General features: G+C 33.2%; 2 protein-coding genes across 3 annotated transcripts; one reads left to right on the top strand and one right to left on the bottom strand.

Moving 5' to 3' along the window:
* Window positions 1-6,299: 6,299 nt before the first annotated feature.
* On the bottom strand, window positions 6,300-20,488 carry ND-19 (NADH dehydrogenase [ubiquinone] 1 alpha subcomplex subunit 8). Of its 2 annotated transcripts, XM_035368320.2 has the most exons (4): window positions 20,339-20,488; window positions 20,102-20,235; window positions 15,917-16,092; window positions 6,300-6,634 (listed from the first exon to the last, which is right to left on the bottom strand). In XM_035368320.2, the coding sequence occupies exons 2-4, from the start codon at window positions 20,228-20,230 to the stop codon at window positions 6,409-6,411; spliced, it is 531 nt and encodes a 176-aa protein (XP_035224211.1). In that variant the 5' UTR covers window positions 20,231-20,235; window positions 20,339-20,488; the 3' UTR covers window positions 6,300-6,408. The 2 variants fall into 2 exon arrangements, with proteins under 2 accessions (XP_035224211.1, XP_035224212.1); XM_035368321.2 differs by lacking the exon at window positions 20,339-20,488 and having other exon boundaries at window positions 20,102-20,332.
* Window positions 20,489-21,696: 1,208 nt separating this feature from the next.
* LOC118180237 (uncharacterized) lies at window positions 21,697-26,011 on the top strand. The gene is made up of 3 exons (XM_085810200.1): window positions 21,697-21,847; window positions 22,588-22,735; window positions 25,558-26,011. Exons 1-3 carry the CDS (start codon window positions 21,697-21,699, stop codon window positions 26,009-26,011), a joined length of 753 nt encoding a protein of 250 aa, XP_085666326.1.
* Window positions 26,012-60,948: the final 34,937 nt, after the last annotated feature.

Raw genomic sequence — 60,948 nt, 5'->3', positions numbered from 1 at the left:
AATAGAGTGTACCAGTGGAGAACAATTACTTTCGGCTTATCAGGAGCCTCGGGGACATTCGAGAAAGAAATGAATTGTGCTTTGCAGAGTCATAGTGATTATGCTCAGGCATATATAGATGATGTGGTGATTTTCTCGAAAACATTTGAGGAACACTTGAAACACATTTCTCTGATTCTGGAAACTTTAGAAAAATTAGGATTTTCTGTACGTTTGGACAAATGTACTTTTGCAGCTAAAAAAATCAAATATTTGGGGCATATAATTGGAGGAGGCAAGCATGGTCCTGATGAAGAAAGGGTCAAAGCAATTAGAAAACTAGTCAAGCCAGTCACAAAAAAAGATGTGAGATCGGTTTTAGGATTAATGGGATTTTATCGATCTTATATTCCCAGTTATGCAGAAATATCGGCACCATTGACAGAGCTGACGAAGAAGAGGCAAGCCAATATTGTTCTATGGGGGGAGTTGGAACAGAATGCTTTTAACAAATTAAAGAATACTTTGTGCCAAGTGACATCTCTGGCCACACCAAATATAGGAAAGCCATTTCAGAATCCATTGTGATGCATCCAATTTGGCGGTAGGTTGCTGTTTAACCCAGATAGACGAGAGTGGTAACTATTGTCCTATTGCATTTGCAAGTCAAAAGCTTTCTGAAACTCAGAGAAATTGGGCAAGCATTGAGAAGGAAGCTTGGGCAGTCTTATTTGGCCTGAATAAATTAGATAAATGGATCTATGGGGCTCAAGTAGAAATTATAACGGATCACAACCCTCTCAGATATTTGAATGAAACTACTCCTCGAAGTCCCAAATTGACGAGGTGGGCTCTGGCATTGCAGAAATGGAACTTGCGGATTAGTCATAGGCCAGGGATCCAGCACCAAAGTGCAGATGCACTCTCACGTCTGAATCAAATATGATATGATTAATATAATTTGTTTTGTTTCTTTGTTTATTTGTATGATTGTAATAATTTATTGCTTGTTCTGTTTTGTTTTATTTAATACTGTATGAAGTTGGTATTGTGTAAAAGTAATGTACAGAAAATATGCTTGGATATTGATTAATGAAATACGTCCCAAAGAAAGGACAAATTTCATTCTTGGCAGGGGCGTGTCATGCACATACTCGATAAGGGGATGCTACCGACCAAGCCTGCCAGAAGAAAAGTTAAACCAACGACTTATAGCTGAAAGGAGAGAGGAGAAAATCTGGCAACGAGAAGAAGAAGCGTGCTTGATGCGAGGACGGCATGCTCTTGTGAAAAAAACAGTTTATCTGAAAGGAGAGGGAAAAATATCTGGCAACGAGAAGAAGAAACGTGCTTGATGTGAGAAGGACGGCATGCTCGTGAGAAAAAATTTGAAATTAGTTTGGCTGTATTCCGAGAGTAGAGTTTGTCTTTTTTTTTTTTTTTTTTGTTAAGAACTGAGAGATGCAATGTATTACTTGTGAGTTTGATGTAAATGTGAATAAAAGCAATACTTTGTGAAAAGTTAATGTGTATTTACAAAATGAAAAATATAGCTCATGTTATTCTTAAACCTGCATAAGTGTCCCAGTTTATTTCCTGCAAATAGAGTTGACTAATAACATTCTTAAGTGGATGGAAAACGAACCGACAAAGAAGAATTGATCAAAGGATCGATTTATGACAATGAGCAAAAGTGAGGTTTGGGGTCTATATACTTGTACTCTCACCTGTCAAAGCTGTATGGTGCTCAAGGCTCTTGTCAATGACTGGCACAATGAATTTCATAAGAGTGTTCTGACGTTGCTGTCAGACAAGTCACAACACACAAGACGAAGGGAAAAAAACTCCATTGAGGGCTAATTCATTACAATAATACCCAGAGCCGAGCCTAGATAATTTTTCCCCTGAGGACAAGTAAACATGTGGTCCTTATAGGCGAATCAAACTAATTATGTCTGCACATGTCTATATTCAGTAAAGATAACTATACAAAATCTTACAATACTTTGTGTAATATTTTGTTCAGAAAATATCACACTATGTGTTCAGAAAATGAATAGATGTATATTGTTAGCATTTACAAATAAAAACATTAAAAATTATTTTCATAAATAGAAAATAACATTTAAACAATGTAAATAGTTCTATAATTAATATAAAAAGTATTACATTAATAATCAAGCTCTTTTATCTTTTTTAAATTTCTTACTTTTAATGAAATAAAATCAATAATTATTTTTAAAACCTACTTCATTATTTAATTTATCTTCTACAGAGTGATATTTGAACGTTTTTTAGGGTAAGGGAGAAATAGTTTAAAATTCTTTGAAGCTTTTTTCACTCTAACATAGTAACTGGCATTATTAAAAATATTCTTAACACAATTTTCCAGTTTCAGATATGATTGAACTAAGATTGCATTCCTGAATTAAAGGACCTGCTTTTGCTTTGGCTATCAGAATAATCAAAAAAGCATGGGTTTTAAAACTACATATTTCTAATGAACTATCTAAATCAGTTTCATCATTTTGGTATTTAAATGTTAAGCTGCTCATTTTCAAAATACTCAAATATAATGACAATAATTTTTCATTGGTGAGAAACTGGAAATCGGAAGTTATCCTGGTGTTTATTTTTTTTTAAATCTCCATTTTAGTTCTGAAATTTAAATCTCTCTCATTTCTACAATGAAAAAATATTTTTTCTGACAAAATTAGTTCTTTTATCAAAAGAGATATTCCTTGTATTATGCTTGTTTAATTTTACAAACCAAGCAAGCATGTAAGTAAAGAGATTCCTTCTTGGAGGACTTTCTAGGGAAATGGGTCATACTATTTATGTTACACATGGAGGAAACCACAAAATGTTTCATACAGCCAATCCATTTGTTGGGATTCCATATTAGTTCAACCCCTCTATTAAGCTTGGAATTTTTGTGCCACCAAGTGTTTAAGAATATAGCACCTTTTTTATTTCTTAAAATGTGCTACTTCAAAATGGTGCTTATCCATATGAACAAAAACGGAAAGTTAATAATCATAATTTACTTCTTAAAATTTCACAGCTAATTTGGAGTCCCTCTTAACTGCTCATCTGAGGCAAGTGATTTACCCTTGTCCAGGCTCTGATAATACTATAAAAATTTTATCAATTTTTTGCTATGAATAATGACATGTAGACTACAAACATCAGGTTTCACTCACATGGATACCTGAACATTTCACGCACATGGATACCTGAACATAACCCATCAAAGATAAATTCTGGAAATGTTTTTTAAAACTTCCTGAAGAACATCCATCACACAGGAAATTAATCAGGTAAAAATAATTAATAGTGATGCTATAAATGTTAATATAAATACCGTTTATATGTCTTTCAAGGAACCATTCACAAGCAATGCATAAATGAAATTTTTATTTCTGATGTGAAACACACATATTAGCTTCACAGTTTGATACTACTAACATATTACTGGCATTACACAGTTTTATTATTGTACTTTGAATTTGCTTAAAATATTTACTATGTAGAAAGAAATTTAATGTTTAAATAAATATTTAATTAATATTATCATTTTAGACACTTATATAATGAATATTTTTACAATATATTAATTGTTTTTATAATGAATATTTTACAATGATATCAATACAAAATTAATATTTTTAAAATCATAAGATGGTAAATTTTTGTATGTAATTATGCAAAAGTGAAAAAAAGTCATAGCTTCATTTAAATTACTATTTTGAATAAGCAACATTTTTCCCAAGAACATTTAAAAGCAAATTTCTGTTTTGAATAAACATTTCCCCCAAGAACATTTAAAAGCAAATTTAAACTTAAAAAAAAAAAAAAAAAAAAAAAAAGTCCTTAATTGTTCTATTCTGAAACCTCAACAAAATGTTCTGAATCGAATTCAATTCTTTGAATGTTTTCTTGCTTTCATACATAATAAATTTCTGAGGCTGTGAGTGCAATAGATAGCATTTTGAAAAGAAGGTGGGATTATTTCTCCATTTTATTCTTCATCATTACTTAAATGTTTACCTGATAAAACGCTTTCAATTAGTTTGTCATTACAATGGCATCACAGTTTACATATTCTTTGATTGTAATGTTTAATCCCAGTAGTCTCCAGTCTTCTTCATCCATAATCACAGTTTCATCACCAACATTTTGACCTGACTCAGGGTTGAAAACTTCCTTTAATGTTACAATTTTTAATTGTTTGTGGTTTGTATCCAGGCAAACAAAATCATATTCATTACTTCAACATTTTATTTTTTCTGCATATCTCCTATAGTTATATTTTGAAGGCCTATTTGAGTTAACCTTTGCTTGCAGAACATTTTCAAAGACACCCTGATCCAAAAGTAGTACTACAGTAGTGCAATTTGCCGGGAAGAAAAAAAACTTTCACAGTTTGCAAGAAACCTGATGTTTGAGGTTGGGTGGTACACTGATCCATAAAAAGTAAAATTTTGCAGATTTTTATCTTTTTGTAGTTTTGTCCATTTTCTTGAGCCATTCTGTAAAAATGTTCATAATCATCCATGCTTTTTCATTTATCTTCTAATGTCTAAGTTTTAACATGTTTGAAGCACTTCAGTTTTTGTGGCTTTCTTATAACTAAAGGAGTCTTTTTTTTTTTTTTCAAATTCTCATCAGAATTTGTACAAAATAAAACAGTGAGATATTCCCGAACTTGCTTTTGCAGGCTAAAGTTTAAAGGAATGAGCAGTTTCATCAATATGAAAAATGTCTTTTAATTCATATGAATCAATTTTGGTGGATACATTCTTGAATCACTCTTCAACCGACTCATCATGAACGCTTTTTGATTCCCCATTTATTATGTGACATGAGAATCCAAGCCACAGTTTAAATTTACATAGTCATTCAGCTGAAAAGGATGCTTCCTTCACATTTAATCAAAATGCTATTTCTTTTACCTAAAATTATCTATTTACCTGATTGCTAGATTAACATGGGGACATTCACTGGAGACAGTGAAAGAAAGATTTTATCAAAATGACTTCGACCTCAGAAAAGTTTCCATCTTGAACACGTAATTTCTTTGAAGCCGAATGTCCACAAATTTCTGCTCTTTCTTCAACACCTTTCAATTATAACCAACCATTTTTAGTGTTGTCACAGAAATAGCCAGTTTCTTTGTTTCCTTAACTTTTGTCAAACGAGTATTCTCTTCAAACTCTTATAGGATCTGAATTTTATCTTTTAATGATATTTTTTCTTTTTAATGATCTTTTTCATCTTATTTAAGATTTTTTATTTTATATTGCATTTCGCATTCATTATATTTTGTATCAGTTTATTCAGCTCTACCTAGTTTATTTAACACATCATTTTGTTCAGGGAAAAAAAAAAAAAAAGTATCTATTTTTGATTTTAAGTGTCCCCTCTATTCATTAACTGGTTTTAAATTTCTGTATTAGATTGTGAGATGCCTTTGTTTCCTTCTCCTATAGCCACTTCTGTGAAAAATACTTGAATGGTGGGACTACAAAATGTAAAACCAATGCAGTTAAGTTAACCAAAAGTGACGTATAAAAGAAATATTTTATATAAAAAAAAAAAAAATAGGACTGAATTGGGACCAAGATTAAATGACATATAAATGTTAAAGATGTATGCATGGTGCTCCACTGTATTTCACAGTATTTTGGAATTGCAGCAATACAAACCTTTTGCCAGTTCATTGGAACCCAAACACTACACTTCTCTTATAAATAAAAGAATTTAAAATAAATGCAACATATCAAAGAATTTACATTTAAAAAAAAAGGGTGAGGTTGACTTTGTCTAAAAGAAGGAAAGGGAAAAAAAGTAAATTCTGAATGCAAAAATTTTGGATATAAACCTGAACTCTTCGTAAACTTTTTGACAAATGCCATTCTTTATCATTGCAAAATAATCATTTTTTTAAATTTTTATTTATTTATTTATTTGTAAACACATTATAAAAACAAAAGTATGTTAAATTTTTAATAAATTACCTTGGAGAAAAAATGATTCAACAATGCTCTAATTCTCTTACAAGACTCTAAAACAGATAATCAGAAATGTCGTAAATGCCACCAATTCCAATCTGAGGCACACGTTTTCTTGTAGATAACATTTTACTATTAGGCCCATATATTGTACTAAAACTGAAGATGTTACTGCAGAAAAATTTGTATGTAATACAAACAAAACTTGATTGGTTACTGGCTGTGACCATTCACATCAGAGGTGGATTTGAATGTGCGGAGTATGCTACTTCAAGAAAATGTGATCAAAATTATTCAATGAACAAATAAAGAGATATAGCAATTTAATTTAAATTTTTATATAGCTTACTACAAAAATGTTCAACTTTTCATTACATATTATTGAAAACAAATGACTGACATCTAATACAATTAATTAGTTGAACATAAAAAAAGCAGAACCATATTTTGCATCTTCCCTAGGATAATCATCAGGAAGTGAAGGCCTATCATCTATATATTCTTTACGAGGAAGTGGAGGTCCAGGTCTAGGACGCTCTGTTTTATGAGGTCGTATTTCAGTAAAATATCCAAATGGTGGTCTTTCAATATTCAATTTTTCAGCCATGCAATTATCTAATACTGCTTGTGTTTTCCTGCAACTAAAATAAATCTTAATTAAAATCAGTATTTTTAGGATACACATGAAAGATTTCCAGTCAAGTAATCTTATTACTGAATCCTAAAAGTTGTACAGTCTTTAAAATGCCATGAAAAACACACACAAAGAGACATACATATAGTGCAAATATGTATGTCTCTTCATGATAAAGACTGTCATGATTAACTGCCTTCAGCTTGAGTGGCACTGAGTTAAGAATAGTCATTTTTTAAAGCATTAACTGGTATTTATTATACCACAGTTTTACAGCTATTAAAACATATTTAACAGTATTAAATAATAACTGAAGTTATATTTCAGTACAGTTTATATAACCACAAATTAATTTAGTTTTATTTTTTATCTCATCATATAAGTTAGAATAGAACATACATTAATCAGGAAAACAAATTTAACTTAAAATGAATCAAAAATAAATCCAACAAACTGATCAAAAATAAATAAAATACTTTCAAAATAGTTAACATTTAAAAAGCAGTTACAGAAACACACAGGCATTCACATATGACTGCTTGATTTTCCACATTAGGTGACCTTGTGGAGGTGACCTTATTGAGGATTGTGGATGCTCCGGGGACTGCATAAGAACATTGTTTAAAATAAAAAGTAGAGATAAGGGGGGACCAGCCACCGAATATTCCACATAAGCACTACATGTCAGTCTGAAATTTTAGAAGATAACAGTGTGTATGCAGGTTGGAAAGCCTACACAGCCAACTTACACTTACAACTAAAGCATTGTTTTAAATGCTTGAAGTTTGCTAAACATCTAAGACATGCAGAACTAAAATCACATATGCAAACTGTTCTGCAGCACATGAAAATAACATTAAAAGTGTAGTTTGCATTAACCATAACAATTCAAATGAAAAATTTAAAACCAATTATGATATAAACCACAATGCACTCTCAAAATTTTATGAAACACATAAAAGAGAAGTTAAATTTATAATTAATCACTTGAACATGGAAATATAATTTAATATTCCATGCCGGGCTAATATTTGACCTGTTTTTTTTTTTTTTTTTTTTTTTTTGTTTGTTTGTTTCCGCCTATAACTTTATATATATCTATATATATATAGTACAAATTTAAGCATAAACTTGAATCACTGCTCTGCGGCAGTATGCCAGCTCTCGGGGATTAAAAAAAAAATCACTTTATCCCTGATGTGGCCCTCATTCAAGAACCTTATTGTGTCAACGGAAAAATTGCCTGGGTTCAAGGGACCTGGCAAGTCACACATAAAGAAGTATGCAGGACTGCAATCATTTCTTTAAATGAAGATTTTAACTTTATAGCTGATTGGATTGAAGATATGATGGTGGCTGTTTCACTTAAATTGGGTGACAATATACAGTCAAAAGTCGTTAATCCGGACTCGTCGGGACTTCGGTGATTCCGGATTATCGATTTTTAGATCATCGGTTTAAATCTGGTAAGATGGCATGCAGAAATTACAAAATTAAAAATATGAAACTGTAATTTATGAAATAAAGAACAATTATGATCTAAAGGGTATCAAAATTTACAAAAAGAAAAAGCTTAATATTTATTTGTTTACTTTATTAAACATTTCTTTCAATGTAAGTTGTTTAAGTTGCTTCGTTTCATGTGATAATACTTTCTCTTTAATTCTATTAAACAGACATAATTTCTTGTTTAGTTACAAAGTTCCGCTGTTCAAGTCCTATAATTGTGTCGAGAATACCGACTAATTTGTCAATCGAAATTTTTTCGTTTTCGATAACCTCTGTCACTTTCTTCATTATCGGAAGCGAATTATATCTTCATTATCGGAAGCGAATTATAATGACGAGGAACTTGTTTTTAATCATATCAAAGACGGAGTACATCGAGATGAAATACTACATTTGGTAAGGAATTATAAGCCAAATAAAATAAAAACATCTGCCCTGAAGATAAGGATAGTGCTGACAGATTAACTTCCAATTAATTGTGCGCCGCGGCATTCCCCCCGCCGAGCAGCGTGAAATTGATAAACAGATTTCGGATTTTGAAACATACTTTCACTTTAGATGCTTTACATATTAACAAATATATATCGGAAATTCTATTTGATATAATCGAAAGTTCAAGCTTACTTTTATAAAATTGCTCTAACAGTCTGCAAAAAATAATAATCCGGATCCAATTCGAAGATTTGGGAACAACGCAATCTGCAACATTAACTGAATTAGATAATTTTAGCTTAGCTTACACCATCCGTTATACATTAAACGCACATGTGTAAACGTTTTATGAGCATGCGCACAAGCATATTCGCAGCCGTAAAGGTCTTACACACGCACGTAAACGCCTATACGCATGCGTCAACGCGACGCAAGCGCAGAAAGTTTGTAGCTTTGAGGTCCGTATTATAGATCATTCCGGATTATGGGTGTCCGAATTAACGACTTTTGACTGTATAGGGATTAGTTTCGATTTATTTCTCCCCCTCCGAAGAATTAAATGGGCATCTTTTTTAATTAGACTTTAATTTTTTAATGATTATAAGTATATTTTCAGAGGAAATGAAGATACCGAAGAGGTATCAGAGCTATAGATACTCTACAGATAAAAACAGACTGGATTGCTTTTGTAAAAACATAAGAAAGGATACTCAAAGTTTGGAAAAAAGGCTGAGATCACTTACAGGAAGAGAGGAAATGCATAATGTGGCTCTGGAGTTGGAAGAAATAATGATTAACTCTTTAAAAACCAAATCCTTTGCTAACATGTATGTTAAAATACCGAAATGGCTTTCAAGAGTCACAGCAATTTTCTCCCCTCCCCATCCACTAACGTGCAAAGAAGAGTGAATATTTCAAATGACATCCTTTCTATTTCTAACAAAAATATAAGAAACCACAAATAAATGCTTTTAGGGCAAGCTGCCTGTTATAAACTGATACAATGCATTTTGGGTGTGAGGACAACACCTGCTTACCTTAGGGAAAGAAAGAAAACTATATCAGAATTTCCGCCGTTTGGGGCAGTTATAGTCGTTTGAATGAAAAGCCGTCTGCAACAATATGGTCTTCAAAGAGATAAACAAGCAGATAAAAATCTGATAATTTAGAAGAAAAAACGCAAGGAAATTTTTTAGACCCCTTAACTGGGGGAAAGAAAAAAAAAGAAAGAGGATGAGAGCTTAGAAAAAGCTCCGGGGTAGATAATATTTTATGCATAAAAGATGATGATGATGATATAAGAGATGATTGATATAAGAGATGTGAAATTAGAATATAACTGTTCTCCTCCTAGGATAGAATTCCCAAAACAAGAGATCAGATGGTGATTAATCAACTAAAACTAGGAGTCCAAAAGGTACTGATGGAATTACAGCTGCCATTATGAAAAATATGTTGGATTTTTATTCCGATTTTATAGTTCTTTTATACAATAAATGTTTTAAATATCATATTTCTCCTAAACGTTGGAAGATTAGTGAAGTAGTCCTAATTCTGAAAGATGGAAAATATAAACCAATTTGTTTGTTAAAGTTCCTGGCAAATGTTTTCGATAAATTATACAGTCAAAAGTCGTTAATTTGGACACCCATAATCCAGAATGATCTATAATCTGGACCTCAAAGCTGAAATCTTTCTGCGCATAGGCGTTTTACGCGTGCGCGCAAGACATTTACGACAGCGCATATGCGTTTGCGCAAGCGCAGAATACGTTTTCGCGTGCGCGTTTAATGTATAACGGACGGTATAAGCTCTAATTATCTATTTCAGTTAATGTTGATGATTGCGTTGTTCCTTAATCTTCGAATTGGATCCGGCTTATTATTTTTTGCAGACTGTAAGAGTAATTTTATAAAAGTAAGCTTGAACTTTCGATTATGTCAAATAGAATTTCCGATGCTGGAGCTCCTAAAGGATCTAGAAAACGAAAGTATGTTTCGATGTCCATAAAACAAAAAATGGATAAAGCCATATCCTTTGTTTATCTAACCGTTCCGAAATCTGTTTATCAATTTCATGCTGCTCTGCGCGCGGGGGAGGGGGGGCATCGCGGCACACAATGAACTGGAAGTTGATCTGTCAGCACTATCCTTATCTTCAGGGCAGATGTTTTTATTTTATTCGGCTTATAATTCCTTACTAAATGTAGTATTTCATCTCGATGTACTCCGTCTTTGATATGATTTGAATCAAATTCCTTGCCATTATAAATATCACGAATACAAATCAAATAGTTTTCTGGTTGCAATTTTCTAATTTTGGCTGTGTGTAAGGTATGACGCACGCGCACGTTGAAAGAAATGTTTAATAAAGTAAACAAATAAATATTAAGCTTCTTTTTTTGTAAATTTTGATACCCTTTAGATCATAATTGCTCATTATTTTATAAATTACGGTTTCATACTTTTAATTTTATAATTTCTGCATGCCATCTTACCAGATTTAAACTGATGATCTATAATCCGGAATTGCCGAAGTCCCGACAAGTCCGGATTAAAGACTTTTGACTGTATATAAAAAGACTTTACCATTATGTACTGACATTAGAAATTACATTAAGGAGTTAATATGGAATTTTTATCAGGCCACTCTGCTAATGATGCATTATATAATTTTGTTGATTATAATCAAGAAAAGAAAAAATTGTTTTATGTGGCAGCTGTCTCCTTTGATATTAAAGAAGCTTTTGATCCTCCGGGTCATGCAGCCTTCCACTGCTTTGGAATATTACTATCAATGAATTACTGAGTAAAGAAATCCTCGACCATGTAGACATATTTTGTTATGCCCACGTGTTAACGATTGTTGTATCAGAATGTTCCCTGGAGAGGCTGTAGAAAAAATTTAAAGATGCTGTAAATATAACTGATAGCTGTAGAAAAGAACAGAGCTTAGAGTTCATCTATTTTTCTCCAAGAGAGAGAAAAGCATAAGAAAACACTGTCTTTTTAATAATGAAAACAAATTTGAACTAATTAAGGATTCAAAATGTTTGGGGATATGTTTTGATAATACACTGACTTTTGTTAAACATTTTAAATATATACCTAGGAAAAGTGATCCGATTCTGCAGTTTTATAAGAGGAGCTTCCATGGTGAAAGTCTGGCTCAAAATAACACCACATTATGAAAGATATTTAATAACATGATTTTACAAATTATATTCTACTATACTGGTGCTTAGAAAACTAGAACATCAGAGGTGCAGCAGATTAGAACAAAATTAGATTCCATCCAGAGAAGCTGGCCATCACAGGGCAATTATTTAGAACTACTCCTAAGGAGGTGGCATGCGTGTTAGCTGGCATTCCACCCCTCTTACTACAATATGATTTTACTAAAAAAAAATTCTATTAACGACTGGCAGATACACATGACTGAGAACTATGCCATTACTAGTTGAACTTTTAAAACCCTAGATGTGAACTTATTTCATCCTAAGAACAGAATACCATCAGTATACTATAGGACTGAGCCAAAAAAGAATGAGCTTGATATTTACACTGATGAGTCTGGGATTGGGGAGAAATTAGAAGGTGCTTTTGTCGCTTATTATTGTGGTATTGAAATACACAGTAAAAAATTTAAATTGGAAAGTTGTAACTATTTTTCAAGAACTTTTTGCAATTTTTAAAGCACTGCAGTGGGTGCAAAAAAGATAACCTATAATGAGAAAATTACTATCTATTCTGATTGTCTCTTGGTTTTACAAGCCCTCTCTAACCCGGACCAGCCAAATTTTTTTATTCATGTGACCAAACAACTATACACAAGCCTTCTTAAGAAATATGAAATTAGACTTAACTGAATTACAGCACATGTTTGGCACTTAGGAAATGAGAGAGCAGATGTCCTTGCTAAAGAAAGAAGTGACTATACAGACTAACACTTCAAAAACGGAAATATCGGATGCCAGAAGAAAGACCATATGAATTATGCTAAATAATTTCTACAAGAACTGAAATATGCTATGGTAGGACTCTATAAACAGAAAAGATTTTATGCATAGTTTTAAAATTAAAAGAAATACAAAACCTATCTCAAGAATAGAAGTCAGTCAAATTATAAGCAGCCATGGAAGATCTCCCTATTATTTTAATAGGTTTGGGCTTCAAGAAAATGTTAAATGTAAGTTATGCAATGTGACTGGAGATGCTCATGATTTTTGTTCAAGAGTGTGCCATCACTAGAGATATACAAGGACTATAAAACATTCATTACAATAGTGTAGCAGTGAAATGAATTGCAGAGAAAATTATGGCAAGAACAGGTCAAAATAGAAATAAAATAGGCATAATATGCTAGTTTGCATGTGGGTGCTAGTGTTTTGAGTGTTTTTCTATTATTTTAGTTTAGTTCTTAACACTTTGCTTTATTCTTTTTCCCCTCCTCTTTCCTTTATCAGTGCGTGAAATATAAAAAAAACCCAGAGGTCTATATACTAGTACCTTCTGGTTATATTCTGGTTATATCTTATGATTTCTTTTTTGTTATGTTTTCTAATTTTTGTGTTGTTTTGTTGGAGTTGTTGTTTCTGGCTTGCTGTGGTGCAGCCTGCAAAAAGACCTTAGGGCAACGTAAAGTCTGCCAGGAGAGCTGGGATGCGCCCCTCACATCACCCTCATAAATTAGCACATTTCTCACAACTTAAAAATTATAACTAAAAGACATGAAATTAACTCAAAATTAATCAACCTGTTTTATTTTCTGTTAAATACTTCTTAATGGCATTTTTAAATAAATGTGTGATTATACAAATACGTAGGTTTTACATGCAATATCAATATTCCCAGTATATTCAACATAGTGAATATCTATTGTCAGTTTCCTAAAATTACTTTTTACCTTTGTTATTTTCAATTTTTAAATCACATGAATTAACCCTCAGACACAAGGAGGGTGCAGCAAAGTGATATATGTTAATAGTAGAGTTACTGTATTGTACCTGTTTCACTTCAGATTTTAAAATAACAATAAATCAAATTAAAATAGTAATTAAAAGTTTTCCTAATTTACCCTATTTCTCTTTCTCCCATGAACATCACACAATATTCATAGCAAAATACTCATTACAATGTAGATATCTGACAAAGTTTTACTACATATTTCATCAGAAATTAAACAGATGACAATTTTGAATTTTCCATAAAACATACAAAGATTATAAGGAACATATTAAAAATATTACATTTCTTGCAATTATAAAATCTAAAATTTTTTTGCCTAATAGTATTGCATGAAAGCTGTAAAAAGAATTTTTATACATTTCTTATAGTGATAATCAATTAATAATAATAAAACTTTTGGTACTATTCGGTTTTGAGGGTCGTAAAAAAATCGCCAAATTATTGTTGATGCCAGTGCAGTCAAAAATAATTACGGCAACCCTAATGCAAGAAAGGAAGTATAATAGTAAATAACTATCTAAGATTGATGTTTAAATCTAGATGAAAGGTTAATTTCATATACTTTTTATTATTATAATTTATGTAAAAACGGCTAAACATGACTGAATCGATAATCCGGAATACGGCATAAGATTAAATAACCATTCAGATCATTATTATACAGTCAAAAGTCTTTAATCCGGACGTCCGTAATCCGGAATGATCTATAATCCGGACCTCAAAGCTACAAACTTTCTGTGCATGCGTAAACGCATAATACCTTTACGCATGCGCATAATACGTTTACGCATGTGTGCTTAATGTATAATATTTAGAGAAATTTTATAAAACTAAGCTTGAATTTTCGATTATGTCAAAAAGAATTTCCGATTCTGGAGCTGCCAAAGGATCTACAAAGCCAAAGCAAGTTTCGATGTCCATCAAACAAAAAGTGGAATTGCTGCAAAAAATGGCTAAAGGCATATCCTTTGTTTCTCTAACTATTCCGAAATCTGTTTATCAATTATACGCTGCTCAGCACGGGGGGGGGGGACGTCGCGGCACGCAATGAACTGGAAGTTGATCTGTCAGCACTATCCTTACCTTCAGCGCAGATGTTTTTATTTTATTCGGCTTATAATTCCTTCCTAAATGTAGTATTTCATCTCGATGTACTCCATCTTTGATATGATTTAAATCAAATTCCTAGTCATTATAAATATCACGAATACACATCAAATAGTTTTCTGGTTGCAATTTTCTAATTTCGACTATGCGTAATGCATGCTTTACGCATGCACACGTTGAAAGAAATGTTTAATAAAGTAAACAAATAAATATTAAGCTTTTGTTGTTGTTGTAAATTTTGATACCCTTTAGATCATAATTGCTCTTTATTTCATAAATTACGGTTTCATATTTTTTATTTTATAATTTCTGCATGCCATCCTATCAGATTTAAATTGATGATCTATAATCCAGAAAAACTGATAATCCGGAATCGCCGAAGTCCCAACGAGTCCGGATTAAAGACTTTTGACTGTAATTTATATAAAAATTGCTAAACATAACTGAATGGATGCCTGTATTACTATTTCGCTACCGAGTTCACTAAAGCATAATTTTATCTCATTGGCTGTTCAAACATAATTTTCTATAATGAATGATGCCTTTTCTTTGAAAAAATTCTCGGTAAAGTGCAGAATCATCCACTTATTTGTTTGCTGCTTTTTACAAGGGTAAAAACAATTGGATTTTTCTCAATTTTCCTTTACTTTTTAAGTGAAAATAGGTCGATGTGTACATAGATAAATTTAAGGGTGTGCGCAGTGCCATTTTTGTGCAATTCTGGGATTTTTTTTTAAGTGAAAATAGGTCAATGTGTACATGAATACTGAGGATGTGCAATTCTTAAAACGCGTCAAGCAGTGGGTGATTCTGCACTTCACCCAAAATTCAACTGCAGACTTTTCATCATGGGCAATTCCCAAAGTGTTAAAGGATAATATAGGATAAACAAAATCCATAGCATCTGTTTTTCAGAACTGAATGACAAAGCAAAGTTTGGAGGAAAAAAACATGACTTACAGGTTTTAGAAATTAGAATTTTTCAGCTAATCACTCTTTTGTTATCCTAACAAATATCTATCCATAGGATAACAAAAAAGGATTTAAAAATTAAAGTAGTATTTCAATGGCATCTTAAGAAATATAGAACTATATAAACTTACGCAATCTGAAATCAGCACATATGCTAAATTTGGCGTGCCGTTAAACGGGCACGTTTGCTAGATTTGGCACTTTTGCGCATACATTTTCACTGCAATTTTTTTACGGTCCTCAAAACAGAATAGTACCAAACTTTTTTATATTATACATCTAACATTTCTCTTTATACTCACTATTGCACATTCATCTGCGGACTGTTCCATTCCAAGCAAGCCGCATATTGTTCAAGCTCTGCTCTACAGCTCTGTTTTACTTTCTGAAAATACTCAATTCCACAAGCTGTAAGATCTTTACCTTCTTTCAAACATCTTCTTGGATCATTCTCTTCTGTACGACATAGCATAAATTCCTAACAATGAAACAAAAACTATAAATCTACCTCCACATCAATTTTTATTGTGTTTATAAAACTAAATAGCTTCTATAGATTTCAAATTATTGAACGTTAATAAACATTTTGAAATATGTGTGATACTGGTTAGAACATATGACAACTTTTAAGTTTCAGATACAACAACTTGCCTTTTACCAAGAAAGGAAAGAACAGTAAAAGATCATGCAATTTTCACTACTGAAAAACCAAAAGCACCAAGAACTCACTTGAAATTTAAAATCCAGAAGATAAATTGAATAAAGTGGAAATTCTAATATAACACAAAAACTTAAGTAAAAAATTCTCATTTGTCTCTCTTTGAATGATAGTTGATGACATGAACATTAGGGAAGACAAGGCTTATAAAACTGCAGACCTTGAAAAAAAATATGTTCTTGTTTTGCCCTCTTTTAAACTGTTCAATATCATTCCAAATAATTTTTTACACTTCTTTATTACAGCAGCTCCCTGAGAACGAGCCACTAATCAACCTAGATAACTCACCAGCTCATGAAGTGTGAAGATAAAAATAAACAATAATAACAATAATATTCACATGCTGTTTCCTAACAATAATATTCAGAAGCTGTTTCCTACAAACATTTTTAATAATCATTATGACAAGGCCATATTTCCAACAATTCATAAAAAACATTTTTTCATATGTACTTTCCCCACATAAATTCTGAGACATCATGCTCCATTGTTTTTTTATTATGCCACTTGGCTAAACTTTACATTCTTTCACATTTTGGTAGTGAACACCCATTGTTGAATCTAAAAACTGTACTTATGGTTCACAGTAAAGTGACTGCAACCAACTTAAGTTACTCCCTGTTATAGCCCTTCCATCAGTCTTAACAGACTGCTCTCGTACATGTTAAATAATTAAATTTCTAATCTATGTTGTACATGTTAGATAATTTTCTCCACAAGTATATTAGCATCTGTTTTTGAGAACTGAATGACAAAGCAAAGTTTGGAGGAAAAAAACATGACTTACAGGTTTTAGAAATTAGAATTTTTCAGCTAATTCACAATTAGAAATTTCAAAATATAAAGAAAAAAGGCTAATCTTTGGAATATGGTAACAGGTAATCTGGCGACATTTTGGTAAGGCGATAAAGGTACTAGCTAGGACTTTAGCAGTGTACATGGATAAAGTCAAGAGCGCAATGCCATTTTTGTGCAATTTTGGGATTTTTTTAAGTGAAAATAGGTCGACGTGTACATGGATGATACCGTGTATGTGCAATTCTTAAAAACGCAGCAAGCAGTGGGCGATTCTGCACTTTCTCACAATTTCGCACATAATCTTTGTCATGATTAAGCACTTTTGTTCCATAAAGTTCTAGCATAAGCGTAATTCGGCTAGCAGATTGCTGGAAAAAAATGTTGAGTAAAAAAAAAAAAAAAAAAAAAAAAAGCCTTTACTTCGTGAAAACAAAATGGTGTCCAAAGAAAAACTAGCAGGTTGCTGTAGCAGGGTTGGTCGCCAAATTTTCGCCAAGTTATCATAATCCGAAGATTAATCAGAAAAAATTCTTAAGAACTGAATTTGAGATTTTCTATAAAAAATTCTCAAATACAATCACTAAACTGACACTGTGAACTAAGTCATCTAGAAAAAATGGTACTTTCCTGTCTTTCGGTCCCAACTGGCTAATTTCTTTCTCCACACCTTTGGCTAAATATAAAATGAAGTAAAACAACTGGAAACAGGGAAAAAAAATCTATTTCAAAATCCATTATGGAGTGAAGAATACAGTCTACTTTTTTTTAATAAGGATTTATTTCTACAATTTTATTGCATTTATTGATTAAGCATTAGGAAGAGATAAGAAATTGACACTTACCTCACTTACATAATTATTCCATTCAAACAATGTGTTGTGATTAATTTGAATCAAGCTTTGATTTGCAAAGCTCAATAGATGCTAACTCTTGACATATTAGTAAACAAGTAAATAAATAATAGGGCTAGAATGACACAAATCTATTATCTAAGAAATCATGTTTCTGTTTAAACACCTTCTTCATGGCATATGCAAAGGCTACTTTGGACTCGAGTCACATTTTAATTTTACCAGGTAGCTATTTGAAATTTTTTTTTTTTTTTTCCCTTTGCAAAGAACCTTTCCTAGCAACCAAACCAGATTAGCATGGAATACTCTCAACTAAAGAATACATAGGTTTATTTGGATCATACTTTCTCCCACTCTTTTTCTTGTATTAAAATATGAATAAACCAAAGCCTCAAGAACTAAAATCATATCCTTCACAGTTTAAAACTTTTCCCACAAGGAAAAGAACTTAACATTACAATCTGCTATTTGGTAAATTAATAACTATGACAAAAATCTTTCATTTATTGCATTTTTTTCAACAAACATTCTGAAATTTAATTAACAACTAAGTAGACAACTAACTCAGTTTTTTGAATACAAAGTATAATATAACTTAATTTACTGCATTTTAAATACTGAATATGTTGCCTTGTACTTAAATTAGGGAATGTGAAACAATTTCCAACAAAACCCACTCACTTTTATGTACTAATATGCAACATACTGCCAAAATTTCCTTGTGTCCTATTTCTTTAAGGTACTTAATATGGTTGTTTAGGCTCTTAGTTTTGCAAAGGATCCACAAAGGATTTTTCTTCCGCAAAGGATCCGTTGGCGCCAGTGCGTATTTATTCGCCAAGCTCGCCAAAGGCTTTTCTCATAAGGAAGCAATGATTTTAGCGGTGTACAGTTAAGTTATAAGATATTTAGCATACAGAAGTAAAATAAATAGGTTAATAAGGACATTTAGCGGTGTATAATTAACCTGGGAGGACGCGCGCTGTTAAATTATGTAACACGAGAACTAGCGTAGCAATTAAATGTCATACAAATGAAACATATTCATTACTAAATAATACATTTAAAACATTAATTTTACACGAGCAATTTTTCAATGCAAGTTGTTTTTTTGAATTTACTTGCTGATAGCTTAAATATTTTATTTTGAAACAACTGCCTTTTTCATAATAAATATGACTATGCCAAGAATCTTTAATAATATTCAAATCTTTTAAAGTAGCATTGTAAATAAAACTAGAAGAAACATTATACATCTTGTTATCTTTCAAGATTCATTCAAACTTTAATTACTCAAAGCAGGGTTTACTAACTTTGATGACCCTGTCATCTCAGAGAACCAATAATTTTTATTTCATTCTAAATCATCTATTGTATATAAACACCTAGCATCCTGTGTAAAGTAATTGTTAAAATGTATTAAAAATATCAAATTTTTAATCACGAAAACTGATTTAATTCTCATTATTTTAGGTAAAAATAACAGTAATAAAAATAAAAACTTAATTATTAAAAACATATATTATTGCGGCCCACGGAGATTTTAGGAGCCCTATGGTTCTGAGTGTTTCTTAAAATTACGTAAGAACACAGCCATACTATTCTAAACAGCCGTGTTATCAATTATCATTCACCCCCGCCAAGGAGCCCCGAACAGACGAGAAATATTCTTTGTCCAAGGCAAGCGTAGAACCAGGTTGCTCAATCAAAGCCGCCTGAAATAGATGTTAATATAATAATAGATGTTAGATGTAAATAGATGTTAATAAGTTATCTTCACGGGGATTTGTCTCAATTCGCCGGGTTGCCAGCTTTGAACTTTTATCGCCATTTTTAGCAATGTTTACATTTAACGGATCCTTTGCGGAAGAGCTTCCATTACTTAACATGCACATCTCGGTTTAATTTTTTAGTATGTATATACATCTTATCCATATCAAACATGAAAAATTTCATCTAAAAAACAGAATAGGTTTCGAGAGGTTTTTCTTTATTTACACTTACATACAGAAAAAAAGCGTATTTTTAATTAAATTTTGTAGACATACACATACATCGTTTCCATAAGTAATGTCTTATCAATAAATACTGAAAAGCAAATATATATGTACATTACTTACTTTACACTGATGATCACAGTATTTTCCAAAATGAATAGCTCCCGCTTTTAAAAAAGGAGTAGATATATTAATTTCTTGTACTTTTAATTCTTCCTCAGACGGGAGGTAAAAATCCTCAGTGAAAGGCATGGTTGCTAAAAGTAATGGGAATAAACATAAAATAAAATCTTTAAAATACGCAAATTCACGAAAGTATAGTAGCTCTATAGCATTTTTTTAACCATAAACATTTCTCACCTTGAGATGTTTAATCCCGTCAGAGATCACATTCACTCGAACCACAGTAGCGAACTTATTATAAAAAAGTTGGTCTTAGAAGAGTTACCGCCAGATGACGCTCACAAAAGCAAGAACTCTTTATTTTTCCGCTCTTTTTCTTCAAAAGCATTAGTTTAATATTAGCATAAAAATAGAGATAAACGATATATTATAAGTTCTGATTGCTGTTATTTAGGCATTTGCTCAATAAAGCACTGCTTTATTGGAGCACTCTCAAGTATATGAGCTATACTTCAGAGTGCTACTTGTGAAAAGCGCACAGATTCAGGTTGTGCATAGAGAAAACAACGATAAGCTCACTCAAATACTTAAAATTACTTGATATTCTTCGGAATTGTAGCAAAATCGGATAATTTGCGTCTGTAGCGAAATATCCATCCTTTAGTAGCAAGATCGCTAAATCAAAATAGCGGTGAGATGAGCAGCGTAGTTCGCTTACTATTGCTGAAAGCGATTAGCGAACTGTTGACTCAAATTCTGACATCCTTTTCTCACGTAATATAAAAGTGAATATTTTGAAATGGCGTACAAGAAGAAGATAATGCTAATTGTTGTGTGTTTCAAAGTACTTCAAAAAGTTCGAAATATTTTGAAATAAATTTCCACAAATTTTGCATCTAATGAAGGAAGTCTTCCTTTGGATTCAACATTCTTGCTTGTCGGAAAGAGCACTGGAGTGCTACTGATTGGAAAACTAGTTGCATCATTATATTCGAATTTTCGATTCGAATTTTCAATATATATAAAATAAAAAACGAAAAATAATATGTATCTACATCATTAGAAAATACTCTCCTGTTACTAAAGACACTCCTGTTACTACTCCTGTTACTAAAAACATATATACTTTAAAGGCAGATAGTAGGTGACCAACGGCGATTGTCAGCCGCCAGTTTGTGACTTCACGATCTCGTAGTTGGGCTTCTGTTTAAGAAGGTGTTGGCACTGGAGTGCTACTGATTGGAAAACTAGTTTCATCATTATTAAGAATGTATGTCTTTTACGTTTACTTTACTTTTGGTAAATATAATTTGTTACGTGAGTAGATTTCATATTTTATGTGTGTTATTTTAATATTCGAATTTTCGATTTCTGTTCGCTTAAGGCCCGTTTACACTAGCGGAACTTTGGTCCCAAGAAGCGTAAGCTAACGTCCTAAGAAACGTAACCTAAGTCGAGCGGTTAATCTTCAAAGGGAATTGACGTAAACCCAAGAGATGGAAAATTTTAACTCCGAACCTATGAGATGAAAGCTTTGGCCAATCACAGACGTACAAACTATCACGAGGGTTTTGTTGATGCTTTAAGCGAAAAACATGGCGGAAGATTTGACTACGTCTGACTGCAAATTAATTGCAGAAGTACAACAACATCCGATTTTATGGGATAATAGAAAAAAAGAATATCGAATGAAAAGAGGACAAGACGTTGCTTGGCTACTGGTTGCCGAAAGACTGAACCGAGATGGTATGTATCCATTTATTTATTTTTTTGCTCCTTTCGGATTGCAATGTGCTCTCTTTTATTCTAGTTCTCTTTCGACTAACGCAATTGTTCAAGTACAAAACAGGTTTATTAACGATTACACGATAAAAATTTGTTGACATATATTAAATTATAGCATTTTGGAACATTTCTGAAAATCTGAGTTTTATAAAATTTAAATAAGCTCAGTAGATGGATTTTTTTAAAATTAAAGTTTATTAACTGCTTTAAACTGTATCTAAATGTACACTGTTCTATGAAAATTATATGCAGCAACCTTCAATTATATATATTTAAAATTTTTCCCAAATTATAGCAATTCAAATGATTACATAATTTCAGCTATTGTCTTTACATTAGTTTGCTCTTCTTTTTTGCAACATGTTACTGAAGGCTTATGAGAAGAAGAAAGTAAAAGTAGTAAGTGTGAAGATCAACAGTAGTAAAAATTTGATTAAAGTTTTCCTCCTCAATTTTCAGAAATACATTTTCTTCATTTCTCATGCAAATGTTTATTCCGAAATACATAAAAAATCCCTAAATATATAAATATCCATATATAAAAATATATAAGATCCATATTTCATTTTCGTATGGATACATTTTGAATCTCATATAATTAATATAATTGTTTGCATAAAGTATTAATAATTAAACAGTAATTAATTACAGTGGTTGAATTAAAATTTCGGCTATATTTTTTTTAAATTTCACAATTCAAGAGGTTACTTACCGGTGGCAGAATCTGCGTAAGCAATATAGCCGAAGAAAAACAAAATGCAAAAGTGGAGCTAGTGCAGAGTCTGCAGAGCAGCAATGGCATCTGATGCCCCAAATGTCATTTTTGGATCCATGTATCCGCCATCGAAGGTAAATATTCAGAACCAAATTATTTAGTTATGTTAAATATAAAATGATAAATTTTCATATTAACAAAATACAATCTTACTTGTTAGTAGTCTGTAATATTATAAAGCATAAATGGATTATTTGGAGTTATCCTAGGTTGACTAGCAATCAAAAATTGTAACTTTATTGATATAAATTTATTAAATATGTTAGATAGTCACATATGTGGATATAAACCAATTTACTTAAGAAATTCCTCCCCTTAGGCAGATAGACCTTATATGCTTTGCCATAACTCAAATTCTATACAAATATTTATGCTCTGGAAAACAAAAACTTCTCCTACACAATTTTTTTTTACCATTTATTGCCTCATCACTCGTTATGAATGGTTTAACACCTTGTAAATGTGTTATAATAAAACTGTATTACACATTATAGTTTTTTTCTAACGTGTTTGGGCCAACTGAAGTTCTTACCCATAAAAAATGTTGTAGAAACTTTGCTGTTCTGTACTTTTTTAATCTTCCCAATTAAAAATAGGCCAATATTTTTGCAATGTAAACTTATTAACAAAGTACAGCATATGCATAATATAAACAAAGCACTTGCTCTTTCCTTTGAAAGCTGAGTTTCTAAATATTTTAATGAGGACTCGTCTGTATATATATATTTTTTCTTTTTGTGGCCAATTTCTTTTTATAGTTTATCCCTCTATAGTTGATGCCCATATTTCTGTACTCACACAGCTCAAAACTGATGTGTTACTGACCATTTTGATGTTCAGAAGTTAGTGTTTGAGATTATGCATACCTGCTTTAATTTTATGAAGTTACTTTGCACTTAACACATAAAGCCTGGGATTAATTATCATAATGTATACCATCAGATCAAGGAGTTGTGCTTAAATTATTACATTAATTCATAATGAAAATAAATACAAAAATATATATGAAACTGAATTAAAAAATGAAGTTGTAATACTTTATTACTGAATTAACTGTTAAAATCTTTCATGGCATGAAATTTTTCAAAACAGTCTCCAAAGTATAGTGATCTTTTTTTTATTTATAGAATGTGAAATGTGTAAGCCAAGATTAGATAAAATTTGTCTTAAACTGTAAGATACAAAAAAATTGATAAAATTCTCTTGTGATTGTGTTTCTATAAAAAGAAATAAGAGTTATTAGTGGCTCAATATTTTCATTTATTATGTAAGGGCTTTGTATGCATATTCAAAATTTTTTCAATGAAGGCAAGAGATTCTTCTTTTTCATCTAAAATATTGATTTCTTTATAATTACTATATATACTATATACTTTATAATTACTATACTCTTTATAAGTCATTTAAAGTAATCTCTGTTTAGGGCATACTACATTATTGTTACTGTCAAAAACACTACTGTCATCACAACTGTTAAATTGCAGCCTCCAATAGTAATATTTACATCCATGTTATTTAACTCATAATCTCGCTGATCTTCACTACTATAAATTTGATTTTCTATGGCATTAATATAAATAAATGTTACATTATAAATAACATTTATTTGGATTAATGAGAAGGATGAAACTGTTTGTGCTGAGATGACAGATTGTCATAATTTTAATCTGAGATGCGATTCCACGTCCAATAATCTGTTCCATTTTTTCGTCTTAATGTCTACAAATACAGTCAAATACCGAAAATCCGCCAACTCCTGAAATCTGCGTTGCCTCTCAGAATATAAGCATTCAGTTTATATTCTGAGTTTCTTGGTTTCGGAAACCGCAACATTGAGTACGAAATATCGAAGAAAAAATACTTACCGAATAATGACGTCATAATAACTGAATAATAATGAGTCATAATGGAAATACAAAATTATTGACATAAAAAGTTTAAGAAAAAAGTTAAGTTTTTTTCCTTCTAATCTGCATCGAGGTAAAAAAGCAGACGATTCACTCTTTGTTCAAGTTCACGATCGATTCACTCTTTGTTCAAGTTCAATAGACGATTCACTCTTTGTTCAAGTTCATGATTCACGTTGTTGTATTTTCTGAGCTTTGTTATTTCACGAGATTGTTTAGTGCTGCCTTTTTTTTATCCAGATATTTTGTGGATAAATTAAGAATATTTTAAATTTCAGCCCTTGTTAATACAATGACAGATTTAATGCATATAATAAATTATTGCAGTAATGTATGTAATTTAATTAAATGTATCTAATACACCTTATTTATTTTGACCATACATCGGAAAATAAATTATTCATGTCATTTTGCCTTCTCCATATTTGTACGATAAAATTATTAGTGAGTAAATATGACAATTCGGTTGTATATTGCAGTACAAAAGATTCAAAGAGTGATGATGATTTCACCCCTCCCCATATTTGATAAAATATTATTTTAATTAAAAGCAAAATGTGATCCAGCACTGCTCCAAGAACGTAATGACTAGGAATTACCCCATACAACTGGATGTAACAAACTGTATTTTTTTAGAAATTATTCTTGCAAATATTAATAAACACAAAAGATTATGTAAGAAAAGAATCCAATGGGATGTTATAATTCAAATTAACAAAAAAAGCTTTTTAGTTTCAGGTAATCACACTGAAGCAAGAAGACTCTTGGTTTACATTATTTTTCATGCTAAATTTTAAGATCTATTTAAATTGTCTGCAGTTCATAAGTAATAGAAATTAAAAAATGAGCTATTTAATGCAGTAACAAATAAGATTCTAAATTTGCTTATTTCACTACCTAATTACTTTGTATCACAAAATAATCATTAATGTATTAAAAATATTTTTCATATGCATTTGATTTTTTTTCCTTGTTTTCCTTCTAAACAGGACACAGACAAACTTTCAAGGAAACAAAGAATTCGAGGAGCTTAATTTCACAGTAGAATCTGTTGTCTCCGAGTCTTCAGATAATATTGAATATCCGACAGAACCTGAATATGTGGAGTCATCTGCTATTCACGTTATGCCCTCATGTGAATCACCTTTATCACCTGCATCAAGCTCCAGACAAATCTTAGATAACACTAATTCAAATAATAATGATGAAAATACTCCTAGAGGGAAGAAAAGAAAAAAGAGAGAAACAATTGAAAGTTCATTGCTTTCTGTTATTGATGAAACAAATAAATATTTAAAAAATCACCATCGATGTGAAAATGATGATGATGATGATGATAAACTATTTTTATTGAGTCTCCATAGTGATATGAAAAAAATGACTGATGAAAAAAAATTGGAAACGAAAATACAATTTTTACAAATTATGGCAAGAAATAAATGAAATTATTTGTACATAACACTAATCAGTTGTTTTATTGTTTTATTTACATATTTCATAAATATTTTCAAAAAATAAATTTACACAATAAATGCTTTCCTTTCTTGCCATGGTACTGCTCCTTCTGCAGAAAAATATTCACAAAAATTATCTCGAACTGCAGATGCAGCACGGGATGAATTATTGGCCCCTAGACGGCCAAGAGGTTGCCATGTAAATTCTTCTGTTCTCCACATACCTTCTTTAATGGTGGCATTTGAAAGAAGAGAATCAGCAAAGTTCACTAGACAGTATTTCTTAGCTGCCTTTCCCAACTCATTTTTCATTAAGTAATTATGAAGGCAACAGCATGCCAAAACTACTTTATTAGCATGCTCTGGGTTCAGGGCAATTTGAGTACGAAGTACTCTCCACCTAGACGCCAATATGCCGAAAGCATTTTCAACGCACCTCCTTGCTCGAGAAAGTCTGTAATTAAAAATTTTTCTTTCATTCGACAGAAATTTGCCAGGATAAGGGCGTAAAATATTTTTCCTGAGTGGAAAAGCCTCATCTCCAACAAATACAAAAGGCAAAACTCGATCACTATTTAATAATGGTGTTGGATTTGGAAATGAAAACAAAGTTTCACTAACCAAAGCTTTACCTAGTGAACAGTTACTGAAAATTCCACCATCACTGATGCGTCCATAGTTGCCTGAATCAACATAAAGGAAAGTGTAACTAGCATCTGCCACTGCCATTAGGACTATGCTGTTATAGCCCTTATAATTATAATATGTTGATTCAGCTGACGGTGGAGCTTGTATTCTGATATGCTTACCTACAAGAAAAAAAAAGCAACAATTATTAATTGCCTAAAGAAAAATAATATACACTTTAATGATAAAAATTAATATAAATAATTTTGCCAATAATAAATTCAGTTCTTAAATTAGAAACTTGCAAAAAAATTCCTTTTTATATTAAAGTTTGTTTTTCATTTCACACTTTCATTTATTTATTATGAAACAATTCCAGTCTTTTGATATTTTAAGACAGCTCATATATCAAGTTAGATGATTCTGCAATATTTTATATTTATCTTTAAAAAGAATCTTCATTTGCCTAATTTTAATATAATGCAATTTTTGTATTTCAAAAGTGCTCACTGACAAATAAATATGGAATGCAAGACATAATACATACCATCGATTGCACCAACACAGTTGGGAAAATTCCATTTATATTCAAAACCTTCTGCTATTACAGCCCATTCATCTGATGATGCTGGTATAGGCATAACCAGTGGCTGTAAGACTTGCCATATGACATCACAGGTCTCGCGAATAATATGTGAAACTGAAGATTTAGAAACACGGAAAGTGTATGCCAGGTCTGTATAATTAGTTCCAGATGCTAGAAATATACAAAAACATTCTGAATCAATAATTAAATTTTTGCAGTTTTAAAAACATGTATAAAAATGAAGAAAGGGCAATCTGTAGCAGTATGCAAGTTTTAAAAAAGGTTCTTTTTTGGGGGGGAGCTCAGTTTCAAAGAGATTGCAATTTTCTTTCTTATTATTAAACCACAGAAAATAAATGCTTTATTTATGTAACTTATTTTGATAAAATTATGTTCCTATTCATAATTTTTTAAATGCATTACAAATTTAAAAAAAAAAATATGAATTTTAAAAAGTTCAATTAGACAGAAGTATAAAATGTTCTGACAAGAACATTAATTTTCAATTATATATACTACACAAAACTGGAATTAGATGTAATAAAGACTTTCAAATAGAGCTGGTGCCAGAGCATATGCAACCAGGGTGACCACACCAGATGGCAAAATTATTAGAATTTAGGAAGGAATCAGGTGGCAGAATTTTGGATTTGTGGAGTTTGCACCAGGCGGTAAATTGTCTAGCGTCGACACTGCTTTCAAAACAAATGTATATATTTATATTTACCTTAAACAGATGGCAAGTCTCAGATGCTGAAATTGATTTCCTAAAACGTGTTTCTTGCTTCTGTAGTTTATCTTGCAGTAAATGTAGAAGATGATCATATTGTTCTCCCTACATGTAAATTCAATAATATTATACTTATGAGTAAATTGAACACCAGAACTATATTTAATTATCTAATTAATATAAAAACAAATACGAAATAGTTTATATTGTGCTAAAATGATTAGCCAAAGTAAGAGAAAATAATTTTGTCTTGAAAAATTGCTTGAAGTATAATCTTACTATTTCTAACAATTAACACTTTTAGCGATTAATCGCATGTTATTAACAAAAATAACATAAACTCTATAATTAGAAATGATTTCAGCCTTCTGTGAAGATGATTACCTTCAACATGATTATTTGATTATGCACCACACACTAGGGTTACCTGCCTAAAGGTAACCCTACTAACCTAAATAAATGTCATCAGGAAGATTTTTTAAGGTAAACTAATTTACATTCATATCTTGGACAGATATGCACAAAATGCCTATGTTATAAACCCTTTCATCAGGTATTGAACAATTAATGTTCAGTGTTTTTATTTATTTAGCCACCGACGAGATATTATAGCAACCTTCAGAGAATATGGTTATCTGTGATTGTCATTACCAATGTTTGTTTATATTCTCAGGAATACTTTTGACTATTGAAGGTGCTCAACATGAGGGGCATCACTATATACTATATTGCCGAAATATATACTGTGTTGCTGCAACTATGATCAGTGAAAAATATTCAGTTATTTATCTTACTAATTTGAAAAAATAAAATATGATAATTCTGATTAAAAGGAAAATTACTCTCCATTTCAATTTCACTCTTATAATTGCTTAATTTTTCAGGTAGTAGAATTTCATTAAGTAATCTATTTTGATACAATTATTCTTACATTCTTTTGGAGGTAAAGTGTTTTTCATCATATTACTACAATATTCTCCAAAAATGATTTTTTAAAATATTGACATGATTTAATTTTGTTGCTCATTTGTCAAATATAAAACACAGGTGGAACAGGAATGCAGAAAATCTTTTAAAAGCAAGTCTTTTTATGGATCTCCCAAATTCTCTAGAATATATTACTTAAAAGCCTAATTATTTTATATTTCTGGTTCTACAAAAGTATTTTCATGACAAAGTGAAGCAATACTAATAAAATTTATGACAGTAATAATTAAAAAATCTACGGATACAGAATGCTGGGTATTTTCTAACAGAGGAACATATCCTAATACACGATAGTGCATTAAAATGTTGACTGTCCAACATCTGGCACATCTAGTAGTTTTACATTATACTCCATCTGATATTATGTTTCATTAAGGTAATCGAATTATAAATAACCTTCATTAATAATGCGCTTAATAAACGAATTAAACTAATTAGTTATAACTAATGCTAGTCCATAATTATATAAAAAATAAAGGCTAATCTTTGGAATATGGTAACAGGTAGTTTGGGGACATTTTGGTAAGGCGATAAAGGTTACTAGCTAGGACTTTAGCAGTGTACATGGATAAAGTCAAGAGTGTGCGCAATGCCATTTTTGTGCAATTCTGAGATGTTTTTTTCAAGTGAAAATAGGTCGACGTGTACATGGATGATACCGTGTATGTGCAATTCTTAAAAACGCGGCAAGCAGTGGGCGATTCTGCACTTTCTCCCAATTTCGCACCTAATCTTCGTCATGATTAAGCACTTTTGTGTCATAAAAATTCTAGCATAAGCGTAATTCGGCTAGCAGATTGTTGGAATAAAATGTTGAGTAAAAAAAAAAAAAAAAAAAAAAAAAAAAAAAAAAAGCCTTTACTTCGTGAAAACAAAATGGCGTCCCCCCCCCAAAAAAAACTAGCAGGTTGCTGTAGCAGGGTTGGTCGCCAAAAAATTGCCGAGTTACCATAATACAAAGATTAACCAAAATAAACATTGAAATAATTCATTTTGTCGGTAATTAAATCGCAATGTAATCATTAATCCTATTTCCTTAGTATAAATTACTAAGGGAAAAAATTACTAATTTACTGATATATAAAAAGAAATATTTGACAGTCTTTCCTTCAATTTTTACTTTCAGGTTTTGCTAAAAAATAAAAATAACTTGCCGTCATTCGAGTATAATTGAAAAATAATTCTGGGTACTTCTGCCTCAGTGACGGAAACAATGCTGCATGAGCGGAATACGTATCTCGCTCTTGAAAAATTGACCGAACCCATTCCCGCCTTGGAACACAAACGCTTTTGTACAGCAAATACATACATATTAAATTACTTCTCAAATGCATAACGCGCTTTCTTTCTTCAGCTTTTTTAACTTTAGACATTCTACCGCAAACTTTCGACATTGTATCCCAAAATAGGAAATATTGCCCATGCGCAAATCAAAGCGACTTGATTGGTTGGGGGTAGTAATTCTTAGGCTTTGAGACTTACAAGTGTACACGGGTGGGATCCTTGGGAGTAACAACTTAACGTTAGCGTACGTTTCTTGGGACCAAAGTTCCGCTAGTGTAAACGGGCCTTTTACGCGTCAAACTATTACGCTACCAGCGGACTCTAAAGAGACTACTATATTCTAAAGTATTCATTTATTTAATAAAACATCACTCAGGTAAAGACACTCCTGTTACTACTCCTGTTACTAAAAACATATATACTTTAAAGGCAGATAGTAGGTGACCAACGGCGATTGTCAGCCGCCAGTTTGTGACTTCACGATCTCGTAGTTGGGCTTCTGTTTAAGAAGGTGTTGGCACTGGAGTGCTACTGATTGGAAAACTAGTTTCATCATTATTAAGAATGTATATCTTTTACGTTTACTTTACTTTTGGTAAATATAATTTGTTACGTGAGTAGATTTCATATTTTATGTGTGTTATTTTAATATTCGAATTTTCGATTTCTGTTCGCTTACGCGTCAAACTATTACGCTACCAGTGGACTCTAAAGAGACTACTATATTCTAAAGTATTCATTTATTTAATAAAACATCACTCAGGTATATAACATACAATTAATCTTCAATAAGCCTAACTAACTACATTAACAACACATTTTCCTAATTCTATGAATTGCCCTGCTGCCACTCTCAAGAAACCAAACTAACTATTAATAGTGGCCAAAAGTAAAATTATAAGTATAATTTAAGTATAAAATTAAAGGAATGTAAGTACAAAATACAAACTACATTGTTTTGAAATCGAACAATTTCGTAGTTTATAAGCGTTTTCAAGAGGGAGATTATAAATTCAGTCTATGGAAAGTATGCGAGATATTTATGTCAGTTTTAACGACCGTATTGTTTTTATTAAGATTTCTTATTAACAAAGTTATGTGAATTTCAAGAAAGATATACACTACTCGACATTGAAAATGCAACACCAAGAAGGAGTGGCTCGAAAATTTATACGTCACCGAGTTATACGAATGATGTGAAATACACAGCTCTCCAAACCATGTTGGAAATTCTCCTTCTGCTAAAAATATTCCAAAATTCATCCCTCCTGCTGAAGTTGCACAAATAATTAAAAACCTGAAGCCGAGTAAAGAGCCGGGAAACGATGGAATAACAAACACTGCGATCAAAAAACTACATCCTAATATTGTTTGTAAATTAACAAGCATTTTAAATGCATATGTGTTTCATTCCTACTTTCCAAAGAAATGGAAAAGTGTTAAAGTTGTTCTAATCCCAAAGCCTTGTAAAGATCACGTGAAACCTGATGGTTACTGTCCGATTAGTTTATTATTAGTGCTTGGAAAAATTTACGAAAGGCTATTACTTCCTTGTATGCAACCTTATCTTACTTCATTTGAACCGGAGCAATTTGGATTTCGAGCCAAACTTTCGACTACTAAACAAATTGTATCAATTTGGATTATGGAGTTTGCTGGCTCTGCGCTCTCTGATGAACAGTGTGTTGCTCTTCTCATGCTAGACATGGCGAAAGCATGCGTATGGCATGAGAGACTTATTTCTAATCTCATCTCTCGTCATTTTGACAGAGAACTGCTTCTTACGATTCAGTTGTTCATCGCTAACAGATCATTCAGTATATGTGTTAACTGTGCAAACTTATCCAAAAGATTTCTTTTAAGAGGTATTTCACAAGGCTTGGACCAATTTCGTATCTATTTTTATGCCACAGATTTCACGTAAATTCGACAAAATAATTCTATTTTAGACTGCTATACGGATGATACCGCCTTAGCGGTGAATGTGACCGCAAATGGGAATCATGCTGTCGGCAAACATCAAAACTTCATTCCCCAAATTGAAAAATGGTGTGCACAGTGGAAAGTTCAAATCAAAGCGTCCAAATCACAACTTCGGATTATTCTCAAACGAAAAAGGAATGTTCCGCTCAAAAAAGGACTTGTGGTTTGAACTTATATAGAAACTTTAAATACTGCTTAATATCGTTTTATTTGTTTTTTATTGTTTTGAGAATGGCAACAAAAAGATTATTCAATTTTGTTGTTCTTGGAATGGCAACAAAAGATTGCTGCTGATTATGTTCTAAAGCAGCGCTGTCCAACTTATCATAGCCCGCGGGCCATATTTTCTTCACCAAGCATTTCGGGGGCCAGGAAGGTTGATAAATGAAAAGTCAGTTTATGTTAATTAAAAAATATTTTATTTATATTAAAAAGGAAACCTTAAAATATTCGTAATATATTAATGAGAATATTGTGGCCGTAATTGTTTAGCAACAACATATTTTATGTCCACATCAATATTTGTTGTGGCAAGTCTAATTATATCTTCAAGAGTGGAATCTTTCAAACTGTTTCTATATTTTGACTTTATATATTTCATATCGGAGTATGCACGCTCGCAGATACATGTACTTCCTAACATTGATACAATTTGAAGTCCAAAATCTCTCAATTTTGGATATTTCTCTTTATCTAAAAATTTGAATATTTCTATTCTAGTTATTCCACGAGATGTAAAAAATGGGTCAGCCTGCAGGTCGCATAATTCTATTTGATATTTAAGATCAACGGAGTTGATATCAATATTAATTGGATCACAAAATAAATCAATAGACGGTTTAAGATCATCAAATTGAGAAAAACTTTCATTGAAATCTGTAATTAGCATATCCAATTTTGGTAGAAATATTTTAAAATTCGCTTCTATATTACATTCCTTCATAGATCTCTTTGCAAGATTCAAAATGAAATAAATTATTTTGCTCCAAATTAAACCTTAACAATTTTAATTTGTTTCTAAATTCAGTAACATATTTATATACAAGCAACACACATTTTGATCTTATCCTTGCAAGGATTTATTCAAAATATTTAAATAATTTAAAATGTCCGTTAGGAAAGCAAGTAAATAAATAAAATTTTTATCAACTAAATTTGCTGTCAAATTTTCATCGACGGCAATTTCTGTGAGAAAAAGATGAACTTCTTTTCGAAGTGTAAAGAATCTCCTCAAGCACTTTCCAGCACTTAACCAACGAACGTTACTATGCAAAAGCAGATCCCCATACTCAGTTTCCAATTCATCCAAAAATGTTTTAAATTTTCTGTGTGTAAGAGACCGATTTCCGCCGCGAATTAAATTAGTAATTTTGCAAACCTTGTTCATTACGTCTTTTAGTTGTAGGGATAAACCACATAATGCCTCCTGATGGAGAATACAGTGTAACATACAACATGTTATCCCTTCGTTTTGCAAAAGTCCTGGGAGCCCAATATTTTTGCCCTCATAGCTCTAGCACCGTCGGTTACAATAGCAGTGCACTTGTAAAATCCGCCATACTGCTCTACTGAACATTTTAATAGTTTGTAATCTTCACCTTTTGTTGTTCCCTGTAATGATTGCAATTTTAAAACTTCTTCTGAATAATTATAGTTTTCATTTACAGTTCTTATAAAGATAAGCATTTGAACACTGTGAACACCATTCCAAACACTGTGATTAACCATTCTTTTTCAGAATAAATAAATAATCTGTCTCCCAGCGATCTTGAAATTCTCGATTTTCGAGATCTATTTTTCTTTTATTAGTAGCAATCATATTCAATAATTATTTTAATTATTAAATAATTATGAAAGTAAGTGAATAATATTATAACACAGTCACCTCTCAACAAATTCTAGACAAGACTGCACTCGCACGATTGTATGAATCAACCAAATAGCGCAGGGTAGTGTGCGCATCATGTGCGCCAACCATAGATAAACAACAACCAACCACAAATATAATATGTGGCGCCAACGTTGAGCCAACCATCATCAGACGTTAAACGGATTGCTGCTGTATTCAGCCAGGTTAAATGAAGTTACACAAACTAAATAGTACCTACTTTAAATTCAAATTATATTAAAATTTTCACATAGTAAAATAATTTTAATATTAATAATAATAATTTGGTAACATAAATTTATTCATAGTAAAATGTACTCGTGGGCCGAAAAAGAATTTGGCGGGCCGAATACGGCCCGCTATCCGCCAATAGGACAGCCCTGTTCTAAAGAGTTGTTTACATTTGCTAAAAACGATAATAAAGTTTATTTTTGATTTAAAATGTGGATTAACGTTATTTGAAGAAACGGAGTTCTAAGTATAAAGATTAATTTGGAGTCAGAGCCAATAACTGGTAACTTGGAGTTTTGATTTTAAAGTGAATATGTCTGAAGACGATAAAACTATCACAGATCCTGCACTCGAACTGTGTAAAGTAGGTGTCAAAATTCCTCCATTTTAATTGGATCGCCCAGAAATATTTCTTTTTTTTTCCCAAGTTGAGGCTCCGTCTGAGATAAATGAAATTGTTTCGGAACGAAACAACTATTTAGTATCACAGTTGGAACCCAAATATATTGAGAACATCTGGGATATCGTAACAAGTAATTCCGCTACTAAATATTCAGAATCTAAAACAAGGCTTCTGGATTTATTTAAGGAAAGCGAAAGGTACTCGAATTAAAAAACTTCTTACAGGAATCGATTTAGGCAACTTGAAACCCAGTCAATTATTACAAAAATTAAAATCTGTTGCAACATCGGATCTGTCCGAAAGTTTAATTAAAACGTTATGGTTGGAGAAATTGCCGGATTCTATGCGTAATATGATACTTGTTAGTGACGATTGGCGATTATGTCTGATAAAATTTCAGATATGACGCCTTCTAAAGAGATTTGTGGGGTATCAACTGCTCGTAATTGCTCAAATACATAACTGTTAATGAAAATTCAATCCCTTGAATAGCGAATTGCCGAAATGACTGTTCATCATATATCGGGACCACGATTTAGAAATAACTCTCAATCCCGCAGACGATTTCGCAGTACTTCTACGAAAAGATGTAATTCTAAAGGAAAATACTGTTTTTATCATTTCCGTTTCGGTAACAAATGTCATCAGGATAAATGTATTCAGCCATCAAATTGGTCAGCTGATAGGTCATCCAATCAGGGAAACGACAATGCGCAGTAGAAGAGACGGCAAGCTCTACTGCCGAGAATGTTCCAGAGTGTCGCCAATTTCGCCTCTTTATCAGAGATAAAAAATCGAAAGTGCATGTCTTAGTGAATAGCGGTGCAGATGTTAGCATTTTACCTGCATTAACACAATACAAACAATCCGCGGATTTCAAGTTAAATGCAGCGAATGGTACCGAAATCGAAACATATGGGATAAAAATGTTAACACTTGATTTGGGAATTAAGCGTGAATTCTAATTTCCATTTATAGTGGCCAAAATTAATAAAGGAATTTTAGGAGCTGATTTCCTTAACAAATTTAAAAATTAATAATTCATTTTCATGGCAAGAAACTGATTGATGGAATAACTCAACTAAAGGTAACTGTATTTGATATATTAACTCTCGCCAGAAATTATACATTTTTAATACAAGTACGATCTTTTAGATTCAATTTCAAAAGGAAGCCTATTAAAGGTAACTTGTGTCAACATGTCATTCTTAGCTAGGAGTAAAAAACAGGATTTAAAAGTATTAGCAGAAGAGTTATGTTTAACAGTGAAAACTGAATTTAAGATTGCTCAGTTGCATAAATTGATTACTGAAAGTCCCGGTTATGATGAGGAGTTTACTCGAGAACTACTGGCTGCAATTAGAGAAGAAAGGGAAAGAAAGGAAGAATGCGAGAGAGAAGAAAGAGAAAGAAGAGAAGAACGCGAAAGAGAAGAAAGAGAAAGAAGAGAAGAACGCGAAAGAGAAGAGCCTGAAAGAGAAGAGCGAATTTGAGCTACAGAAACTTCAGTTGGAAGCAATTGCTGCCACAGCACAGCCGGTAGAAACTACGCAGTTACCTGAGCAGCCTTTAAAAATAAGAATTCACGATGTCATTCCACGTTTCAACCCTAAAGAGGATGAAATAAGTTTATTTCTGGTGTTATTTGAGCGTCAAGATAAATTAATGAATATACCTGCTGAAAATCAAGTGACTCAACCATCATCAGACGTTCATTGCTGCCTCCTGACATTGTTCAGCTTATTGCTAGAGAACCAGAAGATGACGCCAAAAAGTATGAATATGTAAAAACTTTACTGTTACAACGATTTAAATTGAGGGTGGAAAAATTTTGACAATTATTTAATAAAAACCAAAAATCTATTGAAAGTACTACTGAAAGGTATGATTTCTACTATGAATTAAAGATTTATTTAGAAGGATGGCTTAACGGATTAAACATTAAAACTTTTGAACAGCTAAAAGATCTCATGCTTGTTGATCAAATTAAAAAGCGTACTTCTCCTGATTTCAAAGAACATTTTATGGATGAATGGACAACCATAATTTCACCTACTGAGATAGTTAAGAAAATTGAAAACTTTGAAGATGTGAGAAAAACAATAAAACCGAAATTTTCTACCAGTCAAACTGAGAGATTTAACAAAGGATCCTTTAAACGTCGTTCCGATAATTTTGCGAAAATAAGCATTTTGATAAATGGGATGATTCAAAATACCAGAAAGATCACCGACAAAGAAGTCAATTTCAAAATAAGAAACAAGAAAATTTATATGACAAAAGATATCGACCACGTTGTTTCGAGTGTGGATCCTATGAACATTTTAAGCCTAAATGCCCTCGCTTAAAACCAAAAAGGTAAATTGCGTATCTTCGAATGATGATTTGTTAGAGACATATAAAATTAACGGTTTAGTCAATGGGTATGAAATGCCTATTCTTCGAGACACAGGAGCCACTGTTGATGTTACTTCTCGAAAATATATAGATAACGCAAAAATGACTGGAGAAAATGTCTGGGTACAATATCTTTTAAATGACCATTTAGTGTGTCTACCGTTAGCGGAAGTTGAAATTAATTGCGAACGTGGTCATATAAAGACAAAGGCAGCTGTTGTTACAAATGATCCCGGAAGATATGTTGGGTAACAAAACTGCACAATTGTTCAAAAATAAATCATTCTTAAATTTAGAAAAAATAAATGCGGTTTTGACACGATCTCAAGTAAAGATCGAAGCAAAGAAATTGAAATGGAGAAACTAGAAGAACGTACGTTTATTGAGGCTGACGAAGATATTTTACCTCAAGCTGATGAGGAAGACAAGGAACTTAAGAAAGTGATTAATGTTAATTCAAAGGAATTAATTGAATCTCAGCATCAAAGCAGAGATGTAGCGTCATTGCTTAACGAAGCTAAAAATGAAAATTCCAGCAAGGCAAATGATTTCAAAGTAAAAGAAAACAGATTGTTGGTGAAAAGGAGTATAGATAAAAAAAAAGGGAAATGAAAGAGAATTAATTGTTATTCCTGAAAATTATAAGGATCAAATGCAGAACTATACATCTTTGATACAGAACCAAACAAATACTAGTGCTAAAACTCACGGTAATTTGGTTAATACTCACCCTCCTAAAAGTCAAGCTTCTGTCAATGATTCACAAAAGTCTGATAAACAATCTAAACGTTCATCTCCTGATGAGAAAACTGAAGTTATTGATATGGAAGTTGGCTCCCCTCATTTACCTGCTGATTCATCGTCTGTAGATAGTGTGTGTGATTATTTCCCTACAAGTTTCCTAGTTCCTTCTTCTCCAAAAAGTGAAGATGTGTTTGACAGTTTGTTAGCAGCAGACCAAAGAACTTCTTATAAAAGAACTCATGAAGGTGCTTCTAGAGCTGAGAAATTAAAAGTACGTTTAGAACCTAAGCTCGTGTCAGAAAACTTAGCAAAGAGGCATAAACATGATAAAGGATACTCAAAGTTGCCACATTCAGTGAGAGTGCAAGTAGCAGACAAGAACAAAGGTTCATCTCGCAAAGAGCAGAAACTATCTGACAAGAAAGAACTGACAAAATTAAACGATTTTCAGTTAAAAGTTCTAGATGACTTGTTAAGTTTTGGAGTTGAGATGAAAAAGTCAAGGAAAAGTTTTTAAAGAAACTGAACAGACGAGAGCGAGTTGTTGAAGAAGTAAAACTGCCACAAAAACATCTGTCACACTCACCTGATTTCAATAAGGAGTTTATTTTGCAAACTGATGCTTCAAACTCTGGTATGGGTGTCATTTTAACTCAAAAAGATGAACGAGACAATGAACATCCAGTATTATACCTCAGTAAGAAGTTTACAGAAACTGAAAAAAAGAACTCTACCACAGAAAAGGAATGTGCCGCCATAATATTTGCTTTAAAGAAACTTCAGTGTTATTTAGACGGGCTTACTAAATTCCTCATCATGACCGATCATAATTCCTTAGGTTGGCTCAAAAATAATGTAAGTCTAAATCCACGACTTATGAGATGGGCACTAGTACTACAACCCTACAATTACACGGACGTTCATCGAAGTCGTAAAAACCATAAAAATGTAGACGCATTAAGTCGTACTCCCTGGCCTGATTAAATAATTTGTTTCTGTTAAACATAGAAAATGCCGTGGTTCGCAAAGCAAATATTTATTACTGAGATATGCAGAGTAATACGCAGAGTTACATGCAAACAGAGATAAGCATAAGCAGAGTAATACAAGCACTAGCACAGATAAATAAGTACAAGTAGAATAGTACTAAGCAGGCAGAATAATACTAAGCAGCGATAAGTGGTTACAAAGGTTATATATATAACTTTACAACAGATCATGGTTTAACAAATCATAAACAAGACACAATAACTAACCAATCAAAAGTAACATACAGAATGAGATTTAAGTTTCAGAATAACTCGGACCTGGCTGAAAGCTAATGAATGTTTCGGACTTGACAGAAAGCTATACTTCCTTTTAACCAGTAAGAATGCGATTACAAATATCTCAACAGTTTCTCTATATAGATAAAAAATATTTTGTTACTTCCTCTCTTCCTCAGTGTATGTTATTATTGTTACGAAATGTACAGGCGCGGTAAGATAGCTTCCCCGCAAAGCAGGTTTAAGGTTGCCATAAAATGGCAAGGAAAGATAAAGTTGCCACATTTGGCAAGAAATCACCCATTTGGCGGCAAAATTGGCGATATACCATGGACCCGAAGGCTATATAAACACTGCTGGTTCGCAGTCAGTTAGTGTGTGTGTGCCTCGTCTAGAGTGCGAGTTAGTTAGTATCGAGTTGGTGTCTCGTCTAGTGAGTCAATCCCTGCGGAGTCAATCGAGTTTACAGCCGAGCAATCAAGTGCCGAGTGGGTCGTCGAGTGCATCGAAGGAGTCTGTTAGTGTATCGCGGTTAGTGCATCGTCGAGAGAGCGTGTTGAGCTCCGGAAACGACTGAACCGAAGAGTTCTGGGAGCTGTGCTCGTGTGTCGTCAAGTGCATCGCGAGTTGTAGGATGGAGAGTCTCGAGAGTACGTGGAGTTCCGAGAACGACGAAGCAGAGTCGGGAGCTGTACTCCGGAAAGCAGAGTCGGGTGCTTTGCAGGAAGCTGTCTCCACCGTGATAGTCTGATAACTTGAAGGCTGTGTCGCTGATTGTTCCAGCTTGTTTACAGTAGATCTTCGACGACTGTAAAAAGTGTTATTGGAGCTGTCCTGATTAATGTGTGTTTCGATACTTCATCAAGTGTCGTCGTTATTCACTCCAAATCCACACAAACCCCATACGAACGTAAAGGAAGAAAATAACGTAACAACTGGTGTCAGAGGAAAAAGAAAAACGTAACATTATGTTATTTCCTGTATTTCAATTCTATATTGTGCTGATATTGTTGTTTTGGAAAAAAAACTTGTTATTTAATAAGTAACTATATTTACTTTTGAAGTAGCAACGCCATATTTGCATTATGTAACGTGAGAAATTGTTTTAAAAATTAGAATTCTGAAGTTTTTAGCATCTAGGAGTAGTATGAAAGTTTTGAATTTCTGCAAATTATCTTTCTCGGTGAACTAGAAATAAAATTTATGTTCTAATAAGAAGATTGCCTGTTTTGTCAATTACTGCAAAATACATTACACCATCTTTGACACACAAGCACTGGAATTCTTAGGTTATTTAATTACTTCTCAAGGATTATGATCTTTACCTGACAAAGTCCAAACTATTGTTAGTTACAAGCTTTTAACAACCATTGACGAACTCAGAACATTCCTAGGCCTTTCTAATTTTTATCGGCGATATTTAAAAAATGCATCAAAAAACCAATCTCTCCTACGCGACTACCTTAAAGGAACCAGGAAAACGATAAACAGAAAATTCAGTGGGCAGATGAAGCTAAGTGAAGCTAAGGAACAGTTTCAGCGATGCAAAGATTATTTAGTCAATACAACACTCTTATTATTCCCGAGTCAGGAATTACCTCTGTCAATATATACAGAAGCTTTCAGACTCAAGAATTGGAGCGGTACTTCAACAATTTGAAGAAAACGGATGGAAACAGTAAAAATCCTTTCCTTATTTCAATACAATGGATATTGAACCTTGTAGGAAGAACAAAGCTAAATTTTCAGTATGAACAAAATACTTTTATTTGAATTTTAAAACAGAACCCCCCCCCCAAAAAAAATAAATGCTGCAGCTCTTAACTATCAAAATTTTAAACTCTTAACTACTGCAGTTAAAACTCTTACAACTGTTATTATATTAAAATCTTAAACTCTCTAAACAAAATATATAAAAATCTTCCGAATCTTCTTCTTATTGCTACACTGTAAAATGCAATTTCTTGTCCTATTATTTATATTTCACGTTCTCTTTAAGTCACGATCTTTACAAGTCATGATCTTTACAAGTCACGATCTTTACAAGTCCTCCCACAAGAAGCACATTCGTCACCGTAGAGACAATGCTGCTCAGAGTTCATTGAGAGAGAAAGAGTTAACAGCTAACCTTGACAAAGCATCAGCATTCCCATGTGAACTTCCTTTGCGGTATGTCACAGTCATGTTATACCGTTGTAACGCTAAGGCCGAACGAGACAGTTTAGCACCATGAGGGGCGCTTTGGGTCAAGTAGGTGAGGGGATTGTGATCAGACACAATCTGCACTTTGGCACCGAAAATCCATGTGTCTAATTTTTTGAAGGCTTCGATGACACAAAATGCTTCTCGTTCGATGGTTGACCATCGTTGTTGACAGAGCGTTAATTTCTTGCTGAAAAATGCTATGTGCATTTCTTTGCCATGTTCGTCGTTTTGAGCTAAACACGCTTCAATTGCGAAAGCAGATGCATCCGAAGGCTTGCTGATGTCCGGAGTATGCAGAGATGGCATTTTAATCAACTCTTCTTTAAGTTTGTTGAAAGCTGCTTATTTCTCAGAGTCCCATGGAATATTATTTGGAACACTCTTCTTTGTAAGGTTTGTTAGAGGTAAAACAATCTCAGGAAAATTTGGGATATAATCCCTATAGTAGCTTGCTAGCCCTAAAAGACTTCTGACTTCTTTTTTAGTGGTAGGCTTAGACAGATTTCTGATGACTTCTACCTTCTCAGGATCTGGAGAGTGAGTGCCAGAACCTATTATATGTCCTAGAAACTTCACGTGACTCTTTCCGAAATCACACTTTTCTAGATTTGCGGTTAGACCTGCGTTTCTCAGTGTCTGAAACACTTGGTCGATGTGATAGAGGTGGCCATCCCAAGTTTCAGAAAATATTGCCACATCATCAATATATGAACGGCAGTAGTTCTTATGGCTTGCAAGCACCTTATCCATTGATTTTTGGAAGGTACTTCCAGCATTTTTCAAACCGAAAGGGAGAACTTTCCATTGGTAATGGCCGGAATGTGTGATAAATGCTGTGTAGGGTTTAGCTTCTTTTTTCATATGAATTTGCCAATATCCCTTGGTTAAATCGAGAACTGTTATGAATTTGGCTTTCCCTATTTCGAATAGTAAATCTTTAGCAATCCTCATCGGATAGGCGTCCGGAATTGTGAAGCTATTTAAAAGCCTGAAGTCTATGCACAGTCTAACACCGCCATTCTTTTTTGCAACACATACTATAGGATGTGCCCAGTCACTGTCACTGGGTTCTATAAGATCCCATTTTAACACTTCTTTAACTTGACGATCGACTTCCTCTTGAAGTGAAACAGGAACACGGTAGGGCCTCAATCTTTTTGGATTACATTCTTCTGTAACCTTGATGTCATGACCATCAACATTGGCTTGACCAGGTTTGCTACTAAAAACATCTACATAAGATTTTAGTACTTTAAATAGTCCTTCCCGTTGGTAATATTTTAAGTCGCCTTTCAAATTTTGTAAATGGGTCCAGATATCATCAGCAGATTTATTCATAAGATCTGCTGGTGCATAGTGGATATCTCCAAACTCTTCATGTTGGTCAAAAATGATACCAACGTGATCTACACGAGCAATATAAGGCCTTAACTTATTTATATGGAGTTCTCTAATACTTCCGTTTTCCATTTCGATTTTGGCAGAGTGTGGGCTGGTAAGTTTGATCACGGTAGCTGGTCCTTGCCACGTGTTGAGCAATTTATGTGATGATGATGGCATTAACACGAGGACTTTGTCCCCAACATTGAAAGTCTTTTCTTGGGAACGTAAATTGTATCTTGAAGTGTACTCTTCTTGAGATATTTTGGAATTTGCAGATGCAATGTCATGAGCTTTTCTTAATTTTTCTAAAAGGTCTTGTAGATAATTTTCAATTGAACGGGAAGCTGTAACTGGAATGCTACGTTCACCTGTCCATATCTCTTTCAGCAAAGATAATGGTCCTGGTGCTATTCTTCCATATACCATCTGGAAGGGAGACAAAGCAGTGGTGCTATGTGGCACTTCTCTGTAGGCAAACAGGATATAGGGAAGATTCAAATCCCAGTTTCTGCCATGTTGTATATTTTTGTTCATCATCTCTTTTAAGGTTCTATTCCAACGCTCGACAGTACCCATACTCTCGGGGTGTCCTGGAGTGGAGAATTGTGGAGACACACCAAGTAAGTTCTCAAAGGTTCGGGTAAGTTTGGCTGTGAAATTAGTTCCCTGGTCGGAACAAATCACTTTTGGAAATCCAGTTTGAGTAAAAAGCCTCATCAAAACGTTGCATGTTGTTTTCGCACTTATGTCTTTGACGGGGGTGGCTTCTGCCCATCTGGTGCATAGGTCAACTGCACATATCACAAACCGATGACCTCTCCTGGATGGAGGTTCTAATGGCCCGATACAATCCACGCTCCATACTTCAAAGGGTGTTTCCTGTCTAACAATAGGTTGAATTGGGATTCGATCTTTGTACGTAACTGTTCTCCTCAATTGGCATTCTTTACAACTTTCACAGAATTTTTTAACATCTTGCTTTAATAGTAGGCCAAATGAATGAGTACTTGATTCGTTGAATTGTCTTTTTCTCACCGAGGTGGCCGGCAAGAGGGATTTCATGTGCCATTTTTAGGACTTCCCTTCTTTTTTCTAAAGGTAACACAACTTGCTTAATGTTTTCACCACAGATATATTCGGAATGAAGTAATATGCCATCATCGAAAGTATATGAATTTTGATTTTTATTTGCCCATTCAAAGCATTTTTTCAGAGTTTCGTCTTGTTCTTGATGTGTCTTGAATTCTAGTCTTACTCTGTTCGTAGTTTTCAGAGACTCTATGTTTTCTTGGGAAATCTGATTAACAACAGCCAAATTTGTAGTATTGTCTTCAACTGGTGAGGGTTTATCATCTGTCTCTTTGCACTCTAAGGGGGATGCATCCCAATGACGATCACAGTTCCACAGTTCGATATTTCCACAGAGTGTTTCATAAGCTGAAGAACTCAATAGCAAGTTGGTAACTAGCTTTTTTGAAACAGCACACGTAATGGACACTCTACCGTGAAAATCATCGTCAATTTTCATCTGGAAAATCTTTAGTGGAGTAATTTCGTTTTCACCAAAAGCAGAAGATATCTCTATTTTACTTTCTAGTTCGCAAGGTATGTTGTCAACCAATTTCTCACGGACTACTGAAATTTGTGCTCCCGTGTCTATGATTCCATTTAGAATAATATCTCCACATTTAACTTTGACAAGTTTTAATTCATCTATGTTTCTAGACACGTCCACTGATTTTGAGACAGGAATAGAGATCTTGGCAGTTAGCACTTCTGGTTTTTCTTTTTCTGCAAGGGTGTTTGTGTTTGTATTAAGTTGTTTTGTGATGTTGCAGAAGCACTTCTTGGTATCCGATTTTTGGTACATAACATAGATGTATGACCTTCTTTTCCACAATTATAGCAAGTTAGTTTGAAACTAGGCTTTTGTGGTTCGTCACTCTTACGGGATGGGTACACTCTTGGCGTGTTTTCAGCGGACAGCGATTTATTTCTGAAAGCTCTTTCTGGAAGTGGAGAACGAGGTTGCCATTTTTTATTAATTCTGTCTGTTGATGGATTACCACCAGTCCGTTTTGAGATATTACGAACACAGTCATATTCGTCAAGTTTATCAGCTAATTTGGTTGGAGAAACGAACTTCGCCCAGTCGTCAAGAAGATGGTCTCCTATTTCATAGGGTACTCTTTTCTTAATTTGGTCAGTAATAATCAAGTCTTTTAACGCGGCAAAATTTGTGATTTCAAGACCATTGATCCATTCTTCAAAATAACTTGTAATTTCGTAGCAAAATTCTCTCCATGATTTTTCAGTTCTCTTTTGGTGCATTACAAATTTTTTTCTAAAGCTTTCAGGATTTAATTTAAATCTCTTCAATAAAATGGTCTTAATGTACTCATAATCTTCAAAATTTTCTTCAGATTCCCTACCAATTAATTGAATGATTTCAGATGGCATTAAAGTCAATAAACATGAAACCCAATCTTTAGGATCAATCTTTGTCCTTTTAGCTTGTCTTTCAAATAAAGATAAATAAATCACAATATCATCGTGTCTTAAATTGAATTTGGGAATAAGCTTAATTAAATCAAAATTATGATGTCCATTTTCATTTTTTGGTGGAGTTTGTGTTAGTCGAACACCAGATTCAATTTCGAGTTTCCTCAATTCAAACTCCATTTGCTCTCTTTTCTGCTGTGCTTCTAATTCTTCTTTCCTTCGTTGTTCCTCAATCTCTTCTTTCCTTCGCTGTTCCTCAATCTCTTCTTTCTCCTTTCTTCGCTGTTCCTTTTCTTTTCTTTTCCTCTCTTCAATAAGTGTTAAAAACACTTCTTTAGCAAATGCTTCATCATATGTATCACTTTGAATTATCTCATTTTTTATCGCCACGATTTTCATACTTGGATCTACTTGAATTTCTAATTCAGCAGCTAAAACCAGCAAATCTTCTTTTTTCCCACGTCCCATAAAAGCCATGTCTCGATTTTATTCAGTCAATAGACTCTTAGTTTTATAAAAAGCAATTTTTTTCTTTCTCTTTTTTTTTCTTTTTCTATTTAAATATAATTCAGAATGAATTTAATTTTATTCGGCACGAACGTAAATCAGTGGAATCAATACTTAATGTGTTGTTCACCTACTCTGGCGAGTAAAACGAAATTACATTTGAATACTGGCGTATTCATTACTTTGACAAGTAAATAAACTAAGATTCCATGACGGAAACAATAATTAACTTTTCGTAATCTTAATTAATTATTTTACGTTTACAAGGTAAATTGAGATCTCACCTGAGTCATTTTGATTCGTATTTATATGCGGGTAAACGCCGATCCTGTCGACTGCGCCGGTAAAAATCCTTTCCTTATTTCAATATAATGGATAATGAACCTTGTAGGAAGAACAAAGCTAAATTTTCAGTATGAACAAAATACTTTTATTTGAATTTTAAAACAGAACCCCCCCCCAAAAAAAAAATAAATGCTGCAGCTCTTAACTATCAAAATTTTAAACTCTTAACTACTACAGTTAAAACTCTTACAACTGTTATTATATTAAAATCTTAAACTCTCTAAACAAAATATATAAAAATCTTCCGAATCTTCTTCTTATTGCCACACTGTAAAATGCAATTTCTTGTCCTATTATTTATATTTCACGTTCTCTTTAAGTCACGATCTTTACAAGTCATGATCTTTACAAGTCACGATCTTTACAGAAACCTATTTCATTTTATTCCAAAAAACTAAGCAAAGCACAAAAGCATTACAGTACTTACGATAGAGAGTTACCAGGAATTTACCTCTTCATCAAACACTTCAAATTTTTACTGGAAGAAAGAACATATAAAATATTCACAGACCATAAATATATAATTTCTGCATTTAAACAAAAGCTAGAAAACGAATCACCTCGTCAGCTTAGACATTTACAATACATCTCTAAATTTTCAACTGCTATACAGCACATAAAGGTCGAGACAACATCGTTGCAGATACTTTATCTAGAATTGAAGAAATTTCTTTGATCGACTATGACAAAATTGCAGATGAACAAATTATGGATAAAGAATTGCAAAATTTGAAGACATCAGCAATTTTCCTGAACTTCAAGCAGTATCCGGTACCTTCTGGGAAGTCTTTGTGGTGTGAAACTTGAACGAATAATATCAGACTATATATCCCTGACAGTTAGCGCAAGAAAATATTTCATCAAATGCATACAGCCTATCCTGGTATTAAGTCATCAGTGGAGCTCTTATCGTGAAAATTTGTTTGGCCAAGTATCCGTAAAGATGTGCAGCTTTGGACTCGATCTTGCATGGCTTGCCAAAAAAAGTAAAACTAATCGTCACATAAAATCAAGTTTCGGTGATTTTAACTGCCTTCAGAAAGATTTTGTGACGTGCATATTGATCTCATTGGACCCCTACTGCCATCGAATGAGAATATTCACTGTCTCACTTGCATTGACCGGTACTCTAACTGGATGGAAGGGATTCCGCTTAACAACATTGCAGCAGACACAGTTGCCAAAGCATTTTATTCTAATTGGATTTCAAGATTTGGTACGCCATGTCGCCTAGTTACAGATCGTAAAGCACAGTTTAGTTCAGAGTTGCTCAACAACCTATAAAAAATGTGTGAAATAAAATTGCAACATACAACGGCCTACCACCCCCATGCAAATGGGAAGGTACTATAGATCTCTCAAGACCGCACTTATGGCACACAATAGCCTGGCCTGGAGTGAAACACTTCCAACTCTTTTTCTTGGCTTACACACAGCTATGCAAGAAAACTCTGCATATACCATTGTTCAAATGGTTTATGGATAAAATATACGATTATCTGGAGAGTTTTTTTGCGATAGCACACCTCCTACACCACCTGATATTTTTGTCAAGCAGCTAAAATAACTATGAAACAAATTGGACCAAGAACAGTACCAGATAAATATGTCCAAAATATATTCGTCTTGAAGACTTGAAAACAACATCATATGTGTTTAGTCGCAAAGATAGAGTTAAAAAGCAATTAGAACCCCCTTACGATGGCCCTTTTCAAGTGGCTGAAAGAAAAGAAAAATATTTTACAGTAAAAATCAATCACAAAAATGTTACAGTGTTTATTGATCGATTAAAGCCTGCATATTTCATGCAAACACCAGACGTTACTGCGAAGCAACCAACAACGTCAATAAGACAACCTGCGAAATCCCCAACAGACTCATCTCTTAAAATAACAAGTTTCCTGCAAAACAGTCGAGTATAGGAAGGCAATAAAACCCCCTGTGTGATTTCGGGATTAGCATTTACATATATCTGTAATATTTTTTGTAAATATGTGTGAAGGTAATAATATGCTCTACAGTAACTTAGTTACTGAGAAGGGAGTACTATTGTGGCTTGAACTTATATAGAAACTTTAAATACTGATAATATAGTTTTATTTGTTTTTCGTTGTTTTGAGAATGGCAATAAAATGATTATTCAATTTTGTTGTTCTTGGAATGGCTAAAGATTACTGATGATGTTGTTCTAAAGAGTTGCTTATTTGGTGCTACTTTGGTACACGGATTTTGGCGACTTGCCTTTTGGCGAGTAATACAACTTATGGTAAACCCATTGCTGGATAAGTTATTTATGGTAACCGATACTTTGTTGTCATTTTATTAAAAAAATAATGCGTTTTATTATGCATAACTTCCGTGTTTTAAATATTATTTATGGCTTCTAAATATTAAAAATCAATTAAATTTTACATTTTTATTTGAAATAAAAATTTTGTTGTTTATAATATTTTATATAATTTTATGTTGTGGATGATGTAATCAATGACGTCACCTTACTTGAAAAGTAATTGGTTTTATTAATATCTATAAATTTAATCTAATGTTTTAAACATTATTTATGGCTACTAAATATTAAAATAAAATTTAATTTTGCATTTGTTTTAAAAATGATTTTATTATGAATGATTATTTAAATAATTTTAATTCTATGCGTGATGTAATCAGCTCCATGATTGGTTACTGAATATTTGTGCATTACCGCGCCATTTTAAAATTTTATTATTCATCTCTTCGAATTCCTGGGATTTCAAATGGAATGGATATCTCCGTTTCGAAGACGAATGTTGTTATTGGTAATTACCAAGAATTATTGGTATTGGAATAAAAAAATTGCCCTTTGAGACTTTATTTTGGCCAACCTGTCTTTCCTAATTAAAGATTTGTTTATAAATTGTTAATAGCGTCAGAGGAAATTTTGGAGGAAACCTCGCTAATTGCTTCTTCAATGAAGTGCGAGATATTTGGATAACAGATGAAGGTGGTTAAAAGATCCGATTCAATTATGATTTCGATTTTTTTTAGGTACTTATCAATAAACAAGAGGTTAAATTACTCAAAAAAATGTAAGTACATATTTTTCTTTTATTTTATAATTGTATACTTCAATTTTTGTCAAAAAAATTAATACACTATTTTCAAAAATTGCTGAGATAATTATTGTCACATATGTTTTAATGTTAATTATATTTTATATAACGTATTTTAAAGTATTTGAATTTAATAATATTCTAATTCTTTTAAATGTTGGTAGGATGGTTTTTAATTCGATATTAAATTTCAGTAATATTTTAATCTAATTAAACGGTGGCACAATGTTTTTATAGAGGTGTTTTTATTCTCTTTTTTGCTATATGGAAGTAATAATAGCCTTACTTTAGTACTTTATACTCATAGTAAATGTACTTATTTACACTTGCCTGCCATCTTAAAAAAAGACATTTTCAACAAAAAATTAATCCATTACTTTTAACGATATTTATTTATTTTTTTTTCAAGTTTCGAATACTTTACTATGCGTAAAAACAGCGTTTTTCAAGATGGCTGACGATTGTAAAAATCGCGCCAACAATTCCGCCAACGTAAATCGCCAAAAATCCGTGTAACCGTCTACCAAAGTAGCACCGCTTATTTTTGTTAAAAACGATAATAAAGATTATTTTTGATTTAAAATGTGGATTAACGTTTTTCGAAGAAACGGAGTTCTAATTAATTATAAAGATTAATTTGGAGTCAGAGCCAATAGACTTATGTTTTTCAATGAACCTATTTCTGCCGTTTCTCAAGCAAAATACTTTTGAATATTGTTTAACGATCGACTCATATGGACTCACCATGTTAATAACGTATGAGACAGGGCTCTGAAAATCATTAAATGTGTTTATTTCATCGTTGGAAAATATTCTTCACTAGCTTTGGGTAAGAAAAGACTCATTTATCTTTCTGTTATTAGGCCAATAATGACTTACGCTTCACTTGTCTGGACGACAGTTACTGACCCAGGAGCTAATAAATTGCAAGTGGTGCAGAACAGATACCTGCGTATCATCAGAGAGGCCCACTTTTTTGTAAGAAATAAGCATCTTCATGATGTAGTCAAAGTAGGACCCATTGCGAAGTTCTTACACAAGATTAATAAGGAATTGTATCAAGACACACAAACTTGCAACATTATGAATCATTTCAGTCTCTTCAGCTATAGAATTCTGCAAGGTGATAGATACTTACGCCCTTACGCAGCTTTTATATTAAACGAAAACCAAAATTTCCCTACATAGGATTTAAAATTGTTATTACAACTCCATATTGTGTAAGCATTCTAAATTTTTTCCTAACTTTTGTAGGACTTTCTGCTATTATAGCATGGCATATACTTGTAAATATTATGTAAATAGTGGCCTATTTTCTGAGAAAAATATGTATTTTACATTTTATGTACTGTTTAATTCTGTAAAATGTGTTTTTCACATCCCTTACGTGACACAGGAGTCGCCTACATTCATCCTGTTCTTTGAACCCACTCAAGCATTTTTGTACCTGCATCACTCTTTGAAGCACGTATGCTACGATAGCCAGTATACAGCTTTTATAGTTAGCCAGCTAGACGCGGCAACAGCGGTAACTGGAACTGGAATGCACGTTGAAGAAGATATGAGGGAAAGAACCTGTAGAATGTTCAGTTCGTGCTCCTATTTCTGCTAGGGAAATCATCGTAGAAAATTTGTTCTTGTCTCAAAGGATGCGTCTAGTAGCAGAGAATGCCAAGCCGTCGTCAACGGAGGCAGGTCAAGAAGACAGACTATTTTACGGGGGTCATGCTGATCGATCTGAGAAGGGTAGGTTGGTCCATACAGCAACTCTGAGCTGATGCACACTTGGACGTGTCCACAGTTCACCGACTGTGGCGACGATGCTTGGAACAAGGAAATATGGTTAAGTTCGAGGGGTACCGGTGCAGCCAGAGTAATGACAGCACGCGTTAATAGACGCATCTGCCGACGAGCGGTGGGGCATCCGCAAGCCATTTCTACCTCAGGGTTTGCGCTGTGCTCTGAGGCCTTTGGCTGGAAATAGAAGAATAAGCGCTTTTGCGCGACTTAGATTAGTATCTCTAAGTTAAACGGACATGAAAATGTAATTTGCTCTATGGAAATGCATAATAAAATTGAAACTCAATAAACGTAGATGAAGTAAATTGTATGTCGAGAAATTGTATTTTCTCGATGACGACTTCAAAATTATTTGCCAAGTATAAATGCGCTAATACTAGAATAACGAAAATGCGTTGAGAGTAAAAATATCCTGAAGTAAGGTACAACATACAGGTCCTATTCCCTCTTTGTCTGGGAAACATCCCATTTCTTCGCAAGTTATATGAAAGTTGAATACATACTAAATGTAAATGCAAAAAGATTTAGAGAATACAAAACAAAAGTCCTAGTGCTTTGACAGTTAAATATCAATCTTTAGTCTAATATCTGTTGCTTTGATGAATTTTATTATCTATGAGCAGGAAGAAAAACGAGGTTATTGCACTTTTGGCCTACGTTGGCAAGGAAAATACTGTAGTCGATGCGTTATCAAGAATTAAACTGGATGAAAATGGTGATCAATTAAAATGGGCTATTTTAACTTCTAAAGTTTTAGATTCCCGGGACTAAAGGACCCAGAATTGGGTAATGCCTATGATTATTTAAAAATTCCAGATAATTTTGCACGTGCAGACTTTGCTGCAATTAGAAATAGAGCCCAAAATTACGATACTGTAGATCATTTGCTGTTCTATACTAAATAGACAAATGAAAACCATGAATATAGGCCAGTCATCCCAGCCACACTATGGGTAAGCCTTTTGTAAAAACTACATAAGGCATCAAAGTCTGGCCACTTAGGGGTGACGAAAAAGGTGCGTAGGGTACGCCAGGCGATATATTTTCAGCAGCTACAGAAGGTAGTGACAGCGTATGCCAGGTCCTGTAATTTATGTCAATTAATTAATGACGTTTATTATAACCCGGCCGGATATCCAAACAGGATTTGCGCGACTTTTCATAATGAAATTCTTGGAATAGACCTTCTTGGCCCTTTTCCTGAAAGTTAGTTAAATAAAAACTGATATCTTTTGGTGACTGCTGATCATTTTTCCAAGTGGATAGAAATAATCCCGTTAAAGGGAAGGTAGGATAAAATAGTCGCAGATGCGTTTTTACATAGCTATATCTTAAAATATGGTGCACCGTTAAAAGTAATAAGTGATAATGGTAATCAGTTTATTAGTCAAATTTTTGAAAACTTGTGTAAAGTGCTTGACATACGTAGGTGCGTAGGGCACGCGTTTCATAGGGAATACGCGTTTCATACGGCATATGAAAATCGTCCCGTACAGACCACAGGCAAATATCGCGAAAGAGTTAATAAAAACATTGTTAAAATAATTAGAAGTTGTGTTAAAAATATCATAAGTCCTGGGATAACTGCATAGATGAACTAGCTTAGGCTTTAAGAACTGCCAAGCATGATACGACGGGTAAAACTCCGGCTGAATTATTTGTAGGAAAGAAGATTTTAACACCGTTGGGTAAACTCTTTTTCTTCCAAGAACGGAAGCCGGAATTTAAACAGCAAAATATTCGAAAGCTGATCTTCGAAGCTTTGAAGAATTCAGATGTAGCAAGAAGGAAGCAGAAGTTATATTATGATAGAAGAGGCAGTGAGTCAGATTTTAAATTGGGGGATAAGGTGCTGGAAGGAAAATTCTGTCTAGTGCACCAGAGAACTTTGTAGCGAAATTCGCCCATACGTTTGAAAGGGCATATATTGTACAACAGATCATATGTGCTGTTATACATATTATTTCGAATACGGGCGAAAGAATAAAAGCCAGTCTGGTTCAATTAAAACGTTGTTATGAACGTAAGGACTTTGGCGTTTTGAATGATTTCTTGAAGGCTTCCGAATCAGAAGAGGCGGCATCCTCAATGACGACTTCGGCCCAACTAGAGCTTCAACCAGCAGCAAAGAAACAAAGAACGGAGCAGAGGACAAAGCCTCAGACAAACCGAAGTCTTCCCCAGAAACGAACCCCTCAACATATGGAAGGTCCAGTCGAAAAAATTCAAGTGTGAAGGATCGTCGAGAAGGAAAGCTCCAGCAAGGAACAAGGATGGCAGTGCCCAGACAAGGTCTCGCAGCAGACATCCTCAGGATACGTCAAGGAGGCGGTGAATGGAAAGAATGGTACAAACAAGACCACCGGTGGGTAAAATGGAAATAGATGCCATCCGAAGCTCAAGGCCCACAGCGGACAACGGTAGCAAAAAAGAGGCTGCAGGCAAGAGTCCTTGACTACCGATGCTCCAAGAAACAACTTTTCTGCCAGCAAAAGGAAAAGACAAGAGTCGGCACCGTTGAAGCGTAAGAGAAGAATGCTTAGAGGAGAGAAAAGGAAAGGCCAACTTCAACCTGTGGAAAAAATTGACAGAGATTGAAAATCGCCAGTGTGGAGCAATATTACTTGGAAGGACTACTGCAACAAAAGGATAGTAGAGTATCAATAAGTGAATTTTTCAATAAAATCTTTTCTGTTTTGTAAAGTTACATGAAAAGTTAAAATACGAAGTTTCTATATAAAGTCAATTTGCCTCGGTTGAGGACTAAAGTTATTTTAGTTTTATTTGGCTAAATCTCAAATTCTAAAAATTAGTATTCTAAATTAGTATTCTAATTAGTATTCTAAAAATGTAATGTTAATGTAAAGAACTAGTAGTTCGTTTTGTTTGTCGAAAGGCTATTTATGTTAAAACGCCAAAAGTTCTGGCCAGATACAAGTAGCTTGGTATTAATACTTGTTAATGAAAATTTGTTTTTAGGTTCGCACTTTTGGCTAGAAAAGGATTCAAGTAAAATTTTCATTTTAGTTTTTATTGTGTTAAAGTTTTTCATTGTAAAATGGGAAAATATGTGTTGTGTACAAGTAAATCATTCTACAAATGTAGATTTAAATCTCATAGCGCATATATAATAAGCATTTAAATCTAAAACCTCAAAATGTAAATTTAATGTATTTAAAAGTTAATGTATTCAAGAGCAAATCTTGAGATTGTACAAACGAAAAGTTAGATAAATCAAATTATACGTTTTTGAGCGAAAGCTTGCATGTGTTTAAGCCCAAATGTGGGGAAATTTTATATGCATGTGTTTTGTAGGGCTGTCCACCTACACTCTAGTTAATTTTTATTTCTACTAGCTCATAGAGAAAAAGAATTGGATTTATGATGTGCCTAAGAAGGTTACTATGTGCTAACAAAATTTGATATGTGTTTAGGCCAAATAAAAATACTAGCTTTTGTTCACTGTGACATATTGCACTTGCGTTTTGTTCCACACATTGTGGATAGCCAAAAGGGGATTAAGTTTAAATTAAAGCATGAATGTGTAATGAGTAAATGTGACCCTTAAAATCCGTGATGTTCGGTGAACTTAAGAAACCTATGGTAAATACAAGAGGGTTAGAAACTCAATAAAAGGGTTAATGTATTGTGAAAATAAAGTGTTATTTATTGTTTGGTAGAAACATGTATTCTATTCCTTCCAGATGACTGGAAGGACAAGACCGAATGCCCTGTTGAGCAAATATGATGAAGCAAGTTCAACAGAAAAAAAGAGGAAAAGAAATTGTGTCATAATTAAGTTAAAGTTTAGAACTTAGGTGTGAACGGGCCTCAGGGCCTGCTAGATGTAGAATTTAACAGTTTGAATCACGTCTTTGAGGACCTTTATCCAATTCTGCTAAATTCTGGCAGGAGCAACTGTAGGGATTTATGTTTATCTTCTAACCAGTTAAAGTTTAATTTATATTTTTTACCTATAAGCCTTCCTTCCCCTAATTGTCAATGCCAGAATATTTAAATTTGGTTGCGCGCGTGAAGAAATGCAAATTCTACTTTGAGGAGAAAAGGTTTATATACTGAGTCCTAGAAGACAAGTTAGAGAGTGTGGGCAAGTGCTGTTATTCTGTAGCATAAACTTCTGATTCTGCATTTATTGCTGATTAACGTGGCGTAACAGCTATTACTTTACTTCTGTTGTCACATTAAAAGATGAACAAGTAGATATTATATGGTAACTAAGAACTTACAACATCGGAGCAGATATAACACCAAATATTGCAGCAATTAAAAACTATCACTGCAATATGCAATATACAACGCTTTGTGCTTTTCAGATTCTTTAAACTTTCCATTATCCCTGTTATAGCTAACGAAAATTTATTATCCGTTGTTCATTCTGCACACACAATAACCTGTTTCTCAAGATTAGTATTTAATTTCCTCAAAATCATACCTGCATCTTTTAAAATCAACATTGCTTCAGATGACAGCTCAAATGAGTCTTCAACATTATTTTCAACGAAATATAAATCTATATACAGTGAAAATTTCTGCATTTCAAAAGACTCAGATTTATTTTTGCTTAGCTGCTTTAAGTGATGATTTTTAAGTTGCACTTAAAATGAATGGCGATTACTTACAACCAAATACAAAGCGTGTCATACGCATGATTTATAGTCTTCATCTGCATTTTCTGCTAATCATATGAACTTTAAAAATTTTCAGAAATTCCAGTCTTCAAAAATGCTCTCTTTATATCAGCACAAAATGTAATTTTGAATTTCCTGAAATTTAAAATAACATCCAATACATTGGAATTTAAATTTGGACCAGTCTCAAAATAACCATATAAAGAAAGATTTAGTTTCTTTTTCGAACTACAGCTGAAAATCACGCGAAGTTTAAAACCGTCCTTATCTGTTTTCGTAACTGCTCTATATAGCATGAAATATTCTTTTGCGCTTCTGGAACATTCTTCAATATTTCCCTTACTCTACTGACCTTTAATTATATCTTTGTATTCATTTGACGACAATTCATTATTTTCGACATTATTTTTTAAATCTTGAAGTCATTTTTTTAGCTAGACGAAAGTTGTTCTTTAAATCCGTTGGTTTTGGTTCCTCATAACAAACACGTTTCGTATCTTCCATGTACAAATCTCAAATTATCTTCAATTAATTAAATTTTCATCTGCAATTTACAACTTATTAGAATCCGTAAATTCTCAAGATACTACTCGTAAATTCCATAGCGTTTGCATATCGGTAGGAGTACAGAATTTTTTTTATACTACATTTCCCCAATTTTTATCCTCATCTTGTGTTCCCTCCAGTGCAAACCCAAATCAGTTTGTATGCAGTTTAGCATTTTAGTTGTTTTTCCTACTTTTGGGTCTTTAATGATATCCCTCAATCAAATAATTATCCGCTCCTATTAAAATGTGAATACCTTCGTTTGAGTCATTATATACGTCAGCTAAAATTAAGCGCTTTTGCTTAAAAATAATGTGAATATTTATTCTGGGGACTGCAATGGTTGCGACAGTAATCATTTCAGTAACAAATGCTTCTACCTCAATATATTTTTTAGGATCATCCTTATTCCTCAGTGTTAAGTTCTCTAAACTGTATTTATGGCTTTCAAGGACCCAAAAACATTAACAAACAATTTTCTCTTTGAATAGTTTTAAGGGTATCTGCCAAAGATTTTATAATCCAAGATATCTCACAGCCTCTATCCATTAACACTCGGTATAGTTCAAAGTTTCCTTTCGAACAAGCCTGGATGGTACACATTTGCAAAAAAGCAATGATATTTGACTCAAGGATTGATTTAACTGCTTTTATCTGATTGATTGGATTGATTTAACTGCTGAGTTGGATTGATTTAACTGCTTTTGGATTCGCTTCCGATCTTTAGCTTCAGCTGATTCATTACTATTTTTTCGTAACAAAAAGTTTCTAATATGGGTCGAGTTTTACTTTTGCAGAACCGCGACAAACAGCGAAATCATTGATTGTCTCTTTATAACCTAATTCTCTTTTCCACAACCTTTCAAAGTGGCAAAATTCATGATCATTACCATTACAAAATATTGATAAAATACCATCAGTTGATACACTCTCTTCCAAACGTTAAGCACGGAGATGAAAATGCTAATTTTCGGAAGCCAATCAGACTTGAAGAGGATTTAATTCGCTGCAGAGGTAGATGGAGATATGCAAATATGTTAGCTAACAACCAATCGCGCTTTCACGTCAAGATATATGCAAAAAAAGGCAGTCTTATAAGAAACCAGCTTTACGAAGGGTTACAGAAGTTGATTGTAAGTGCTGATAGAAGGTGTTTAAAACTTTCGTACAATTTGTTTTCAAGACATACGTGTTTCTATGACTTCCGGAAGACGAATGGAAGATTCTGAGCGCTGGCGTGCTTGGGGCGCATTGAAGCAGGACAGTCGATCACAGATGTTGCTCTTTTCTTCGGCGTTCATCATTCTGTAATTTCATGTTTATGGAAACAATTCCAAACCACACAGACAGTTGTCCGAAGGCCCGTAGCCGATCGCCCAAGGGTTACAACCCCCGCGGAAGATCGATATATTGCTACTGTAGCCAAGCGGAATCGCAGAGCGACCCCCACACGTGTGACATCTATGGTTACAGCGTCCATTGGTAAGGCGATATCTGCAGCTACTGTACGCCGGAGATTACATATGAGTGGACTGTACGCCCGGGTACCTCGAGTTTGTGTTCCTCTATCCGTCCAATCAAGAGGGGCACGATTACAGTGGTGCCGGGAACATGTCAATTAGAATGTGTTTGACTAAGGCAATGTCATGTTTACTGATGAGTCGAGATTTAATCTGGAGCCAGATGACAAGCGTATAAGGATATGGCGTGAACAACGAACACGCAATCAGTCCCAAAACATCACCGAACATCAGGCATTCCGAGACGGAAACATTATGGTGTGGGCAGGGATTTCATTAGAATACCGCACCGAGCTGCACATCTTTTAACGGGGTTCTTTCACGGCTGTCCGGTATCGAGATGAAGTCCTAGAACCCATTGTGAAATTGTACGCTGCAGCAGTTGTCGCTACTTTTGTTTTAATGGAAGATAACGCACGTCCCCATAGAGCTGACATCGTCAATGACTACGTGGAGAGTGAAGGGACTGCGTGTCTGGCGTGGCCAGCATATTCGCCCGACCTTAATCCCATTGAAAATCTTTGCTCTCATCTCGCCGTGCTATAACTTCACGTTTCCTACCTCCAGCCACTCTTATTGAGCTGGAAACTGCTCTACAAGAAGAATGGCGATTGCTTAATTATGCGGTGGTTGACCACCGAAAGCATGGTTACAAGGTGTAAACTTTGTATACAGATGACGGGGGATCACATACCCTATTAATATCTTTTTTTTCATTTTATGCTGTTTATTTTCACTTGATACGTAATTATATTTAAGTCTCCAGTATGTCATTATCTGATAACTTGCAAAAATTTAATATTGTTTTCATTTCTGTATATAATTATTGATTTTGTTTTATGCATAAACATATATGCTACTTTCCTGCTGAATTTTGTGTCAATCAAAGCAGTATTTGTTGATTGTTTTGCATTTTACATCTTCGTGCTTAACTTTTCGAAGTGAGTGTATATTCCGTGTGTGTGAAGTGAGTGTATTGAGCCTTTTATTTTCAAATTTTTTTGCAGTGACTTTTATATTGTTTACCGATATTGTGATGATTTTTAGTTGTGCACAATTAAATAAATATATTCTTTCTCTAGACGATATCTCTTGGTCTAGACAAGTAAATAAATCCTTAAACTTCCAGTCACTATCTTGATATATTCTGTGGAATTCTAAAACAAGTTCTTCCGGAATTCTATCCAATAAAATGGGAATCAATAAAGTGCTAGAAGAGTATTTGCCGTTAGCAGCAACACCAAACGGCTCTAAAAACTTCTAATATAAGCACCGGCTTTATTAAACAGCCTTCTTAATCCAGTTAAAACAATTGTACCTCTTTCAGTAGGAATTTTATCTCATTAAAATGGATTTGAAAATTTTCTTAACAAGAGTATTCTTGTTTCCAAATCTATTTTTTGATACATCCAAAGCAGCATCATAATTTTCTTCTGTTAACGCAAAACCTCTTGTACAATTATAGACCTTATCTATTAAATACAAGCTTAAATAATTAAATTTATCTATTTTTGTAAAATTAATATTATTATGAACAACGATTTCAAACCATTTATAAAATTCTAGAGGCAAGATCGCCATAGAATTTATGATTCTCAATTTAGGAACTTTAACTGTTTTCTCTAAAGATTTTGTTTTCTGATGGAATTTGAGCAGTATCTGAAGTAGAGGAGAATACATTATTAGTATTTATTTCATCTTTCATTAATCTATAAATTACACTGGTTGTCTTTTGTTTCTAGAGAATAATTTTTTTCTGAATATTCCTCTGACACAGCATTTCATCTTCTACAATCTTTCAACAATTTTCTACAATTTTTCCTCACTCTGTCAGTCATCAACTTCCCAGTAATATCTGCCCCGATAAGAAATTGTATTTTTTTCAGATTGTCTTAGAGGATATTTATTATTATTATCATATTCCTTGTTGCCTACGTTCTTTCATCCATACTTCTTTTGTCGCACTTTTTACTGCAGCACTTATTTCCTTTTAGTCATTAACTTCCCAAATCCCGTTTATAAATTCCTTCTAAATTGCATTTTATTATTTGGTATTTTTTATATTCCTGAACTAATTATCTATTTTAAAAAAAGGGAAATACAACTATGTTTCATTTTTGTCTTCACTCACTATTTCATATTCTATGTCTGAAGCCAATTCTTTTATTAATTTATTATGTTTGAGATTAATGCTGACGAGAGCTCTAATAAGCCGAAGACATTATTATTTCCATGAATTCCGATATTCAAAGTTTTCAGTACTTCTGGCATAACTGTTTCATTAGATTTTGTTCTTTAATTTTGGCCTACAGTGTAATTAACAAATCATCTACAAACATGTCAGTAACTCTTCATACTAAGATTCTGTCGAGTGCAAAGGACAACTTCTACGGGTGCTTTACAAGTATTAGCAGGTTAGACTTGGTAGAACGCGACAACGTGAAGAAGCTATTGTACGAACAAGAGCGCGAAGAAGCTGTTGTATGGTGCAACTCCGACTCCAGCATACTACTCCTTGTGGCAACACATATGTGTATATAGTGATTATGAACATCATGGCAGTGAACTTTTAATACTGGACTCTTCGATATTAATTGCAGTTTGAATGGCTAGCCTCTTATGTGGACTACTTCAGCTTTTTTTACAGATGTCTCAAAAAATGGCAAAAGAACAGGCTGAGATTTCTGTACTTATATAGAAGACAGATATACGCACAAGAGGGAAACGAAACTAACAGATCACAACACTATTTGTCAGGCGGAATTGTGCGTCATTAAACAAGCCATAATTTAGGTCAAGATTTTGTACCACATAAATTTATGACTCTGCTGCTACTCTCACTGCAGTTATCAGTCGACACACACACACAAAAAAAAAAAAAAAAAAAAAAAAAAAAAAGGGAGCAATGAGATATATCTAAGGACTCCTTCTTTTTATACCTAAAAGGACAAGACACAGTTTCGTTGGGTGCCATCACATACTTTGATCATCGGCATTGAAACAGCTCATAAACTTTCAAAAGCAAGTTTGAATTCTGACTTTTGTCTTATACAACATACTAGTATTACCAGAATCCTATATGAAGAAACATTATACAGAATGCTTGAAAAGTAGCAGGAAAGATGGAACAGTAGAAGGAACATAGGTTCCAAGATCTACTCATTCCTTACACGGCATGGCCTGTTCCCATTGCATATATATCATTTCATCATTAAAGGGAATGCTCTCTCCTGATCCTCGTTATTTTATCTGTTT

Source organism: Stegodyphus dumicola, chromosome 2, assembly GCF_044657685.1.
Source record: "Stegodyphus dumicola isolate Sdum_Otavi_A_Nest chromosome 2, ASM4465768v1".
Lineage (NCBI taxonomy): Eukaryota > Metazoa > Arthropoda > Arachnida > Araneae > Eresidae > Stegodyphus > Stegodyphus dumicola.
This window is presented reverse-complemented; position numbering and strand designations above follow the sequence as displayed.

Bases quoted from the DNA above. Each gene is read 5' to 3' on its own strand.
- LOC118180237 (XM_085810200.1), top strand. From the start codon at position 21,697: ATGGCGGAAGATTTGACTACGTCTGACTGCAAATTAATTGCAGAAGTA. The intron at 21,848-22,587 runs GTATGTATCCAT...TCACAATTCAAG, and splicing joins CGAAAGACTGAACCGAGATG to AGGTTACTTACCGGTGGCAG. The intron at 22,736-25,557 runs GTAAATATTCAG...CCTTCTAAACAG, and splicing joins CCATGTATCCGCCATCGAAG to GACACAGACAAACTTTCAAG.
- ND-19 (XM_035368320.2), bottom strand. From the start codon at position 20,230: ATGCCTTTCACTGAGGATTTTTACCTCCCGTCTGAGGAAGAATTAAAA. The intron at 16,093-20,101 runs GTAAGTAATGTA...TTTCATTGTTAG, and splicing joins ACTGTGATCATCAGTGTAAA to GAATTTATGCTATGTCGTAC. The intron at 6,635-15,916 runs GTGAGTATAAAG...GATTTATTTTAG, and splicing joins CCGCAGATGAATGTGCAATA to TTGCAGGAAAACACAAGCAG.